Source organism: Panicum virgatum, chromosome 3K, assembly GCF_016808335.1.
Source record: "Panicum virgatum strain AP13 chromosome 3K, P.virgatum_v5, whole genome shotgun sequence".
NCBI classification, from domain to species: domain Eukaryota; kingdom Viridiplantae; phylum Streptophyta; class Magnoliopsida; order Poales; family Poaceae; genus Panicum; species Panicum virgatum.
In genome coordinates this window covers 50,709,269-50,781,357 of record NC_053138.1, presented here as the reverse complement: position 1 = coordinate 50,781,357, position 72,089 = coordinate 50,709,269, and the positions used below count along the sequence as shown (strand labels likewise).

The 72,089-nt window shown below is 45.3% G+C and overlaps 2 protein-coding genes across 2 annotated transcripts; both read left to right on the top strand.

Moving 5' to 3' along the window:
* The first annotated feature begins 23,772 nt into the window (after window positions 1-23,772).
* LOC120699492 lies at window positions 23,773-26,692 on the top strand. Its single transcript, XM_039983495.1, has 2 exons — window positions 23,773-24,730; window positions 25,528-26,692. The coding sequence occupies exons 1-2, from the start codon at window positions 24,171-24,173 to the stop codon at window positions 25,964-25,966; spliced, it is 999 nt and encodes a 332-aa protein (XP_039839429.1). The 5' UTR covers window positions 23,773-24,170; the 3' UTR covers window positions 25,967-26,692.
* Window positions 26,693-35,917: 9,225 nt separating this feature from the next.
* Window positions 35,918-40,489, top strand: LOC120699491 (lysine histidine transporter-like 8). The gene is made up of 5 exons (XM_039983494.1): window positions 35,918-36,409; window positions 37,135-37,268; window positions 39,036-39,463; window positions 39,559-39,690; window positions 39,791-40,489. Exons 1-5 carry the CDS (start codon window positions 36,039-36,041, stop codon window positions 40,277-40,279), a joined length of 1,554 nt encoding a protein of 517 aa, XP_039839428.1. The 5' UTR covers window positions 35,918-36,038; the 3' UTR covers window positions 40,280-40,489.
* The last annotated feature ends 31,600 nt before the right edge of the window (window positions 40,490-72,089 follow it).

Here is a 72,089-nt window from a genome sequence, read left to right as displayed (position 1 = left end):
CCAGAATAACCATCAAGGAAACAAAAGTAGGAATGCTTTGCCAACCGCTCTAACATCTCATAGATGAAAGGTATTGGGAAGTGATCCTTCTTAGTGGCCTTGTTGAGTTTTCTGTAATCTATACACATCCTCCATCCCGTGACGGTTCGTTGGGGAATTAGCTCGTTCTTGCTATTTTCCACCACCGTCATGCCTCCTTTCTTAGGCACGACTTGAACTGGGCTTACCCACTCACTATGCGGAACAGGATAGATAATTCCGGCATCTAGGAGTTTGAGAACCTCTTTCTTTACCACCTCCCTCATAGCATAGTTCAACCTTCTTTGGGGTTCCCTAGAAGGTGCTATTACGGGATCCAATGGGATTCAATGGGTGCAAAGGGCAGGACTGATGCCCTTGAGGTCTTGTAGGGTATAGCCTAGGACTGATCGATGCTTCTCTAAAACAGTGATGAGTTTGTTTGTCTCCTCTTCTGAGAGTTTGTCACTAATGATTTTGGGAGACTCTACATCGCTATTCAGAAAGGCGTATCTAAGCCCGGAAGGTAAAGGCTTTACCTCAATCGGAGGTCGTGATGGCTTCTCAGTCACGAGTAGTTCAGAAGTTTCACCGGAGTCTTCTTCTGCATCACTAACTTCTTCCGGCATTTCCTCGATATCCCCCTCGAGGTCCGAGTCAAAAGTCTCGAAAGTGGAAGTGGCCATTATTTCCTCGATTGGCTCTGGAAAAGGGAGATCTTCCACTGAGCATGTCAATGCTCGATCCACAGGGATGTGGAATGTGTCCTTCCCTAACTTGATGTTTAAACATCCGCCTTTAGGAACATCCTTAAAGAGAGCTTTAAGGGGATACACTACCAAGAAATCGAAGTTGAGATCTTCGAATATATGGAAGTTCAGACGGATTTTAACATCATTGTACCAAAAATGGCACATCGGTGATTATCCCGTAGCTGCTCATAAGAGAACCTGAAGGTCTCTTGAGCTGTCTATCTGTCGGAGTCAGTTTGTAATTGCCTAGAAAGGCTAAGGAAAACTCATCTGACACGAGATTAGCTCCAACAGCAGGACTATAGAGAGCGTCCACATTTTGATCTTGGACACGGCAACGGAATGATGAAGAGGGAGAGTTTAGATAGATTGGAGATAAGGATGATTCTCCTTTCTGCAGCCATTCGTTGCTGATCAATGTTGTCAACTCTTGAATCATCTCTCGAAGAAAATTCTCCTCTGAGGGATCCGTAGGAGTGACTGGACTTGGTGGTCGCTTTTGGCAGAAGTATCTTGAGGTGTTGCCAAAATCTTCAAAGACATCTGGCTCGATACTTCGGAGAAACTCCGGAGGTAGAGGGTCTTCCTCCTCCGATGTTTCAGATTTATGTTTAGGGGCGGTCTCATAGATCGAATCTATTGATTGGCTTTCAGAGGGTTCCGATTCGATTTCTGAAGGCTCCGCTTGATGCATCTCGGGCTCTGTGGGGACTGTCTCATGGATACAAACGAAAGAGGTTCTGTCCAAGATTTTGTCGAGGACTTCCCTACTCTCAGTTGGGGTAAGATGAGCGAAGGATCCTCTAGAGGTAAGATCAAGATGGTGTGCAGACTCCTTGTCAAGACCAGCCTAAAATGCTGGAGCAATAAATGTTCGGGTAATGACAAGTCTGGGCCTGATTTTACCAATAAGGTAAATCTAGCCCAAGCTACACCAATTGATTCCTTATCATTCTAATGGAAAGTTAAAATTTCCGTTCGTAAGGCACATATTCGTGAAAGCGGGAAGAATGCAGAACAGAATCTGTCCCGAAGTTCAATCCAACTTCCATTCACACAGCCTACAACATGAATGTACCATTGCTTCGCTTCTCCCAAAAGGGGAAAAGGAAACAACTTCCATTTAAGAGTTTCGTGTGTCATGCCCGAAATTTTCTTGCATGAACACACTTGCTCAAACTCGCACAGATGATGGTAGGGATTTTCACAATCCTTTCCAGAAAAGGAATTTCCCTGAACAAAGGCTATGTAGCCTGAGTCGAGTTCATAGCTAGTAGAAAGAATTGGGTCAGCAGAGGGTGCTGGCTCATAGATCTCGCTCTTGGGTGAAGAGAGCTGTAAAAGGGATAGCTGCTCCATGGGTAGCGGGGGTTGAGGTAGAATCAAGGAAAAAGAAAAAAGAAGATATGAGGACGACTGAGTCCGTAGATAATGTAGCTACCGTTCCCCGGCAACGGCGCCAGAAAGCTTGTTGGTATTTTCCAACGTCACGAATAAAATCCGCAAGCGCACGGATACCGTTGTAGCTTTCACCCAAGAGTATTCCAGGGTATCGTATCCACTGAGGAATGTGAGTACGCTATCTACGGGTTCAGGCTCATCCAAGGACACACACGCCAGAGTGGGGAAGATAGAAGAGAGGACTTTCTATATCTAGAATCTATGCTTAGAAGACGAGATCACGTCGCTGTTATATTTCGAACTAAAGGTATCGACCGGCTTATACAAGCCGATAGCTCCAATATGATGCTCGATCCAATATCCGAACATGGAGGATTACTAGGGCTCGAACAGGGCTGTCACCACCTGCCGGCTACCTCTCAAACCATGGGACTATCAGACAACTGAGTGGTATAGTCCAGCCTAGACACCACGTCTACGTCTTTCCCTACTAACCTTTGCACTGGCCAAAACTACCCTTTTCTATCCGGGGTCTTAAGCTAAGATCAAATGCTACTCGCTAGCATACACATCAACTAATATAAGATAGAGATGATAACTTGCAATCTAAACTCTAATTCCAAATAAACAAACAAAGAAAGTCTCGAACACTTACAGCCGAATAAGCATCCGTCGAGGTACAAGCGGAGAAGAGTGCCGACAGACCCGGCACTTCCCCCGACTCCTCCACACTCTCCTCCTCTTCTTCTACACACAAACAAAGAAAGTCTCGAACACTTACAACCGAATAAGCATCCGTCGAGGTACAAGCGGAGAAGAGTGCCGACAGACCCGGCACTTCCCCCGACTCCTCCACACTCTCCTCCTCTTCTTCTACACCTCCTAGTCTACCTAAGCATCTAGGATGAAGGCCTCAAGCTCCAAGGGAGAAAGGTGAGTTGAGAGGGTGTGTTGTGTGTGTTTTCATTCCTCTACCCCCCCCCCCCACTTTTGTATTTATAGGAGGGAGCCACGGGGTGAGCTGCAGCCGAGACTCATCAAACCGCCATCAGCAGCCAATGGGGGACCTCCACGTGGAACCTGAAGGTGGTGGGGCCCACGGGTAGGTCGGCTGGCCTGCTTGGTCAGCCGAATCCCTAGTGGGCCCACCGACCTTGCACTTTGTCCTGTGGGTCAATTCCTGGGCCCACTTGTCAATGGCACGGAGATTGACTTCTGTTGCACTGGTTTCTTGCCTTGGTGGGCCCTTTACTCCATATTCTAACTTGTGTCGCATCCTGATTCGCCGGAACATCATGTCTTGGATCAAATCTCACCATTATGCTGCAAAATTAGCTCAAAATCACCTGCACACATTCTAGAACATCATTTGTGGAATTCGTTAGTAAATAAATCTATCCTAGCATTTATTCCACATTTTGGTTCCTTTTTGTGCAGGAGTTGACGGTCAAAATTGGTCGTTAGTGACCGTCAACAGCGCCAGAAGAGCAGCCAGCACAACAAGAAGAAGAAGAGGCACCGAATGACTCCCACCTCGACATTCGAGGGGAGCGAGAACTCCAAGCGTACAACATCCTGAAGGATCGAACCTTCGGTCATACATGGGAGTTCGATGAGGACCTGCTGGAAAAGACAGGTATGAAAGCTGAATTTGTGAGTGTTTGGAAAGCCATGGGTTGGTCTTCATTTGCTGAAATTTCTGAGTTGGGTTCGAGAGATTTAACCATTCAGTTTCTTTGCACTCTTGTGGAGACAAACAACGGGATTTCATTCCGATTTTTCGGGGAGGAATTTTCTTTGTCATGGAAAGAGTTGAGTACTGTTCTGGATTGTCACAACAAGTGTAGTCTTGAGCTTGAGCATGCAACCAAGGGATATCACCGGGAAAGTTTTTGGCACACCATCTCTGGGCAAAACGCGTACATGCACCCCCGTTGCAATGATATTCAGCATCCGACTCTACGTTTGATGCATAAATGGGTTGCTCTTACGTGTTTTCCTAGAGATGATGTCAGGACTGTTCGCGTGGACAAACTTCGTATTCTTTATGCCTTGGTGAACAAAATAAAAATTGCCTCTGTGCAAGAAATGGTTCGCCAATGGCTTGGAAATTTTCGAATGTCCGGACCAGTTGAGTGTACTTCTTTGGTCACAAGAATTGCCACAAGTTTGGGCATGTTGAATTGGGCTCGATTTTCTTTTATCACTACTCCACGCCCATCGATCGATTTGGCATATTTAGTTCAAGGACATACTCTGAAAAGTGCTCCAGATGGCTCTATTATAGTTTTCATTCCCGGCTATGTAAACGAGATCCCGCTTCCTAACCCGGGACTTCGTTTATATAAAAGCCGTGGTTATACTTTTGAGTTGCAGCCCGCTGAAGTACCTCGCAGGAGTAGTGTGTCGGGAAGGATGACCAGAAGCCGGTCGCGGAATGCTGCGATGGATATGCCGCCACTACAACCACAAGCTTTTCATGGTTATGCACCTACTGCTGGAACAGTCGGACCCTCGTCAGGACAGCAGTCCAGTTGGGACCGATATATCCTGCAACCTGAAGCTGGAGGTTCATCCTGGTAGAGCGGTAGCAGCTCTGAGTGGGATCAACCCAGACGAATGAACTGGGCATATGCCAGTGGTTCTAGTTCGAGCAGAGCACCTCCACTTTTTGCTGCCTGACGCTCATTTTTAGCTCGAGGTTATCGTGATCTCTCTCAGGGGATACACGACATCAACATCCGAGTCGACGGCATCGATGATAGGACAGACCCACGGAGCTCTCACTCAACATATTCAAGACACCGAAAGATATCACGCACAACAACAAGCAAATCATGAAGCCACCATGGAACTGCTTCAAAAGCAGTATCAGGATGCTCAAGCATTCTACTGGCACTATGGGTATTACCCTCCACCCGGTCAGTAAGCCAGCTTGGGGGGAAGGAGTCCCCGAAGGTAACATGTATCTTGCATTTGCATATTTCTCTTTTCATCATCTTGCATTGCATGCTAAATAAAAGTCGAGTCAGATATCTTTATTTCCCTTTAAGTGTCATTTGCTTTGTTTTCTCATGAGCGGTAAGGATGCCTAAGTTCTCCAGCTGAAATGATGAACAGTTGCTCTGTTTAATTTTCCTTGTCATGCATAGTTTACAACTCATATTCTCCAAGAACTGAGTTTGTTGGTCTCAAAAAGTTTATCCTGAACCTGAAATTTTGTGGGTTGCGAGTGCTTTATCTGAGTCTAAGCTGTTGATAAATATGAAATGATGGATTAGAGTTGCTACAAACCTGTTCTGAGCAAAATTTTACGTCCGGAACTTTTATCTTTGAAAACTACAAAATAAAAAGTTCCTCGATGATGAGAAATACCTACCAGAGCCATATGCATGAAGCCTACAAAGAAACAATCTTTCTGCATGCTGCTTGTGTCATTTTGAGCTTTGTCAAATTTTGTAACCTTTGTGAGTTGCTTTTCATACTCTCATGATCGAGAATCACGTACACACCATCTCCACATGCTAAAACTTTCACACTGGAAGGATAGCATTTCCATACCATCCACTCATTCATACCCTCTTTTATGTTCCATATTCGATAAAGTCTCTCCCAAAATTCTCTCCAATAAGGGCATGAGCTATGTATTGAAAAAAAATAGAGGGCACATGAATGCCCATGAAAAAAAATGGACACATGAAGGTCCATGCAAAAATAGAAAAAAAACAGAGAAGCAGCCATGCCCCGAAATATTAGAAGGGAGAGACCAAATCATGGAGTTCCTTATTCTTTTGCTTTCCACTCCATCCACCACATACCCACACACATGCACTTCTCGATCATGGTTGTATGACTTGCTTACTCTTTGGGTCTGATCTTTGACTTTGCAAAATATTTGAGACAAGTATGCCTTAGTTTTTCTCCATACCTTGAGCTCCACAAAAGCCTTTAGAAGTGGGAGAAAGAAGGCACACAAAAAGGCCTTGGTGAGGATACAAACACTTTTGAGTGAATGAGAGTGTCATTCGAGGAACTTGTTTTTATTTTTGAAAACTTTTGAAAACCTCCGGACGTAATCTTGAGCAAGGAATGGGTAAGTGGTGCTTTATGAATCGTTCTGTCTCTCAACAACCCAAGACAAGGAGAAGGCCAAAAGACCCATGGAGATTAAGGTAAAACGGGTGAGCAAAGTTTGACCAATTTATTCAGTTTGAGATAGAATGTGTAGTTGTAACTTGTGCATGATGAAGAGATGAATCATTGCAGCAACTCCTGATCAACAACCTAAAGTTTAGCATTGCTCAGGGACGAGCAAAGTTCAGCTTGGGGGGGTCTTGTTGACGCTCACTAATGACCATTTCTGAGCGTCAATATTGCCATAATAAATGGACGGACTTGCATTTCTTACACTCATGCTACTAATAAATCACCGAATTCCACATGCCCCTCTAGATTTCTATGAGTGCAGAATTTAGCTGAAAATGGAGGGCAATCACACCCTTTGTACCGAGGAGCAAACACCGACCGATCAGACGTCGCCACATATGGATCAAAAGGCCACCAGAGAAGAAATCTAGTAGGAACGAAGCCTAGCCATACACCATTGACAAGTGGGCCCTGAGAACAGCCCATAGGAAAAATGAGAAGGTCGGTGGGCCCACTGGGAGGTCGGCCGACCTGCCCATGGGCCCCACCGCCTCAAATCTTCGACATGGCAGCTCCTCATTGGATGGTGAAGGCGGTTCGAGGTGTCCCGTGCACAATTCCCGACCGTGGAGAGGGAGGATCCCCACTATATATATGAGGGGAGGGGCTCCATTTCTAGCAACACACATCCACCAAGCAATCAAGCTATTCTCTCAAGATGTAGTTCATTTTCTCTTGTAGAAGTCTTAGGACTAGAGGAGTTTGGGTTCGAGTCATAGTTCGAGGTCTTAGAGTCTTCATGGAGAGTCCGGTATATCTTTTACCTTTTGTTTATGTAATTCTCTGAGTTTGTACTAGATGCTTATTTATTATATTCAGTACTTTGGTTCATATGCTCTTGTTGTGTATGTGATCCTTCTTGTGAGTTATGATTGCCTTGAGTGATTCACATGCATAGACTAGTCATGTATCATGGCTTTGTTTCATCTTTCTTATTTAGGCGCTCTAGAACTAAGGCCCCGGATAGACAAGGGTGTCCTTGCGCAAGGCTAGAGTGGTGCTCGTTAGCGTAGGCGTGGTGCCTAGGTTGATGACCACGTTTGAATGCGACTCTATCCCACGGTTTGTAGAGGAAGCCGGCAGGTGGTGACAGCCCGGTCCGAGCCCGAGTAATCCTCCATGTTCGGATAGAGGAGTAGGAGGTACATAAAGATATCGGATGTTCAGGCAGCTCCTGGTCATCTGGATGCAGTCTCCCTAGTCCATTGATCAGGCTTTTCTTTTTGTTTGTGAACGACTGAGTTCAGTTGCTCATGAGAGTACAATAGAGTATGGCTCTAGTTCCCCTTGATCTTGCTCTTTCCTCTCCGATGTCCTAGGCATATTATCTAATTGTGCTTGTGTGTTCACTACCCCTTTTTACCATGAATATTATTCCCCTGTTCGGATCATTGACATTAATCCATAGTGGTTCCTCTTGACTTAACTAAATTATATACACCGCTGCCTTCCCTGCGGAAATATAAATGACACCCCGGTTAGTCTCGGGTAAAATGCTACGGCGGTACTCCGTGCGCTTGTGGATTTATTCGTGGCCCATGAAATACCTGCCACCCCATTGACGTCTACGGACGCCATCGCTGGTTCCCAGTGGTGACATTGGTAGGCATCAACACTCATTTTCTGCAGCATCTACTTCAAGCTCTTCCATGGCAGTATCATCGTCAAAGGCACCGAATCCAGTATGGATTGGAATTTGGGCATCATCATAATCTACTTCTTCATTGTCTTACATCATAACACCCTTTTCTCCATGTTTGGTCCAACATAAGTATTTGGACATGAAACCATGACGGAAAATGTGACTGTGAAGGGTTGTTCTAGAGGAATAATCTTTATTATTCTGGCAGTGTAAGCATGGGCAGCACATGAAACCATTCTGCTTGTTTGCCTCGGCGACATTCAAAAAATAATGCAAGCCATCAATGAACTCTTTGGTACGTCGGTCAGCTTTGTACATCCATTGCCGGTCCATCTGCATTGTTTGAATAACATAAATAGAAAAATAAATGGTCCAAAGTAATAACATTACTCATACACAACGATTAATTAAAAGGTCGACATAATCCATCACACAAACATAATAATTTAAATGGTCCAAGCTGAAATAATAGCAAATACAATACTTGCATGCTAATACAAACTACTCACGAGACCTATTGACCGAGGCCTCATGAACTACCTCGCAAAGTCTCTCTACATTACGGTCAAATTCTGCTAGCCCTGACGCTTCACGCCTTGCATTAGATCGAGCCATCAACTCGCGATCGTCATCCGTACCATGTAGTTCGACATTAAATTCACGCTGAAATTTGCGATTTTGTCGACCAAGTTCAAAGCGTTGAAGTGCTCTCTTAACCCTACGACGAATATGACATCTCAGAAGTCCAACACGCTCCTCAGGTCGGAACTCAAGGGAATGTCCGGTGGGCTCCATTTGATTGCGTACCGCCACCCGAGCGGACGCCCGACGCTTCAATGTACTCACAGGTGGCAAACTCATACTCTCTACACTTATCTTTACAACAATATAATGAAGACACATACAAAATACAACTAATTATTCATAATACAATAAAAATTAATAAAATGATAAATAATCACATTATAATATATACATACTCTCATTGTAAACAAAAATCTAGTTTTAATTTATAATAATAATATGAACTCTCTATACATGGAAAATCACACATCAACTCTCTATATAAGAAAATCACACATCAACTCTCTATACTCATCTAGATAAACTAAAACAAGTAAATCTGTCTATATATGCACAGTTAAAAGTACCACACACATTTAAGTTCAAATGGTATAAAAATAAAGAAACTTTCACAATGAAACCTCTCCCATTATTTCTCTATTTCTAAATAATAAAAACTGATCTAAACAAGAAATGAATGATGAGAGGAATAAGCTCCTAACCTTTATAGCTGTTGAATGAATAGGGAATCAAAGAGTCTTCATAAATTGTGAACGAAATGGGCAAGAACTCCCCCAACCCAAGCCAAGAACAGCAAGAACACTGAGCTGAATGGCTCAGGCGGGGGAGAAAGAAAGGGGATATAGGCCGGGGCCTTTTGTCCTGGTTGGAGCCACCAACCGGGACCAAATCCCCTCCATTTGTCCCGGTTGGTGGATCCATCCTGGACAATTGGTCACAGGGACCTTTGGTCCTGGTTAGAGCCACCAACCGGGGCCAAAGGGTGAAGCTTTGGTCCCGGTTGGTGGCTCCAACCGGGACCAAAGGCCCCGGGGACCAACCGGGACCAATGCCTGCTACAGTCCAACCGCTGTTCCTCCATCAGGCACGGAATCCTTTTTTTTTAAAGGAAGGCACGAAAACCCTCATGCGCTAAGCAACCAGCAAAAATCCCAACCGATTCGCGACGAGCTTTCCAGCTTCAAGTTTAAGTGCAGAAAGAAAATCAGGTTCTTTCTCTGGAACTGGCCATTTCCTTCAGTATCACAATGTTTTCACAAGCAATAATTTGACCCGAGTGAAGTTGAATACTGCAGAAATGATTGGATTATATATGCTGCATTACCACCTACCACCAAAATAAATAGTAATAACCAATGTGCCATGCCAATGTTTGGACACTATCACTATATATCCCATCCTAGGGCCATTCTATTTTACCTTCAGCACATTCCTTCTTCCACTGCAAAGCATAATGGAGAAGAAAACGAGGGCAACGCGTAGTAGGGGGACAGGCGGACAGCTAGTCCTTTTTGTTATTAGGAAAAGAAGTCATCGGAAATAATTTTACTACTAGTATTCTCACAGATCCTATATAGACCGACTTGGGGAAAACAATGCCGGAAAATTCATGCTAAAATGGTATGTGTGGGCAAAAATTATATTGTACTGTATTTGACTACTTCCCAGTTCTCGGTGTTTGCTTGAATTAATTTGCTCTTTTTCTGTGGACCCACTATGATAAATTGTGGAATGTGAAGTTTTTAATCACAATATTAATTTTTTTTCCATTTTACTCATGTTGGATGGTCAAATAAGAAATTTAACAAGGGGAACACTACTACAAAAATGTTGATTTGTCCCGGTTGGGAAACCGCTGTTGTCCCGGTTTCCCAACCGGGAACGCCTGTCCGGGACAAAAGGCGGTGCCCTTTTGTCCCGGTTGGTAACACCAACCGGGACAAAAGGTGCAGCCAGCGCCCACGTGGCTGGCGCACCCTTTTGTCCCGGTTGGTGTTACCAACCGGGACAAAAGGTCTCTTTTTTTTCATGTTTTTCTTTTCTCAATTCTTTTTCTATTTCAATTATACTTTTGCATTTCAATTAAACTTATGTATTGGAATTCAGTGTGTATGATCTCCACTAATATATACATATATATATATAGTTACTTATATAATATTTGTCCTAGATAGTTTTCATATATAAATTAATTCACTTATATATATATATATATATATATATATATATATATATATATATATATATGTATACACATATCTATACATGTGAATTCCTTTACATATGAAAATGTCTAGGACCAATATTATATAAATATATATATACACATATATATTATTGGAGTGCTTATATATATAATACATACATACTCCATCATATTTGCATAGGTATATTCGTTCTTAATTACATAGTAGAATTCGCCTTTTGGAAATTTAATACATACATACTCATAAATAGAAATTTAATACCTATGAGTCACATATATATTTACATAGTTATATTCGTTCTTAATTACATATATACGCGTATATTGTCATATTTGCTGTGATTGTCAATATTAGATATTCCATCATAGTAGAATTCGCCTTTTGGATCGAGGACTTGCTCAACAATAAATCCGGAGATTTGTTCTTGAATCGCCATAATCTTTTCCTCCGGTATGAGTTTATCGCGCATCTCCCCGACCTATGGAAAAAGGGGATAATTAATTTCGACTAATTAAAATACGAGTTCAAATATTAACAAGTTTTTTTACTTACTTCCTCCTCCCAATCTGTCCAGCCCTTTGGAGGACCTACCAGACCATGGATGTTCTCGCATACATAGTATGCGCACAATACAGTGCCTGGTTTCTGCCTCATACACTTTAAGAGAGAAGAAATTATCAGGTATTTACATGAATATATAATAAAACTAATGAATCGTGCAACGAATCATCCAAGCGCGTACCGGAAAATCTGTCTTGATCTTCAATTCCTTGTCAAATTTGCCTGGATGATTTTTAGCGAATTATTTCCAAACCCTGTGCATGATTAGAACAATTATAGTCAAGTAACAAAGTGATTCAAATTATCGGTCATGGACGGAGTAGTGGTAGAATTACTTTTTCATCATGTTAAGAAGATTTTCGTATTGTTCTGGAGGTCTCCTCAATGAGTCCATAACCACGAGTAGGCTCTTCTCGGGAATTATGACAATTAGGACAAAGTGTTCACTGCAAGATTATACGGAGGCAGTTTTTGGTAGTTAAGGTTTAAACAATTCGATTACAGAATAGAAAGAGTTAGACGAAAGGAATCACTCACGCAAAGTTGTAAGGAAACAATATCATTTGCTTGTTGTGATGAACGCTTATGTACTTGAACAAGTTTTGGAATATCTCATCGGGATTGTCACGTAGAAGCCTCCAATTACAAGTAATTGGGTCGATGAAGCCGAGGTGAGAGTATCCCTTTCTTCTGCAAGTATGTATCTCCATTCTACATGATACCGAATAAATCAAGAGATCAGTATGTTGAGATCATGCAAAACAATACGTAAGGAGAGTAAAATACTTACAGAACCCACAAGCCGTCCATAGAGATGTCGAGGGCCTCCTGATGGAATAGTTGGTAAATTTCTTCCCAGTTTATCCATATAATGGCCTCCCCCCGTAAGAAATCGTCATCTTTAATCTTTGCGCCCTGCATGAAGATGCAATCGGCCATCGCACGCATGTAGTGCTGGTGCAGCTTATACATTTGCTTTGGAAGCACAGACACTACTTCGGGGGGTACAAGAGTTTTGCCGATCTCAAACGTCCATTTGACGACCACATCGGCCTTTGGAATATCTTCTCCCCCTGCAATCTGAGCGGCCGTCAGGTTTGATTCTTTCAGAAATGTAACAAAGTCTTGTTCTTGCGTCGTCTGTCCCACTACGAGAGGCTCTATTGATTGTTTCTTTTGGGCTCCGAGCTGTGGAACGTCGGACGACGACGACTTTGATTGTCTCTTCTTTTTCTCAGTAGTTTTGATAATTGTGCGTTCGTAGTCTGAAGGGGGGTCTCTCGGAATGAATTTTCTCTTATTTGCTTCGCACATTCCCTTAAAAAATTTCAAATCTATCGGATTTATCACTTTCTCGGGCTCCGGCTTCGGCTTCGGCTTGAAGTGCTCTTTAACTCTTTCTTGAGTTATCCGATCGCATTCTTCAAGGCTCATGTCCCAGGGTTTAATAGGAGCCTCCTTGGTTTTCTTCTCCTTTTCCTTCTTCTTCTTTGGAGGCTCCTTAGCCGGTGCAGCTACCTTCTTTGCCGGCGGCCGTTTCTGCTTCTTTGCCGGCGGCGGAGGGGGTGACCATGGAGGCGACGGTGACGCTTGAGTGTTCATCGGCGCATGAGATGATGGTGATGGAGAATGTGCCGGTGAACCTTGCCGAGACAGTGCTGCCCTTGGGGAGTTTTGCGGAGATGCCGGTCTTGGAGAGGCATGCTGAGATGCCGGTCTTGGTGTTTGATCATCCGACTTTAGGACAATGTAGCGCTTATCCCATAGGATGTAGCCATGAATGTCTTCTGCTAGTGTCCTCTCCCCATCGCCTCCAGGAATATCAAGCTCGAGCGTCTCCCAACCCTGGCACACCTGCTCCACGCCAACTCTTGTGTATCTAGGCGGAATTTGTTGGCCGTGGTACACGTCGCCTGGTTCGGTTGGCATGGCGGTACCGTACGCAACAGTGAACATTAAGTTCTTAACGGCAGTCTGCAGGTCACAAGGTGTCCGGTGGGTGATCTCATCCACTGGAAATCACTGCGGGGCCGACGCTTCAACTGCGGCCTGGATCCCCGTGGGCTCGGCAATGGCGACGTCTGTGGAAGCGCAGCTGCTTTTCCGCTGAGACAGGTGATCGGCTGCGACACTAGGCTCTGGAGGCACCGTTTGCGCTTGCTGTTGCTGGCTCATTGCTACGGCCACTTGGCGTTGAACCTCTTCCTCCAGTCTTTGATTATGTGACATGAGCCGTTCCTCTAGCCTTCGCAAGTGCTCCCGGTCATCATTCTTTCTTCTTTGCCGGCTTCTATATGAATCAATGTAATCCCTGAACCCATACTTCCACGGAACCACGCCTTTGCCTCTTGTGCGGCCCGGATGCTCTGGATTCCCAAGGGCGTAAGTCAGCTCGTCCCTCTCTCTATCCGGCTGGAATGTTCCCTCGGCCGCTGCTTGTATGGCCTCCTGTAGTCTCTGGGCTGCTCGCTGGATGTTTGGCCCATAGATGCAGTCACCAGTCATTGGGTCCAAGCTTCCCCCGTGACCATAAAACCAGGTCCTTGACCTTTCAGGCCAGTTCATGGTCGCAGGTTGGATGCCTCTGTCAAGCAGATCCTGCTCCATCTTCTCCCATTTGGGTACTGCAAGCTTGTAGCCTCCTTGGCCTAGAGTGTGATGGTACACTTTCTTCGAGGCATTGTCTTTGGCCTTCTGCACCTTCTGAAGCCCAAGCTCTGAAGACTTGTATTCCACAAATGCATCCCAGTGACCCCTGAGCTTTTCGAGCTCGCCGGTAAATAAGGGTGTGGTCCCGGTCTTGATATATTTCTTCGTCAAAATTTTCTTGAATGATCGCAGCTGTTCGGCCATCTTACTCAGGGTCCAGCGCTTGCATATCTCTTCGGATTCAGCTGGAACCGTGAAGTTTTTCTTAAGCTCCCGCCAGCACCATTCTTTTTCTCTTTCGGGTACCGCATCCCGTTCCTCGCTTGGATTGGAAGCTTTCCAGAGCCTGAAGCTGATCGGGATGTGGTCCCTGACAATACATCCGGATTGTCTTATGAATTTTTTGGCGGCAGCTTCTGGAGCGATCGGTTTGCCATCTGGACCAACTTCCGTTATAATGAACCGCCCTTCCAGTTTTTTTGTTGGGCCTCGCTTCGTCTTTTTCTGCTGCGACGATGATCCAGACGGCTATAAAAAAACATTCATAGTATTCATATAGATTCAGATGAAAATATGATTGTCACTACAAATAAGTATAGTTGTGATGTGTACATTAGCACTTTGTTCAGCAGCAGCGTCATCCTGAATAGATGGTGCCTCAATTCCATCACCGGACATATTCAAATATATGTCGGTATTGCTGCCATCATCAGCTTGTTCAGGGACATCTCCTTGACCTTCGCCAATCATATTCAACAGGAACTGTTCGTCTTCCGCGTCTGTGTGTTGCGAGTCCATCGTAACTAAAATATGAATACAAATAAAACCCTTAAAAAATTCTCTAAATAATCCACATATTTGCGAGCATTTAACTAAGTACCGATCGATGGATGAGGTCGAGTAATATTCTCTAAGTAATTCAAGAAATAAACTTGAAATATTCTATATATGAAATATTCTAGACGGTTTTTTCACTAAGTACCGATCGATGGATGAGGTCGAGAAATATTCTATCTATAATTTCACTAAGTATCGACTGTGAAATACTCTAGATGGTTTTTTCACTAAGTACCGATCGATGGACGAGTCGAGTAATATTCTCTAAGTAATTCAAGAAATAAACTTGAAATCATCTATATATGAAATATTCTAGATAGTTTTTTCACTAAGTAATTCAAGAAATATACATGAAATATTTAAAAGAAATTTAAACTCACTTTACACATACATACATACATTCATACATTTAAAAATTTGTAAATATACCTTTATTTACACAACTAATTATGATTTCACTCTTAACAACTAATTATGATTTCACTCTAAATTTGATGAGCCCACGCAACCACAAAACGCCCAGCTGCTTCCAGGGAATGATCCCCACTAGTACACACGCCAAAATCAGTTCCTTGGCCGCCCGACGCTTCATCCTCATCTTTTTTCTGCTTGCAAGTATCGACGTTTCATCTTCTCATCTACCACTACCAGCCAGCTCACATGAATCCCATGGATGCACGCTTGCCCTCTCTGATTCTCTGCTGAGTGCTGACTCCTAGGCGCCCTAGCAGTGGAGTAGCCAAGCACGCATTGCCCAAGATTGCTTTGCTTCCTGACTGGCCGGCGGCCACAGCAGCATAATCTCGAATCAAGGTAAGAAACCTGTCAAGTTGAGCCTCCAAATTGAATAACCTAGTCGTTTTGGTTTTTCTAGGTGCATAGCTTTTGATACGTATCTAGGTATATATCATGTCTAGGTGCATAGCAAAATCGATGTATCTAGAAAAGCCAAAATGACTAATAATTTGGGATGGAGGGAGTATTTATTTAGACGGTAGTCCTGCATTGTGTAGAACTAGAGTTTTCTGATTAGTTGATTAAATGAATATAATGATAGCAAGCAACTGAAATTCATTAATTCGTACAAATGGTAGCCAAATCATGAAAAGGTTTTTTAAATAGAAATCACTAGAAATTGATGGTGCTAATAGCTCAAGAAATCTATGTCCAGCTGATATCAATTGGGAAGAAAAAATCAAATTGCATCCAGGAATGAGGAGGGAAATTGATAGTTATCACCCTAATCACTTGGAGAATGTGAGAAGAAAATACTTGGAGAATGGAAGAAAATACTTGGAGAATGGCTGGGATGGCCTGTAGCGGCGGGTCGACGGCGAGCAGGGGATGGCGGCGCCGGCGAGGGCGTTACGGCGGCGGCGGTGTTCCGGCGGGTCTCCGGTGGGTTGGTCGGGGCTCTGGGCGGCGGCGTGAGGTCGGGGCTCTGGGCGGCGGCGACGTCGATGGCGGCGGCGGTGCTCGGCTCGCGCGGTGGGGGGAGCAGGGGACGGCGGCGGCACCAGGCGCAGATCGATGAGAAACCAAGTGTTAGGGGAAGGGCGAAGGAGGAAGTTATATGGGGGGGCCTTTTGTCCCGGGTGAATCCACCACCCGGGACAAAAGAGGATTTTGTCCCGGGTGGTGGCTTCACCCGGGACAAAAGGCTCCCCTTTTGTCCCGGGTGAAGCCACCACCCGGGACAAAATCCTCTTTTGTCCCGGGTGGTGGATTCACCCGGGACAAACGGTGTTTTTTGGCGGGCCGGGAAAATTCCCAGCCCGCGGCCCACCTTTAGTCCCGGGTGGATCTACCACCCGGGACAAAAGGGGCCCGTTTTCCCTCGTTACCGCCTAATCTTATGTTTGTTTTTGTTTCTTTTTACTTCTCTTTTAAAATTGGCTTTCATTTGTTAATTCAGTTAATAAAATTATGATTCCAAAAAATATGGAACAAAATTTCTTATCTCTATATAATCTTGATACACGCAACAAAAATAATTAATTTTCATTCAAGTGATTGGGTCAATGAAATATCTAACTTTTTTGAAATTATATTTGTTATTTTGACCATGCAAAAATATATTAGGTGAATTTTTTTTCCAAACTGTTGCTTTTCGACAAAAAGTGGATTCTATCACGATATTAACGTTTAAAAAGTGAATTTTAGATAAAATTAAGCAATTTCATGATATTAATGAGTAGTGTGTGAGTTTGAGAGATAGTGTGTGTTAGTGAGATTGTGTGTGTTAGTGAGAGAGTATAGTGTGTTAATGTGAATGTAATTTCATGAAATAAATAAAATTTGTTGAGTAATCCATTATTGAATGAAAATTATAATTGAGTCTAGTAATTAAGTGAAAAATATATAAAATAATATATATAACACATAAAGTATAATTGTACAGTACATATATAATAAAAGTATTCGAATTGCGATTATGTTTTTATACAATAATATAAAATGATTCAAGTACATGAAGGATTAGCGGTAACAGACTTTCTCTTCACAAATGTCCCTTGATTATGATCACGGCGCAAGTATGGAGCATCATCATTGGCTAGCAGGATGCATGGATCTGCATTTACTTCGAAAGGTGGAATGTCAACAAAATTATTATATTCTTCTGAAAAGTCTGTCTTGTCCTCCACTCCAACGATGTTTCTCTTTCCTGATAAAACTATGTGTCGCTTAGGCTCATCCTTTTGCTTGTTTATCCCCTTCTTTGGCTTGCTGGACATGTCCTTAATGTAGAAAACCTGAGCAACATCCTGGGCTAGGACAAATGGCTCGTCTCTATACCCAAGATTGTTGAGATCAACTATTGTCATCCCATACTCATCTTTTGTTACCCCTCCTCCAGATAGCTTAACCCATTGGCAACGAAATAGAGGCACCTTGAAATTGGGACCGTAATCCAGCTCCCATATTTCTTCAATGTAGCCGTAATATGTGTCCTTTTTTCCATTATTGTCCGTGGCATCCATACGAACACCGCTATTTTGGTTGGTACTCTTTTTATCTTGGGCTATCGTATAAAATGTGTTTCTATTTATCTCGTACCCTTGGTATGTTAAGATATTCCAAGATGGTCCCCTACCCAATAAGAACAGTTGTTCACTTATATCCATGTTATGCATTAGATGCTTCTGCAACCAGCTGCAGAAAGTGTTCATGTGCTCACGTGTAATCCATGCCTCAGACTTTTTCGGGAAATTGGAGAGCAGAAATTTCTTGTGTTCCTCTATATATGGGTCAACCAAGGATGATTGTTGAAGAACCGTATAATGCGCTTTCTTGAATGAGAAATCATCTGTGCAGACATAAGATTTCTTTCCTAATGTACCCTTTCCAGTTAGTCTCCCCTCATATCGCGATTCAGGGACTCCAATCGGTTTAAGGTCATCAATAAAGTCAACACAAAAGTCAATGACCTCCTCAGTTTCGTAGGCACTGGCGATGCTTCCTTCTGGACGAGCTCTATTACGAACACATTTCTTGAGTACCCCCATGAACCTTTCGAATGGAAACATGTTGTGTAGAAATACTGGTCCAAGGATATCAATCTCTTTGACAAGGTGCACTAGAAGATGTGTCATGATGTTGAAGAAAGATGGTGGAAATATCAGCTCAAAGCCAACAAGACATTGCACCACATCGTTTTGCAGCTTTATCAAATTCTTCGGGTCAATTATCTTCTGAGAAACTGCGTTGAGGAAGGCACATATCTTCACGATGGTTAACCGGACGTTATCAGGCAGAATCCCCCGCAGCACAACCGGAAGAAGTTCGGTCATAAGCACATGGCAGTCATGGGACTTGAGATTTGTAAATTTCTTCTCTGCCAAATTTAAGATTCCTTTTATATTGGATGAGTATCCAGATGGAACCTTTATACTGCTCAAGCAGTCAAACATGGTTTCTTTCTCTTCCTTGCTAAGAGTATAGCTGGCAGGACTTAAGTATTGTCGTCCATTATCTCGCTGTTGTGGATGTAAGGCATCTCGTTCTTCCATACGTTGCAATTCTTGACGTGCTTCTACTGTATCTTTTGTCTTTCCGTACACTCCCAAGAATGCTATCAGGTTGACGCAAAAATTCTTCGTGAGGTGCATCACATCAATTGCATGACGAACATCTAAGACTTCCCAATATGGTAGCTCCCAAAATATAGATTTCTTTTTCCATATGGGCGTCAGTCCGTTTTCGTTCGGAACAGGTTGGCTACCAGACCCCTTTCCAAAAATAACTTCTAGATCTTTTACCATGTTGAAGACGTCTTTACCACTACGGTGCATCGGTTTTGTTCGGTGGTCCGCTTGGCCTTTGAAATGCTTGCCCTTCTTTCGTACTGCATGCCTGATGGGAAGAAACCGACGATGACCCATGTATACAACCTTCTTACAGTGAGTCAACCATATATTATCGGTATCATCTAAACAGTGTGTGCATGCTTTGTATCCCTTGTTCGAATGTCCTGACAAGTTACTAAGAGCAGGCCAGTCATTGATCATTACGAACAGCAATGCTCGTAGGTTGAAGTTTTCCTGTTTGTATTCATCCTACATCCGTACACCTTCATCGCCCCAGAGCAATAAGAGTTCTTCGACCAATGGTCTTAGGTACACATCAATGTCATTTCCGGGCTGCTTTGGACCCGGGATAAGCACTGGCATCATGATGAACTTTCGTTTCATGCAGAGCCATGGTGGAAGATTGTACAGACAAAGAGTCACGGGCCAAGTGCTATGACCACTGCTCATCTCACCAAAAGGATTCATGCCATCCGTACTCAAACCGAACCTTATGTTTCTCGCATCCAAATCAAATTTAGGGTACGTTCTATCTATTTTTCTCCACTGCGACCCATCAGCGGGGTGTCTCAACATCGAGTCTTTCTTGCGTTCCTCTTTGTGCCATCACATCAACTTAGCATTATCTTTATTTCTAAACAGACGCTTCAAACGTGGTATTATAGGCGAATACCACATGACCTTCGCAGGAACTCTCTTCCGGGGAGGCTCCCCCTCGACATCTCCAGGATCATCTTTTCTAATCTTGTAACGCAATGCACTGCATACGGGACATCCATCCAAATTCTTGTACTCGCCTCGGTAGAGGATGCAGTCGTTGGGGCATGCATGTATCTTTTGGACTTCCAGTTCCAAAGGGCAAACAAGTTGTTTGGCTTCATACGTTGTGGCAGGCAATTCATTGTCCTTAGGAAGCATTTTTTTAACAAGTTTGAGTAATTCACCAAATCCCTTGTCGGATACACCATTTGTCGCCTTCCATTGCAGCAACTCCAAGGTGGTGCCAAGTTTCTTAAATCCATTTTGACCCCTGTCTTCCGGGCTTCGTCCAACAAACATACTTTTTCATGAAACCATTTGCGAAAATGTGGCTGTGTAGGATTCTTGAAGATGAGTAATCCTTGTTATTGTTGCAATGAACACACGGGCAGCACATAAAACCATTCTGCTTGTTTGCCTCAGCCACAGACAAAAAATAATGCAGGCCATCAATGAATTCTTTCGAACGTCGGTCAGCATTGTACATCCATTGCCGGTCCATCTGTATTTTAAATAAATCGATTTGAATTCTTTACACGTATCGAATAAATAAAATATATCAAACCTAAATTAAACTAAATGTAACATAACATGAATAATTAAAAGATATGCAATATCCATCATACATCTTGATTAATTAAAAGGAGTACTTAATCCATTACAGAACTTAACAAAGGAGTACTATACATGAAATTTAAAAATTCGGTCAACAACTCATAGGTTTTCAACCGTCCTTGCGTTCGAACCCAGAATGTTCTAACGGATTTCTTGCTGGCGCAGAAGAAGATGGCGGAGCTGAAACCTCCGAGTTTGGTGGTGACGAACCGTAACGCCGCAATAAATCCTCAAGATCAAACGGAGGTTCCTCGCCCCTTGCCATGCATTCTCTATATTCTTTTTCCAAATAACGGAGCGCTGCCCTATGAAAAGCACTAGGTTTTTTAGACCGACGACCTACTCGAGTTGTGCCCTTCTCTCCAGAAGGACAACGATCACCCCCACCGGCGCCACTCCCTCCAGCTGCTGAAGCCATATTTTACTGAAAAATACCTTTATTTTCCACAAAATTATAAATTCTTACCATTACAAAGCAAAAATTATTTACTATTACAATTACAATGATCAGATTAATAACTCTTGCAAATAATAATGAAATTAGATAAAAAAGACGAAATGTATCATTAATCCTCAAGAAATCTCTAATTAATTGAAAAAAATCTCTATAACTTCTAATTACTTTGACACCCTTCAGTTCCAGGAGTACACTCTTTTCAATATCCATAAACCCTCTAGAAGAAAAATAAACCTTTATTTCTGAAAATGTATATGTCAGTAACCTCAACCCTGCGGTAATGACACTGCCTTTCGGGGGGACACGGTGCGGTACAAGGATGTCACCAATCGGCCAGTCGCAGCACCAACATTTACGATTAATAGGCACAGCACTTGGCACAGGCAGCATGCTCGTTGATATGCTCTCAGTACAACAACGGGCATGCTGACTGCGTCAAATGCTGTCTTCTTATCAATCGGAAGTGCTGGTGATGCGACCAACCGATTTGCGACGTCCTTATAGCGCATCGTGTATCCCCGAAAGGTAGTGCCATCACCGTTGGATGGAGATTAACAACGTATACTTGTTACGAAATAAAGATTTTTTTAGCTTCTAGATGGTTTCAATGTGAGCCTGATTAAATACATCACTAGAGTGTCAAAATAATCCATTCATAATACAAAAAATTCTAATATACTCATTTCATTAATTCATTCATGAATAAAAAAATCAACTATCCACAATATGGTCATATATACAAGTACATCACATGAAGTGTCTACAATCATTCTAAAAATTTCTACTATCCACATACTCATCTAAATCTAAAAGAAAATCACACCTACATATATATGCAATTAATCTAGCTAAATGTCCAAGAAATGAGCTAACTACACATTTTCTCTATTTCTAAAGCATGAAATGAGCTATACAATCCAAGGAAGAAGAGAAAAACAAGCCCCAAACCTTTAACGCCGATGGATGGATGGGGAATCAAAGATCTTCACAAATATGGTGAAGAAATGAGCAAGAACTCCTCTATCCCGAGCTAAGAACAGCAAGAAAACAAGTGAGCTGAATGGCTCGGGCGGGGGGAGAGGGAAGGGGATAAGGGGGTCAAGGCCTTTTGTCCCGGTTGGTGGATTCAACCGGGACAAAAGGCCCCTGTCCCCCCGCTGGCCCGGCTAGCCGTTGGACCCGGGACAAAAGCCACCTATTGTCCCGGGCCCAAAGGCTGCCGGGACAAATGGCCTGGAACAAACGCCTGTTTTGTAGTAGTGGAAGAAGTCTGTTTTATTTACTGCTCGTTGGATTGTAGGCAATCCGAAGCATCTGGAAGTCTGTTTTATTTAAGTTGTGCAGTTAGAATAGGTGAAAACACGCGTGGAGACAATACGCATGGGCAAAAATTACATTGTATTTGACTAGCTAGCTTTACAGCTAGGCGTTTGCTTGAATTACTTAACACTTTTCCTATGCGTTTTTTTGAGCTTGTATCATCAGGGTTTTATTTCCGTGGGCGCACTATATGATAAATTATGAAATATGAAGTTTTTAATCACAATGTTGATTGTTTTTTCATTAACTCATCTTGGAAAATATGAAATTTAACAAGGGGAAGACGTCTGTTTAATTGAAATGTTGGATTGTGGGCAGTCTTAAACAACCAGAAATCCAATAATTCCTTTGTCAGCAATTCAACATTCACAAAAGTCTAAATCAGCTAGACTATTTATTCCGATCAAACTTACACACATTTTTATTATGTCGAAATCTTAGAGAAAATCATGGTTGCAATGTTGGCTTTATTTAGAAAGCTAGCAGAAAATTATAAGAGTTGAACGGAGATACGGATTGCGGAGACTTCAACAAAGGTGGAAGGCTGCAATGTGTCATGACCAAAGACTTTTTTTTTATCAAGACATACCTGTATTGATGTTAAGGATACAAAGTCCATACAAATACAGATACATCTGGAAATGATACGTAAAGCAGGATTTTTGCAGACAGGCCCCTAACAAACAATAGAAAAACAACTAAGTCCCTAGGACCGTCTACACCTCCAGTCCTCCAGCTGAATCCTCTTGCCACCGCTGGAAGCCGCCACCGAACCCCATCGCCAGAGCTCCGTCTTGCTCGGATCGTGAGGAACCCTAACGCCGCAAGGCTTTGAGAATATTCGCAGTAGACACTCATCCACATGGATGAGATGAAGGCGTCGCCGAAAGCCCATCGACCGGGGACGCGCCCCGAGCTCCTCCGCTCCTGGACCACAGCTCGCCGTCGACGAACGCCACCGCCAAGGGAAGCTCGAGCTTGGTCCACCCGCCGAACCTCCACGAGACCCACATCCTGCTCTGCGCCCTTGAAGCAAAAGGCCGAAACTCCCGCCACCTGGAGAAGACACCGGAGATCCGGACACGGACTCCTGTACAAGGGGTTCACCAAAGAAGCCCCACCTCCACCGGCTCACCGTCGGCGTCGGAGCAGGCCACCAACGGGACGAGGAAGAGCCAGAGAGTACCTTATTCCATGATGGCGCCGCCGCCGCCGTCGTCTCGACTGTGCCGCCGGGACACTAACCCTAGATCTACTAGTACCACCTCCGACCGGCGAGTGACCCGCGGTCTCCACCGCCTCGCAAAGCCCAAAGGGCCATCGGAGACGAGGAAGACCACCGTCCCCGCCGGCGGAGACCGAAGCACACTTTTCCGCCGCTCTCAACTGTTGGGGGAAGAGTCGAGAGAGGGAGACAAAGTTTTGTCATGACCAAAGACTTGTGACTGTATTAGGAATAGGGTGTCGGATTTATCTGTGGGCCTGCGTGCTCATTTCCTGTGTTGGGCTGAACCTAAAGTGAGTTAGCCCATATCAGCACTTATATGTACGCTTGGACGATGCTGAAGAGGGGCAATCAGCCATGAACAAACATTATTATTCTGAACCTATCTTCCTCAACCTCTCGCTTCCACGCGAGCTCTGCTCCTTCCTCCCTGCTTGAGGCAACGCAGCCGTGCTCTACCGCCGCGCGTGACGCCGGCAACCCTTCTATCTCTTCTGAGATCGTGACATTTGGTTATCAGAGCTACCGATTGAGAGGCCCTAAAATTCCTGACCGAGCCACCAAATTCAACACATTCGTGTAATCCTAGCCTCAACCCCACTACACCCTCGCCGCCGCCGCAGTCCACCATGACTTCACTGTCGCCCACGACCTCCGCCAATGTCAAGGGAATCATCGCCGCTTTCGAGTTTACCAGGATGCAACGGGAGTTGGAGCGCAGACGCCAGCGATTGGAGAAGCTGTTCACCACTACATCGGTGGCATCGGCGACACCTCCACCGGCGCCCTTGGTCGCCCTCAGTTCACCGGCGCTATCCACCACACCTCCGTCCCCCACGCCCACCGCCTCGGCCTCCATCGACAACACCACGCTCAGCTCCTCCACCACCAGGGGCCCCCGGCTAGCTCCGCCCGCAAGGTGTTCGACACTGGGTCGCACCAATGACGAGAGCACTCGTGTTCCTGTTAGCACCGCGTCGGCTCCTTCATCAACCTCGTCACGCGCATCATCTGCTCCAAGCGCAGCACTGACCTTCCCATTGACGGCTGCAACTGGTCTGTGTGCAAAGGAAGAAATCTTCACCACCATGCCCACCAAGTGTTCGACGAATTGTTTCAACCGCGACAACATGCTCAAGTTCGGGAACACTATCAACAAATGCTCCTCACTCGAGAATATGCAGCACAGGTATATCACAAATTCCACCCCTGCATGCTCTTTTGATGTGATATATGTTGCCTACTCTAGCCATCAAAGTTCCTGCTGAACAGAATGTATGGGACAGCATGGTTGTGCTTAATCCAGTCTTGGTAGAAACTTTGCCTGCTACTGTAGTTGACAGGGCACCAAGGCCATATATTCTGAATATTGAGATAGTTGACATCTTACCAAAGCCCCCATGGTCGGTAGCCTGTCTAGAAGCTGATAATAATGTAACGGACAACTTTAATTCTCAGATTACTGGGATGCTATGGCCACCACTAGTGCAATTGCATATGCAAGGTACTAGTGTTCGGCTCAGGCCAATTCCCTGGCCAGCCTTCTGGGATTATGCTCCTGATACATATTGGCAAAACCAATTGTCACTGGTGTGTGTTCAGTCTGAAAAAGAAGTACAATTAATGCGGTGCTGTCAAATGAACATTCAGTTCAAAATACCTTTGGTATCATTCTGTTGTTTGGAATATGGAGTGCCTAACCACATGTTCATTCAGTACCCGCAACAGCAAGCTGTTACTGCACTGAAGTATTTGTATGGTCATTGCTTACGTGCTAGATATTGTCAGTCATTTATATTCAGGGCAATTCAAGTGCAGTAAAATGCTGGAAGGTGTAGTGTAAGTGACTGATTTTCAACTCAGGCCAAAACCTCCATCCATTTTTACCTGTTATGATATGGTGGTGAAATGGGGAGCATCTATTTCAATAATATTCTTCAGTATGGAAGTGTTACTTCACTGTTATTCAGATGATGTGATTCACAGCAGGTGGAAACTTTCATGGGCGTATGGCATTGGCGTTTCGGAATGGAATCATTGGTCCCCTCGTATATGCATGAGTAGTGTGATGCTCTATAGTGTTATGTCAGCTCAACCAGCGTATGACGACAGCCTTGTAGATGACAGTGACAACTTTAGTGTATCCGAGATGACAATGCTAAAATTCCTTGCCATGACTTGGCACTGTTCTGCTTGTGTACATGTGGTGTTGTTAAAGTTCACACACAAGTGGAAACATAAGAAAGCAATTTTTAAGCTACTATTATTGTGGGGAAACCAGACTGTCAAGATGACTATAAGAATAATTTCTTTTGCAATGTTCACTGCTAATGACAAAATTCAGAGAAAGACAAGGTTGATCGTATGGACAGTGGAAGCAAATGATATTCTGCATCACATTATGATGTCAGTTCAGTTATCCTAACAAGTAAATCCTTATTACTTGAGAAACAATCTGTGTGTCACTTCAAGCATGAGGACCATAACTGTGCCTTCTATCATTAGGAGAAGCACCTGTTAGCTGACAATATTTTGACATTTACTGAAAATGCTAGACAGCTGAAGCGTGATGGTATATTGCTGATCCACATCTGTCAATTTCAGAAGCAGTTACATGTACCCAATGCTGTTGCATTATTTACTGCCAATTGGGGTAGTCTCAATGGGACAGTTCAAGGGCCCTGTTTGGATTGTTCTAGTTCCTAGAACGCATATTCCCTGAAAAAAGAATCTCGCATGCATGGAGTACTAAATGAAGTTTGTGAAACCTCTTTAGGAATGAGTGTAACTTTTCGCGACGAATCTAATGACAATAATTAATTGACGATTGGCTACAGTAATGCTACAGTAACTATTCTCTAATCACGCGGTCAAAGACCTCATTGATTCTTCAGGGCTCTTAGCACAGGGGTTGTAGAGTTAGTTTTACAAATTCCCTTCATTTAATACCAATAATTAACGGTCAAAGTTCTCTAGCACAAGTTGTGATAGGGAACCAAACAGGGCCAAGGTCACACAAGAATGCTTTGCAATTTTCTACAGCGGCACAATTGTTGTTACTGGAATCAGTGCACCCAGTTGCACATATATCTATTTCTTAGAATATATGACTGTGTCCGTAGCCCAAATAATAGAGTTGATATGGGTGCAATTATTCAGATGAAACCTCATGGCAAAATGCATATTCTCATGTGGCCAAAGGCAACAAGTTGGGAGTGTAGCTCAGATAGTAGAGATGATATTGCACACTTATTCAAGTGCAGGTGTGAGCTTGCTGCTACTGAGCTAGCATACATCTTATTATACCTGTGTGATGGGATGGTTACAATCCTTCATAATGCAATTGGTCCAATAGGAGGACGAGGTTGGGTGATCAGTGAAGCAACTGAAATGGCTTCTTTACTCTACTGGTAATCTGTCATTGTGATGAATTCAATATCTCAGACAATTCTCATCTCTCTGCTGGTCTCCTTTTAGGACCTTCACATAGCTGGTACTTATCTGGTAACACAGCGGCTGGTATTCAGCCTGGATTGTTGAATGCTTCACAGCTTGAGGGCAAGCTGTTGCTTAAGAAGGGGGGAATGTCATGACCAAGAACTTGTGACTGTATTAGGAATAGGATGTCGGATTTATCTGTGGGCCTGCGTGCTCATTTCCTATGTTGGGCTGAACCTAAAGTGAGTTGGCCCATATCGGCACTTATATGTACGCTTGGACGATGCTGAAGAGGGGCAATCAGCGATGAACAAACATTATTATTCTGAACCTATCTTCCTCAACCTCTCGCTTCCACGCGAGCTCTGCTCCTTCCTCCCTGCTTGAGGCGGCGCAGCTGTGCTCTACCACCGCGCATGACGCCAGCAACCCTTCTATCTCTTCTGGGATCGTGAAACAATGTTGTCGTCTTGCGGAGCATGCCCTATGGGTCGCTGCCATCCTTCCTTGCCTGGCACACCACTCCAATCACCAGTTACCCACTCAGCAAATGACGTGCGTGCGATCGCCTCCTAGGCTCAGTCAAGCCACTGCTCCTGCGTTAGGCACGAAACTTTTCTTTTCTTGAGAGCAATTACTATAGCAGGCTACAGGCAAGCTAAATGCTGAGATAGAGGAGAAAGAAGAGGAGAGAGAGCAGAAGCGGGCTACAAGCTTGCAGTCGGCTTCGATACAAGAACAAAGAAACCTTGTGTGGGAGACAAGTGGACCTTACATTAATAGTGAAGTACTAACTATTATATCAGTGGGCTAATAGATGTATAGGCTGTAAGAATTCTTACGGCCAGTAGCCAGCTGCATTATATTATTAATCTTGCTCTAAAAGCCATGAAAACCATTTAGCCTAAGAGGCAGTCAGCTTAAATCCCAACCAATTCATGGCGGGCTTCCCATCTTTAAGTTAAGTGCAGTAAAAAAAATCAGATTCTTTCTATGAAACAGCCTGATTTCCTTCATTCTTTCTCCGAAATGGGCTATTTCCTTCAGTATCATGATGTTTTCTGTAGCAACAATGTGGCCCAACGAAGCTATGAATAAAGTTGAATATATGCTGCAGAAATCCTTGGCATATAGTATAGGGTTAATTGGATCTATACCATTATAATTTTACAACTTCTGAGTTATACTACTACAATTCACCTATTCCGATGCCATTACAATTCGTTTGAACCCTCAAACATGCCATTTTATACGTATTTGATTCTCCTGGACCCACGTGCAGGCTCTGGTATTTTCGTATGGACCAAAATGCCCCTGCTGCCTCTCCACCCTCCACTCACTTACTTATGGGCCCCACATGTCAGCTTCTTCTTCTTCCTTCCTTTCTTCCCCAGCTGCTGTCGCCACCCTCCACCCCCAGCGCGCACCCCCCGGCCCTATGCGCGTGCCCCGGCCGCGTCATCGGAGGTGGAGAAGACGGCGGTCGTCGGAGGTGGAGAAAACGGTGGTGGTGGGGGGGAGGCGAGGCGCCAACAGGTTGGGCATTGGCGGCCGCGAAATCTGGGGCGGGTCCACCAACGCCGGCGAGCCCCGGGGCCGCGCCGTTCGGGGTCCACGCCCACGCTCTGCGGCGCCGTTCGGGGTTCGCGCCCGAGCTCGGCGTCCTTCATCGCCGGCGCCCCTCCGTCCCGCCGCGCAGAGCTCACCCATGCGGAGCCCTCCTCCCAGATCCGCCCGTGCTCGCCGGCGCCGTGGCCTCGCGCTCGCCGGTGCGGCGGCCCCGCGCTCGCCGGTGCGGCGGCCCCGCGCTCGCCGGCGCTACGGACACGCCCACTCCTCCCTCCGGCGCTCGCGCTCACCGGCGCCGCGCCCGCGCCCGCCGCGGGCAGAGGAGGGCGAGTCCGGCGTGCGAGCAGAGGAGGGCGGCGCCAGCGGAGGCGCTCATGGAGGAGGGAGCAGGCATGCGGAGGGAGGACTCACCGGCGTCGGGGAGGTTGAGGGCGCGGGCTCGCCGCCCCAGTAGGCATGTGCAGGCGCCGGCGTGGGGATGAAGAAGAGCAGAGAAAGGAGAAGAATGGATGGGGAAGGAGATGACATGTGGGGTCCCGATGTCAGTGAGTGGAGAGAGAGGATTACAACAAGGGCATTTTGGTCTATACGATAATACGGACGTCTGCTTGTGGGCCCAAGGTCGTCGAAGACGTAGAAAATGGCATGTTTGAGGGTTCAAATGAATTGTAATGGCATCGTTCGGAATAGGTGAATTATAGTGGTATAACTTAGAAGTTGCATAATTGTAATGGTATGTATCCAATTAACTATAGGGTGCACTACCGCCTAACCATCTACCGTACAAATAGACAATGATAACCAATGTACCACACCATGATGTTGCGAGACTATCACTATATATCCCATCGATCCTATTTTACCTTGAGCACTTCCCTTCTCCACGGGCCTTGTTTAGATAGAGAATTCAAAATTCCAAAACTATCTTGCGGCGCATGCATAGAGTATTAAATCAAGATAAAATAAAAACTAATTGCATAATTTACTTATAAATTACGAGACGAATCTAATGAGCCTAAGCAATGATTAGACAATAAATTGCTACAATATAGGTACAGTAAATATGTGCTAATGATGAATTAATTAATCTTAATAAATTCGTCTCGTAGTTTATAGACGAGTTCTGTAATTAGTTTTGTGATTAGTCTATGTTTAATAGTTCAAATGTGCAAAGATTATATTTCTATTTCAAAAACTTTATACGTGCATCTAAATAAAACCTAGAAAGCACAATGGAGGAGAAAGAAAGGACAGGTAATGTGTAGCACGCAGTGGGGAAGGCTAGTCCTTTTAATTAGGAATAAAAGTCTTCAGAAAAAGGTTACTGAGCATCTCCAAGATTTTCTAAAAAATACTCCTCAAATCGTGTTGTTTGCCAACTCCCAAAATAGGTATAGGGAGGGAAAAAAAAGTCCATCTCCAATAATTCTCTATTTTTACTCCTAAAAATGAGAAGTTTGTGATCCACAAGGAAAATTTCGCAAGAAACATCTAGGAGAGGGGCGATCGGGAGCTGCAAGGGGTGCGTATTTTTATGTACAAGGGAGCCTAATTTACCGATTGTTAGGAGATTGGAAACTATTGGAGAGTGTTTTTTTTTCCAAAAAAATAAGGATGAGGAAGAAAAATAGAGAACTCTTGGAGATGCTCAGAATAGGTGAAAATGTGTATTGAGGCAGTACGCATGTTGTATTTGACTAGCTTTACATCCGGCTCCAGGCGTTTTCTTATATTAATTAACACTTTTCCTATATGTGCTTTTTTGAGCTTGTATCATCAGGATTTTATTCCGATCGACCCGCTATGATAAATTGTAAAAATTGAAGTTTTTTAATCACAATGTTGAATGTTCTTTTACCGCTTCAACAACCGGGAATCCAATAAACCCTTTGTCAGCTGTCACAAAAGTTAGAAGACCATAAGATTATTCCTGTGTCTAAAATGTCGGATCAACTAGAAAAATATGTAAACATAGAAGACCATAAGATTATTCCTGTGTCTAAAATGTCTGTTTTATTCACTTGCTGGATTGCAGGCAGTCCTAAGTAGCTGGAAAATTCGGTAAAGACTATTTCATTAGCATACACAAAAGCAGAAATCAACTGAATTACTTAGTTCGATCGAAAACAATGCACATTTTATTTTGGAAATTCAAGCTTCGTTTAATTATTCTATCAAGATCTGAGAGAACATCATGATTGCATCAAGGCTCCCAAAGAAAGGGCTCAGCAAAATGCCTGAGCTTAACCAAGAACACACCGAGAACAATGTCCAAGGTTGCAAGTTCGTGCCCATCGGTCGCTGCCCATCCTTCCTTGACTCGCACAACTCGGCAATCGACACGTGGGTTCTCCGTGCGTCACGAGAACCCTCACCAGCAAGGCGCAACTAGCACACTAGAACGTTAAGCGCGCTTTGCGCGCCCTAGCATGATTACTATAAATTTTAACAATATAAATAAGTTAAGTGCATCTACTTCTTCAAAAATTATATAAAAAATTATATTAGGTATCCCTAATATAGCGTGCTTTGCTAAGCTTATGCTTCCCTTTTCTTATTCTCAATAATCAATTTATTACAATTACTTTAAATAGCATCGGGTAAAACCTTTGATGGAGTTATGATGATGAATAGAAGCTCAGACTATCAGCTATTAATTCTACAAAATAAAGTTGCATGTTCCCAATTAACATCTACACTATATTAGTGATAAGAATGTAACAAATCTTGTTCTTTTCTATTTATTTTCTTCCTTCGTTTATTTCTCTTGCTCTTTCTTCTCTTTCATATTTCTTTCCTTCTATTTCTATTTCCCAATCCTTTGTATCTATTTATCTATCTATTCTCTCTCTTTCTTCCTTTCCTCATTATAAATCTCATGTACATAATCTTTGTTTGAGTATATAATTTATCTTTGTTATAATTTTTATCAACCAGGTTTGTTTCTTTTATAAGATATTAGTAGATCTATACTTACTTACCTTTTACTATGATCTAAAGAAACTTTTACTATAGTATCAAACTATTTGATCACAATTGAGAATGAGCCATGCTTAATTTATATTAATTTATTTGTGTTATGGACTCATAAGTTGGGGTGTGAAATAATTTATTTCCTTTTATGAGCTAAGCTGTTCATCACGTGTGTATATATACTTATAGAATATATTTTTTCAATGTAGATGTATTTGTTCTTCACATAAAATTATTTATCTATGTGTAACTAAGTGTTTACAAATGCACAATCATCTGTTCACTTTGTACCAGAATTTTTTCGGACGATATTTATTTTCTATTATTTATCATATACAATCAAATGTTCGTGATGTTTAATATTTTGTTCGTAGTATGTTATTATTTGTTCGATATATTTAATTTTTAATAAAATATTTATTCCCCATAGCTGAAATTAATTATTTAGTGTAAAAAATGTTTTTTTCAAAATATCATGCAAACATAGGTAACTGGGATCTTGTTTGAAATATCTTGCCATAAGAAAAATATTGGTGCAATCCAAATTTAATTTGGATGCTTAGTTTAATAGTTATAGTTTTTTTAATTTTAAATTTACATGCATGTGGAAACAGTTCCACAGCTGGGCTGATGACGGCCCATCGTAGCATGGAAACAGTTTTGCAGTTGGGTTGATGATTGTCCCTCTAATATATCTTCTTTTTTTGTGGGTATCTAATATATCCTCCAGGTAATGATAGGTGGAAATGTCATCTGAAGTGATATATAACCGCACCCTGAGCCCCATCTGTTGCTTTTGCCCATCGCTACAGGTGGGGTAGTCACAGCTCAGAACCCATCAATCTGTGTGGGTGGAACTTGGGCATACGATACGGATGAATGCTGGTGTATTTTTTCCTCCATGTCCGCCGTTGTCTGCCAAGCTGAACCCGTTCCGCGCTGACTGTGTGGTCCATCCTCCCGTGTCTAGCACGTTATGGTCCTGATGCCCGGAGCCTCGAAGCTTGTCTAGGCCTCAGCCTAGGGCGTCTACTCATAGCATATGCGACTACCGTCATACCATCGCACAAATCTGTCGGAGTTAAAAATGTTCCATAAATGCAAATTGTTCCAGAACCAAATAAAATGTTCCAAATCAGAATAAAATTATCCCCAAGATAGAAAATATTCCAGAACAAATACCAATATATTTTTTTAAAAATATATCATCTAAATATAATCAAGTGTGGTTTAGTTTTAAAGATCTTGTAGTAAGAAACATTACCGTGTAATCGAAATTTAATTTGGATAACTAGTTTGGAAAGTAGAGTATTTTAAATTTAGAATGCACGGAAATCAAAACATATGAGCACATCTACTCTTTCCCTCCACTACACAGCATCCAGAAATCACGAGCTCAACTTGCTGACGTGTGTGCGGAGAGCAGCGCACGTGCGTGAAACGCGGAGAAGGCCGGAGGGGGCACCAGTCTTTAAAAACCCGATTCTCGGCCGTTCATTGCATAGTTCCACGGACTTTCCATTTTCTTGTTAGAGCGTAAAAGAAAAATAAAGGTTCTCGCTCTCAAACAGCCTATCCCTTTCGGCACCTTGATGTTTCCGCGAGCAACAATTTAACCTAACGACGAGGTCTACCAGTAAAGTTGAATGCTGGAGAAAGGGCTTGACATATATACGCTGCATTACCACCTACCAGATAAACAGATAATAATCCCAATGTACCATGCCATGTTTTGACACAATGACTATAAATCCCATCCATTCTATTTATGCCTTGAGCACTTTGCTTCTTCTCCACTACAAAACACAATGGAGGAGAAAGAAGAGAGGGTAATGTGTAACAGGGGCAGCAAATCCCTCTTGATTAGGAATAGAAGTCATCGGAAAAAAACTTACGACTAAGAGCTTGAAGTTGTGTAGTCAGGTCCCGAGAAAATGCGTGTTAGGATAGCATGTAAGATCAAAAATTACATTGTATTTGACTAAGTTTGCAGCTCTAGGTATTCGCTTGAATGTATCATCAGGATTTTATTCCCGTGAACCAACTATGAGAAACTGTGAGTCTGTGACATACGAAGCTTTGAACCACAATGGTGAATGTTTTCTTTTTTGTATTTCATCATCGGATAAGCCGGTAAAGACTATTCCATCAGCATCCACAAAAGTAGAAACCAACTAAACTACTTAGTTCGATTCAAAACAGTGCACATTTCATTTTTGGAAATTAAAGCCTCATTTAATTATTCTTGTCGGAATCTTAGAGAAAAGAAAATCATGATTGAAGGATCGTCAAGACTTGCAAAGAAAGGCCTCACAGCAAAATGTCAAAGCTTATGAAGAAGACACCGCGAACAATATCCAAAGGTTGCAAGCTCGTGCCCATCGGTCGCTGCCCATCCTTCCTTGACTCGCACAACTCGGAAATCGACATGTTGGTTTGGTTCTCCGTGCGTCACGGGAACTCTCACCCGCAAGGCGCAACTAGCACAGTCTCAGCCGATTCATTGCATAGTTCCACGGACTTTCCATTTTCTTGTTAAACCGCAGAAGAAAATAAGGTTCTTGCTCTCAAATGGCATATCCCCTTCAGCCGATTCGTTGCATAGTTCCACGGACTTTTGATTTCTTGTTAAAGCGCGGAAGAAAAATCACTGTTCGGATGACTGTGGAGTACTACGAGCTAGCTGGTGCTGATTTATTGTGAGAGAGAAATAATGTTGGCTGGTTGTAGCAGAATAGAGTGAATAAGGTTCTTGCTCTCAAACGGCCTATCCCCTTTAGTATCTTGATGTTTCCACGAGCAACAGTTTAACCTAGTAACGAGTCTACTGCCAGTAAAGTTGAATGCCGAAGAAATGTCTTGACATATATATGGTGCATTACCACCTACCAGATAAACAGATAATAATACCCAATGTACCATGCCATGTTTTGACACAACGACTATAAATCTCATTCATTCTATTTACCTTGAGCACTTGGCTTCTTCTCCACTACAAAGCACAGTGGAGGAGAAAGAGGAGAGGGTAATATATAAAGGGGGCAGCGAGTTCTCTTGATTAGGAATAGAAGTCACCAGGAAAAAGCTTACTATCAAGAGCTCGAAGTTGTGTAGTTGGGTTCCGTGGAAATGTGTGTTGGGATAGTATGCAAGATCAAAAATTACATTTTATTTGACGGCTATAGGTGTTCGCTTGGATGTCTCACCGGGATTTTGTTCCCGTCAACCCACCATGAGAATCTGTGACATATGAAGCTTTGAAATTTGAATCACAATGGTGAATGATTCTTCATTTTGCATATGAAATCGAGGCCTTGTCACAGCAAAGTTTGACGCACGGAAGCTAGGTTGCCCGACCTGTGTTTAGGCCTTTAGTTCCCACTCCCGTAAACGTAAAAACACAAAAAAAAACCATCACATCGAATGTTTCGACACATGTATGGAGTACTAAATGAAGTCTATTTATAAATTTTTTTGCATGGATGGGCTGTAAATCGCGAGACGAATCTAATGTGCCTACTTAATCCATGATTTGCAACATTGATGCTACAGTACCATCCGCTAATTATTGATTAATCATGAATTAATTAGCATCATTAGATTCGTCTCGCGATTTACAACCCATCTATGCAAAAAGTTTTGTAAATAGACTTCATTTAGTACTTCAAATTAGCAAGATTTTTTCGCAAAATTTTTTTGCAAACGAACTAAACACAGCCTTAGTTCCTCCAAATTTTCTAAATTTTCCGTCACATCGAAATCACATCAAAAAATTAAATATAGCAAATGACGCATGCATTGAACACTAAATGTGGGTAAATAAAATAACTTATTACACAGTTTGAATATACGTTGCGAAATAAATCTTTTGAGGCTAATTAGCCAATAATAAAACAATATTTACCCCATACAAATAAAAAATACTACCATACTTTTCAACTTTACTTTTCTTAAATTTTTCACATCTAAATACAATCCAGCCCCGGGGAGACACCGAGGAAAGCCCGCAACGCTGCAAGCTTGCAGAGCATGGCCATCCGTCGACCGCTTCTCCTTCTTGTGCTCCGGCACGCAAACCCTCGCCGGCTCGCCCGCACGGCAGAGCCGGCGCAATCCCCTGCCGAGTTGACCGCACGCACGGTGGGAATGCGAGCAGAACACAGGAAGCCGAGCGCGTCGCCGCCCGCGGCGCCGTACTCCAAGGACGGACGCGCACGACGGCACGGGCAGACACGCCAGGACACACGGCACGCCCCTGCCCCTGCTTGCTACAGTCTCCTCTCGTACACGCGCGGCGCGGCCACCCTCTCCTCTCTCTCTCGGCCACCCTCTCCTCTCTCTCTCTCCAGTCATGTCCTCTCCCACACTCCCCGTGCACCATTTATTTCACTCTCTCTCTTCCCCGACACGGAAGTCCCTGTCCCCGAGCCACCTTTTCCTTTTCCCGTTTTTCCCACCCGGCCCGAGCTCCAAGAACTCACTCACTCACTCTGCCACTCGCGCGCTCCAAGAAGGCAATGGCGACGGCGGCGACGGGGGACGGGGCGGCGAGCGAGCCGGAGCTGGTGTCGATCCCGGCGACGCCGCGCGGGCTGTCGACGCCCGAGGGCGCGGCGACGCCGACGGGGGCGGGCGGCGGCGGCGGAGCGGGAGGAGGAGGGACCCGGGGCAAGGGCGCCGCGGGGACGCCCGGGCGGCGGGTGGTGGAGGGCCTGCGCGGGTACCTGGAGGACGTGGGCCACCTGACGCGCCTCGACCCGCGCGACGCCTGGCTGCCCGTCACCGAGAGCCGCGGCGGCAACGCCCGCTACGCCGCCTTCCACTCCCTCAACGCCGGCCTCGGCTTCCAGGCGCTCCTCCTCCCGCTCGCCTTCCCGGGGCTCGGATGGTATGTACGCGCTAGCTACTCTCCTTTCCTTCCGTTCCCTCCTCGACTGCTTACTAGTGCTACTCATCACCATGCTCTGCTCTGCTGCTCTTGTTAATGGCGCCTGGATTCGATCAGGGAGAGGCAGAGTGAGTGCCATTCGGCCTAATTCGCCATTGCCCCCCATTTCCAAACCTGTTGCACCCTAAGTTTGTCCAAACTAACAACCCCTAAACCTGCTAAAAACCCCTCGTGAGGACAGGCCAGATTTTTTATTAGTTAAGTATATGTTAACGCGGGCAAGCCAATGCAAGATCTTGAGGAGAATTTTGCTATTTTCCTTCTTCAGGTTTGTTGTCTGGAAAAGTTTTCACACATTTAGTTTATGATTCAGGCTGCTAAAAAATCAAGGATTCTTTCTCTATTTTGGCAAAAGTTAAGATTTGAAGTTGTTGAAATCAAAATTCAAGACCGCTATTCCTGAAAGAATTCAGAGTAAGACCACGTGCAACTTTCAAATGAATAAAATGTGCAGAACTTGTAACGGATCGATAGGATTATAAAAAACTCTCGCTGATTTGAAAAAATTGTTCTGCTCATTTTTTCACCATTGGTTATGTCATCCACCATTTGGACTGGTTTTCAGATTTTCAGATGGTTTCTCTTGAGTATTCAATCCGACTTAAGTGTAGCTGAATTTAGAACCATTTCTGACAAATTACTGTTCGTGTCTTTTTGCCCTGCAGGAGCTGGGGGATAATATCTTTGACTATTGCTTATTTCTGGCAACTGTACACACTCTGGATCCTAGTGAAGCTTCATGAGGCTGTCCCAGGCAGGAGGTACAACAGATATGTGGAGCTTGCACAGGCTGCTTTCGGTGAGACATTCCCTTCAGGGAAATTGGTCTGTGCCACATCTCCAAATGGTGATTTTGTGCACAGCACACTCTACTCTTTGAAATTGTGCACAGCACACTCCATTCTTTGATTTTTGTCTCCAACACACCGCAGCACATAAAAAGACTTCTTTGCCCTTGCAAAAACCGGGCCCACCCGTCAGCTCTCTCCCTCTCCTCCTTCCTCCTTCCACTCCGCCGCTCTGCCCAATGCTGCTGCACCGCGCGGCACCGGCCGCCGCTCGCCGTCCCGCAAGCTCGCCGGCCAGGAGGGCAGAGAGAGGACACACGGAGAGAGGAGGAGGCCGCTGCCGGAGCCGTGCCCACGCGCTGCAGATCCGACGGACGCCGCCACCTCGATTCGTCGCCGCCAGCCGCCGGGAGGCCGCAGGGGTGGGAGCGGGACCGGGAGGGAGCGGGGGCGGAGGGACCGACGACAGAGCGAGGGCTGAGGGGCCACCGCGCGCGGGCCCTGCTCATCCGCACCGGGGCCGCCGCGACGAGCCCTGCTCGCCACTGCTGCCAGGCGAGTTGTCCAGGCAGCTCGAGGCCGCCATGGCTAGAGCTCGAGGCAGCCATGGCCTTCGCACCGCCGCAAGGCCCGTCATGCACGGCCGGGGCTCGGAGCAGGGGCGGTGAACCTCGAGCAGGGGGAGGAGCTCGAGGAGGAGCCGGGACAGGCGGAGCTGCTGAGGGAGGAAGGAGGAGCCGGGTGGAGGGGCGCGCGCCGCCGCCGCCAGGCCCGCCCGCGCGCGCCGCCGCTTCCAGGCCCGGCTCGCGCGCGCCGCCGCTTCCAGGCCCGGCTCGCGCGCGCCGCCGCTTCCAGGCCCGGCTCGCGCGCCGCCGCTTCCAGCCTACGCTCGCATGCGCCACCGTCCTGCGCCCCGCGGCCGCCGGTCCGCCCCGCCGCCGGCCAAGGAGGGAGCCGCCGCCGCGGCGAGGCGAGCTCGAGGGAGGGGGCGGCGCGGACCGAGCTTGAGGTAGCCGGACCCGGAGAGGGAGGGGGCGTGCGCGGCTTGTAGAGGGGAAGGAGGAAGGGGGAGAGGGAGAGAGCTGACGGGTGGGCCCGGTTTTTGCAAGGGCAAAGAAGACCTTTTATGTGCTGCGGTGTGTTGGAGACAAAAATCAAAGAATGGAGTGTGCTGTGCACAATTTCAAAGAGTGGAGTGTGCTGTGCACAAAATCACCATTTGGGGATGTGGCACAGACCAATTTCCCTTCTCTCAACTATTTTTGCCAGTTCAAGACAATAACTTCTGATTCCTAGATTCATGAATGTCACTGACATGTCTGGAATATATAAATTGGTATGCACTGTATGTCACCGCTGTCCAAGTATTATCTCTGTCATATAGGCTGGATAGAATCTCTTGACTGTCTTGCTGCTTCATAATAGGAGGTGAAGTGGGACTGATGGGGTAGTGCCAGGCTAATCTAGGAACGCTCTTTTGTTTTCTTCACACTGGGATCATGATCTTCAGCTGCTCCGTCAGTTAACATTTCGCTTTCATGCCATTACAGTACTGAAGAAATGTGGTACCTTTTGCTGCCAGTGGAGAACTCCATGATCCTTCTTACCAACCTATTTCATTATCTAGTCTCTGTTTACACCAAACTAAGAACATGCAATGTGGCTAGATTCTCTGCTGTTCTGTTCCATTGATAGCTACTAAGCTCACTTCAGAAGACAGGAATTATTTGCATTGCAGTATTGCACCAATTACTGACTGATATACATAATTCATCCAGGAGAAAAACTGGGAATGTGGCTGGCTCTTTTCCCAACTATTTATCTTTCGGCAGGCACTGCAACTGCGCTTATCCTCGTTGGAGGGGAGACCATGAAACTCTTCTTCCAAATAGTGTGCGGCCCAATCTGTTCGTCGAGTCCCATTACAACTGTCGAGTGGTACTTGGTGTTCACATCCTTGGCCGTGGTTCTTTCTCAACTTCCAAATCTCAATTCCATCGCTGGGCTTTCTCTCATCGGAGGTGCAACGGCAATAATGTACTGTACTATCTCCTGGGTTCTCTCAGTCAGCCAACCGCGGCCACCGACAGTCTCCTATGACCCCGTGAGATCAACTTCTTTCGGTACATCCTTATTCTCAACCTTGAACGCCCTTGGAATAGTAGCCTTTGCATTCAGAGGGCACAATCTTGCACTGGAAATACAGGCTAGTATTCAACCCTGAACAGAAAATTTATCCTGAGACTTCCATTACTCATCACTAGTATAATTTGGTGTGAATTGTTCGTTGGAATCTTGCAGGCAACAATGCCGTCGACCTTCAAACATCCAGCGCATGTGCCAATGTGGAGGGGGGCCAAAGTCGCGTACCTCCTGATTGCAATGTGCCTCTTCCCTGTCGCCGTTGGGGGCTACTGGGCCTACGGGAACATGGCAAGTGCATCATGATGCTTAATCAGAGCCATGATTTCACCGTGCTGCACCTAAATCCCTGGACCCTTGTGCTCATCCCTTTGCACGCCCCTGTATGCAGATGCCATCAGGAGGGATGCTGGCCGCGCTCTACGCCTTCCACAGCCATGACACCCCGCGGGGCCTCCTCGCCACGACATGCCTCCTCGTCGTGCTCAACTGCCTCAGCAGCTTCCAGATCTACTCCATGCCGGTCTTTGACAGCTTTGAGGCCTACTACACGGGACGCACCAACCGGCCATGCTCGACCTGGGTGCGGTCAGTGTTCAGGGTCTTCTATGGGTTCCTGTCGCTGTTCATCAGCGTGGCGCTGCCGTTCCTCTCCAGCCTTGCTGGCCTGCTCGGCGGGCTGACGCTGCCGGTGACCTTTGCCTACCCGTGCTTCATGTGGATCCGCGTGAAGAAGCCGGAGAAGTTCAGCTTCAGCTGGTATCTGAACTGGGGCCTCGGGCTGCTCGGTACCGCATTCAGCCTGGCGTTCTCCCTGGGGGGCGTCTGGAGCATCATCAGCAATGGGATGAAGCTCAAGTTCTTCAAGCCGCCCAATTAGATATACAGATTACTTGGTACATCTGCAAGTTACTATTAGATGGAAATTAATTAGTTTGTGGAACTAATTAATGTCATATATGGTATTAATATATGATATTCTGCTGCACAACTATGATATAAGAACTAAGAACAATGGCATGTATATATGTGATAGCTGTGAATGTGGACATGTAACGTTCCTGATAGAGTATATTGATGTGTTTGTGTATCTCCTGCTGGATGGTGCGAAACAAAAATCGTCATAGATGTATGGCGGTGTTTTTGAGTCTGCTCTAGATGTACTGTGTTGCAGAATCACATTGAAGCATGCCATCATTCCAAATAGGGGTGTAAAGCGGGCGCGGTTAGGCGTCACTTCAGGCGACGTTAGCGCCAACCGTCACCTGAAGCGGGATTAATTCCCTCAGACCCGAGAGAGTCACGTGCTATTGGGCCAAATAAATTTTAGGTCCGTTTACCGCAGTTTGCTTCGATTGTTTTCGTGCGTTAGCGCCTTTCCCACATGCATGCATGCAGGTGAAGACAAAATTGATGATATCATCTATATGCAAGGGGAGTCCATACAAAAAAATTTATAAATCTTAAATTGTGCAATCAAATTAAATTCAGATTGCATCATTATTTTTTATGACAAGATCTCCAAAATAAGACCACACTTGCCTATGTTTGTACGATATTTTTGAAAAGTAAATTTTTAATACTAAATAATTAATTTCGGCTACTGGGAACAAATATTTTAACAACATGAACAAATGATTATTTTCTACGAACAAAAAATCAAACATAACGAACAAATAATAATATCCTACGGACAAAATATTAAACATCGCGAACATTTGATTGTACATGATATATAACGGAAAATGCATATCACGAACAAATGGATCAACGTCACGGAACAATTTAATCTATAAAGAATAAATAATTTGGCATTGCGAAAAAAATATTTACATGCAAAAGAATAATTTTATATGAAGAACAAATGCTGCTACTTAGTAAAAGAAAATTTTATGAGCGAATAATTTAATCTATAAAGCGTATGCACCATGAATTCCGTTCGTTCTTCTGTTTTTTCTGTGCGTGATTATACATCGTTCACCTGAACGCGTCGCTATTTAATTTCTGCGTAGTTTTCACCTGAACGCGTCGCTATTTAATTTCTGCGTAGTTTTTTTTTGAAAGCACCCAGGAGTACTGAGGAATCATGTAAGAACTCAGTTGGGCATCCACGCTGATCGCGCGCTCAACGCAAATGGGCTGCCGGGAAGTCCGAGGACGCGCATTTCTGCGCAGTTTGGACCAGCAAACTTCCACCATCCTGCTACGGCCTAGTCAAATTTTGACCCAATTAAAAATCAACAAGCAACAGGCATCTATAAATATTCAGTAATTTGTGAGCATGTGCACATGCAAAAGAGACGAATCTTGTTACGCCGTCTGCATGCAAACATGTTGAAGATTAAATTAATAAGTCTTAAATTGTATATCTAAATTAAATTTTGATTACACCATTATCTTTCTTATGATAAGATCTACAAAACAAGAACGGATATGCCCAACTGTTTGCACGATATTTTAAAAAAGCATTTTAAAAAGTAATTTTCTTAATATTAAATAATTATAATTTTTGGCTATGTTTGCCTATGTTTGCACGATATTTTAAAAAAATCATTTTTCTTAATATTAAATAATTATAATTTTTGGCTACTGGGAACAAATATTTTGACAACACGAACGAATAATTATTTCTATGAACAAAAAAGTAAACATGATGAACAAATAATAATGTACTACGAACAAAATATCAAACATTGCGAACATTTAATTATATGGGGTAAGTGATGAAAAATGAATAGTGCAAACAAGTAAGTCAACACCGAACAAAATAGTCTAAAATGAACAACTTATTTGGCATCATGAACAAATTAGTTACACAAAAAAATAATTTTATATTAAGAACAAACACATTCACGTAGCATAATACATTATTTTTTGACAAGTAGAATATGGATAGGTGATGAATAAGTTAGTATATAAAGTAAATAAATTATTTCCTACACTAACTAATCAATGTACAATTTGAACAAATTAGTATAGAAATGATAAAAAGAAGTTTCGATCTGATGAATAAATATCCACATGAGATAAAAATAAAAATAAGGTCAAACAGAAATAAAAATAGATAATATACATCAAAGGATTATAAAAATAGAAAAATAAAAATAACAAAAAATAAAAAGGGAAAATAAAAATTAAAAATTAAAAAAGACAATAAAATATAAAATAATCAACTAGTCTAGTCGTCGCAAGCAAGATAAAAAACAAGAAACTAATAAATAAGGAATAGATAATATACACAAAGAATTAGAAAGAAAAGAAAAATGAAAAATTTTAAAAATAGGAAAAAACAAATAAACACGCCTCAAGACTACGAGTGATTGCCTTCTGCACGTCTTTCTAAAGTTGTGGGATGGGCTATTATCAATTATGCTATTAAATATGTGTTGCTCTTTCATAGGCCAACAGGCTTCTTTTCTTGGGCCGAAATCACCCACCAACCCCACGATTCTCTTCAGGCGATGGCAAGCAGATTTGTAGTGCAGGCGATACATAGTCTTCGCGGTGTAAAGCCTTTTGGATAACTTATTTTTTTGATAATACGTATCTGTATTACTGAGTAAGGAAAACATACGGATACAGATACGCACGTAGAGGATACAGGGACAGCTGTCCAAGCCAAACAACAGAAAGGACCCTAAACAAAAGAAGATTTACAACAACGCTCCCGGGTCCTTCGCGAACCTCCAACAGTCGAGCTCCTCGTCGCCGGCCACTGCCGCCGCCGTCGAAGATGTCGAGCGCCCCCATGAGCTGGAGAAATCCCATCGCACACCGGCTTTTGTTGGAGTCGAAGTAGAAGAAGCCCTCGGCGATCGCGCATCGACCGGGGCGGCGCCCCAACTCCTCCAGCTCCTGGATCTTGGCTCGCCGTTGACGACCGCCGCCGCCAAGGGGAAATCGACCGAGATCCAACCAACTACCATCCAGGAACCCCAAAGCTTCCCCTGCAACCTCCCTACCGGGCCGGCAAGACGTCGCCGGACAACTCCTGTACAAACGCTCCACGCCGGGAGCACCACCTCCACAAGCTCGCCATCGACGCCGGAGTGAAGCATCGCCGGGGCGAGGAAGAGCTTGAGAGGACTTATTCCTCAACGCCGCCGCCGCCTCTGCTTCAACGCCGGCGCCCGGAAACCAAACCCTAGATCTACTAGGACTAAACCTACCACCTACATCCGCCGGCCAGGGACCAGCAGTCTCCGCCACCTCCCGACGGCACTGAAGCCATCGGAGGCAGAGAAGACCGCCGTCCCCGCCGGCGGCGGCGAAATCGCCTTTGTGCGCCTCTCTCAACTGTAGCAAACCGAGAGAGTTTGAGGGACGCGAAGTTTTGTTCCAAAAAAAAAAAGAGGGACGCGAAGTTTTGGATAACTTATTTGGGTCAATCTATGGACTACATCTCGTTAGTATTGATGACGGATGGAAAGCTGGGAGGACCTCATGTTGTGAAGGAGCGAACAACATTTGTGGCCTGGGCCTTCCTATTGGACTTTTAGCTCGGGCCGCGGCCCGGGGATTCATAGCGTTCTTTTCTTTTTTTTATATTAAAAAAATCAAAATTTTAAAAATATAAAAATTTCAAAACTATCCCCCGGTCGCCCTATGGGGGCGACATGCCCTAGATGTAATTTTTTTTTCTTCAAATTTGCAACGAGGTCTATGTCCAAAAAAAAATGAACGGGGGCCTGTCGCCCCCCCAACGGGCGACAGGGGGGCCTGTCGCACCCCCTCGGGCGACCGGTGGCCCCCGCCCACAGGCGCGACAGGGGCACCGGGCCATACCTCTCTATATAAGCATCCGATCCACATTCCCTCCTCATTTGAGTCATAAAATTCCACCAAAAATCCAGAAAAAAAGAGAGGGGTGAGGAGAAGGAAAGCGGCGAAGCCCTGCCGGATTCCGCACTTGTGATCTGCAGGTTAGTACATTTAGTTTATGTATTTTTCCATTGGTATTGTAGAGTAATTTAATTTAATTAGTGCTATAATAGAACCATTTAAGTAGGAGTTTAATGATACTTTAGTTACGTAGTAATAAATTAGTTTAGAAAATTAGTACTACGCATTTATTATTATAATTGCAGTAGTATTAGAGACGTGTTTATAAATTAATTACGATTTAGAATAGAATTTGGCATATGCAGTATAGAATAGAATTAATCACGTAGTTATTAATACTTATACGTTGTAGTTGAATTCCATACTTAGTTTTTACGGATTATTGAATAAGGTAGTGAAGTAAAGAGTATAACTCGATAAGTATTCTGTGATATACAGATATGTCGAGCAAGATGCAGTTTCAAGTATCTTATGGTGACTACAATGTTTTGTATGGGCCAAATAGAGTAGACCTTTCTGCCTTTAAGTGCACATCTAGCACCATAGATAAATCTCTGGAAAGGAGTTTTGGTTCCATATGCAAGTGGCTGCAGCGTGGGTTCCGTGTTGATCCGTTGACACATGTGATGACCGTCCAGACTCTTGTTAATTGGGAGGTAGAAAGTGATTTATGGGAATTGATGATGATACACAGCACTGATGACTGGCAGAAGTACATGCAAGCAGCTCTAGAGCATAGGTGGCCTCTGGCCATTCTTGTTCAAATCCGGGAGAAGACACAAAATGAAATCCAACATGGTGCAGATCAAACAACTCCGAGTATTCGAAGAGAGACCAATTATGTTGAGCAAGATGAGTCAGAAGAGATAGAGAACCAAAACATGGGACCACAGGGCCTTGCTGATGAGGGAGAGAGGATACATAGCATTGTGGACGAGATGGAGGCAGAAGACCAAACCGCAATAGAGATGGAAGAATATGAGGGCTCATCTGATGACGAGCAGAACTCATTGCCAAAAGAGTGGAAGGAGCATGGTTTTGGCAGTCATGTCGCAGAAGACGTACGAAATCAGGAGTGGGAGTACAGAGGGAATGAGGTAGTGCAAGGTGCAACATATCCAAACATTGAAGCCGTAAAAAATGCTGTGAGACTATGGGCAATATCATTGAAACGAGAATTTAGAGTCGTAAAGTTTGGCAGTAAAGAATATGAGGTGAAGTGTGTGAATGATGGATGTCCATGGTGAGTACATGCATTCAAGGGAAAATGGAAGTCGAACTGGAAATGTTCCAATGTGACAGAGCACACTTGTTTGCTGTCAGAAGTTCTTCCCTCGCATCGCAATATATCATGCGACTTTGTTGCAAAGCAAATATATGGGTTGATTATGGACAACCTAAATTATGAGCCAAAAATGATTGTTCGACACATTGAGCAGACTTACCAATACACCATTAGTTATTTGAAGGCATGGCAGGCTAAACAAAGGGTGTTTGAGATGCGGTTCGGCACATACGAGGCATCATATGATAACCTACCTCGTATGTTATCCCAGGTTGCTGCTAGAAATCCTGGAAGCTTTTATGACACATACCTCGTACCAGCCGTGACTAGGGGGGCAAAGAATTATGCAACGAGCCTTCTTTTGCATAGGTGCTTGTGTTAGAGCATTTCAGTGTTGTCTTCCGGTGATCTGCATTGGTGGCACATTTCTGACTGGAAGGTATAAAGGTCAGATACTCACCGCAATCGGGGTAGATTGCAACAACCAAATAGTTCCGCTCGCATTTGCATTTGTTGAGAATGAGAACTTAGACAGTTGGTATTGGTTCCTTGAATAAGTGAAGGTTCATGTTGTTGCTGCACGTCCAGATGTGTGCCTTATTAGTGATAGGCATGCAGGTCTGCTGCAATCAATACTGAAATTGCAACGTGGAACTGCGACAACGCCTCCATTGTTGCCCGATGTCCAAAACAGGTGGTGCATTAGGCATATGGGTGCAAACTTCTATGACCACTTCAAGAACAAGAATCTTAAGAACCTGTTTAAGAGGTTGTGCATCCAAAATTAACAGAGAAAATTCAATGCATTATGGCAGATGCTTGATCAGTTGACTGCAGAGCTAGTGAAGGTAAGGGCATCAGGAACAGGCACGAGTCAGGCTGCAGAGGCTAGGGATTCAATTGAGAAGCCATTTTCACACTGGATTCGAGGTGCACCTAAGGAGAAATGGTCATTCCTATATGATACCAACGGAATATGGTATGATATTCAGACAACGAACCATGCGGAGTGTTTCAATATGGTTATGCGTTCTTGTCGTGCCTTTCCTCTTGTGGGAATTGTTGAGTTCATCATGTATGGGTGCATGAAGTATTTCAGAGAGCGTTACATGGCTGCAAGCATAAACATCAGCAACTCCCAAATTCAGTTTTGCACAAGAGTAACACAATATATGCAAGAGAAGATTGAAAAGGCCAAACTGCACCGCGTCATATCGACAGGTACAATGGAGCATAGATTTGAGGTTCTATGCAAGGATAGAACTGGTCGTGGTATCCGTAGAGATAGGTGGTACATGAGAGTTTGATTACAGTAGATGGCAAAGCCTTCTGCTCCTGCATGAAGCCTAAGTTATTGCATTTGCCATGCTCGCATCTCATTGCGGCATGTGCAGAGTCTGGGTTGCAGCCAGGAGTATTTGTTTCACCTTACTTCAGCAAGGAAGCAGCTGTATCCACCTGGGGACATGAGGTATACGGGATTGGAATAGTGGGGCCTTTCATTCAGGATAATGAGAATAAGATGTTTATTCCTGATCCAGCCACTAAGAAAGGCAAAGGCCGCCGTCAGACACGTCGTATTCGGAATGGTATGGACGAGTCCGAAGCAAGCAAGGCAGAAAAGCGTTGCAGCCAATGTGGAGCATTGGGTCACAACTACAAGAAGTGTCCTCAGAATGCACTTCACGATGCTGCTGACGTCGGTCCTTCCGGAAATCCCAGAGATGGAGCACCTCCTACGTTCAGACGACCATCGGCGATAATTGCTCGTGGAAGGCATTCGGTGTCATGATCCACAATTGTATCGAACATATCTGTAATATGTAGTAATCGTGTGTCCAGTTTGTATGGAACATATCTGTAATGTATAAATATCATGCGTGGAGTTTGTATCGAACCTATCTGTAATATATAGTAATCGTGTGTGGAGTTTGTATCGAACCTATCTGTAATGTATAAATATTACGCGTCCAGTTTGTATGAAACATATATATACCTATGTGTTCTCATATATTTTTGAATGCAGGTATGGAGATGGACTCCTTGCTAGACCCAGTTATCGACTCGAGCCACAGGTCTTACTTTGCAGCAGTTGAGCACCGAGCCCTAGAGGTGCTACGTCCTCGTCCACCCGGGGAGACGATCTCTATACACCACGATTGGTGTGACAAGTATGTAATGAAATATTATTGTTTATCAATACGGACATATATTTTTGAATTTTTTCAAAATGGACATATATTTTCAAAACGTCTCGTTGCAAATTTGATCTTTCAAAAACTCAATGCAATTCCTTGTCGCCCAAAACAAGTAGAGAAATTTGCCTATTTGACACTAGAAAAAATAAGGTTTGCTGATTTGACATCGAAACTTTAGATCTTACCTATATGTCTCCATGTCAAAATTTTGTTGCCTATTTGACACTCCCGTGACTTCTGTTAGCTTTCACCGTTAGATGTGTGGATCAGGCAGCGGGAAAAGACCAAAATACCCTTATGTGAAGATAGGAAAAGACACCTTTATTCATGGGCGTCGTTGAACCTTGGTGCGACCCGCAATCGATCCATCGATCCATATGTTGTGTGGAGGAGAACCGGTCTATCCATTTTAACTAGTTGCTGACCCGTGGTGCCCCAATGGATATTACGGATCAACCTATCCTTTAAGCTTAGTTTATGCTTGCTGCTGCTTGCGAGCATGGCCGGCATGCTACTGCTTCAGGGATTCAAATGCATTTATTATATTCCTGTGTCCACAATTCCCACACACTACTTCGTTCGTGAAATATGCAACGTTGCCATGAGAACATGCTAGCTAACAAGCTTACTAGATATACTGAACCCTAACAAGCTTCATTGTGCTACGTAAGTATAAAGGCTGGCTAATCCAACAACCATCAGAGTACAAGATCAGAAACAACAACGACACTATTTCATAACAGTTAACATTCAGAAAAGATCAGATAGCAAGTGCTAATTCATCATCCAACAATCAGATTTTTTTACTCCATACATCTATGATAACTTATGTAAAGTGCTCCTCTAGTCCTCCACATAGACTCTGCGACCTTCAATGTTCTTGTAGCCATGCCACTTGCAGTTGTCTAAACAAAAGCAGCAGATTTCAAAAACAGGGAGAGGTTTGTGTATGAAGCTCTGCACTGCAACAAGCAAATAGATCGTCCTAATCAGTCTATGATTATTAGTCATAAAATAAAACTGGAGAAGTGCGTCCGAGTTACAGAAATGTAAAGACAAGCACCAATCAACTAAGAAATTTCATTCTAGCATAAGTATACATATGAATTCAAAATAAGAGTACATATGAACTGAAAATAAGAGACTCTCAAAAGGCAACAGCAAGTACTAGTAGAAACAGAACTACTAGGAGCTCTAAAAGTTCCCACAAAATATTAAGGTTTTAAATCTCCCGCTATAGCTTCCGCTATCTCCTATGTTCACATAAATAAGAGACACCCAGCTGCCGCCGTTGCTCGTAAGGGGCAGGTCAGGTTCCGCCACGCCGTACGGCCGCCTTCCCTGCCGCCTGCTCCCTGGCCGCCGCGCGCACCACGCGGAGGGCCACCGAGGCCGCGCCGGTCGCCTCCCCTGCCGCCTTCCTGGCCGCACTGCTGGATCCAGTCGCTGTGCCGCCGGATCCCGTCGCCGCGAAGCCCGCCTCCGAGGCCACCTCCCTGGCCGCGCCGCCCGCCTCCAAGGCCACCTCCCTGGGCGCGCGGGCCGCCACTGTGTCGGCGCCGCTGGATCTAGTCGCCGTGCCGCCCGCCTCCATGTCTGTGCCGCCACCGCCGCCGCTAGGGTTCGGCGGCCTCCCCATCCGAGCGCGAGGGAGATGAGGCGAGACCAAGTGGCCTCCACGGTGAAAACCTGAGCAGTCTAATTTACCCTCAAAGGGCATTTTGGTCTTTTCTCGCTACCTGGCCCACACGTCTAACGGTGAAAGCTAATAGAAGTTACAGGAGTGTCAAATAGGCAACATAATTTTAATTTGGAGATACGTAAGTAAGATCTGAAATTTCGGTGTCACATGGGCAAACCTCATTTTTTCCAGTGTTAAATAGGCAAATTTCTCAAACAAGTATTGGCATCTGGAAGCGTTTTGAATGAAGATATGTTTCAATAGTATCTTGATGGTTACTTTAGAAGAAAACAAAGTTTTCTAGTTAAAGGAGTGTCAATTTATACCGCTAATTCTTTTTTGAGTAAATTGGTTTGTTGGCCCTCCAGAAAGTTGGGTTTAGATCCTTGGCCCTATCCCATTCGAACTTTAGTATATAGCCTCAAAGCGAATTTTGTTTCGGTCTATGGCCCTTCCGTTAGATTTTTAGACTTCAGACCAGTCCAACCGTTAGAGCTTGGTGTTTGACGAGGGAAAAAAGACCATTTTGCCCCCTCTCCTTATCCTGTCGCCCAGCCCCCCTTCCTGGTGTGTGGCGGCAGCCGCTTCCTGGCGGCGCCACCTCTGGAGCACGGACCAGCCGCCTGATCCGGCCCTCCCCGCAGCAGCCAGGGCCTAGGCGGATCTAGGTCCTCCGCCGGACAGGGGGTGGCGGGCGGATCCATGCCCTCCGCCGGGCAAGGGGTGGCGCGCCGTGGGGACGATCAGCAACGGCCTGAGAAAGCCACTACTACAATAAACGTTTGTAGGGGCGGGTAAAATGCTATTTTTAGGGGCGGGTAGAAAATCCGTGGCTAGTTCTCGCTACTAAAAATTTTTCAGGGACGGGCAACGAACCCGCCCCTAAAAATCCATTTCCAGGGGCGGGCCACCCCCTCAACCGCCCCTAGAAATGCATTTGTAGGGCGGTCCACAAGCCCACCCCCCTACAAATGGATTTTCAGGGGCGGGCCGGGCGGTGACCCACCCCTGAAAATGAATTTGCAGGCCCCAAAAAATTAGTAATTCATTTTTAATTCATTTCGCAGTGTTTTAAAATTTGAATTCCTACTTTATAAATCTACCAAGCTAAGTCCATATTGACCCATTCTAATCCAACACTCAAATAACAATGCAATCAAATAAAATTTCAGAAGATAAAGGAGTAGCAATACAAGCTGTTCAATGACAATAGTAGATATACATCCATGCATATTACAAATTTGTAGCTACTGCATTCCTCGCATCCGTAGATAGATAAGATAGTTGCGGTCTCCAATCGTCCACCCTAGAACTTCATCAAAATAAGCTAGTGCATGAACAAAGTGCACTCTCCTCCGCTCCCCATTCGTTGGCACAGACAGAACTACAAATGTCAAACAATGGAGTGTTCGGCTGACTTGCCCTGCAGAAGGAGAGCTTTGCTTGAAACCTGCAACTTCTTGTAAAATGTGGCTCTCCACCCATCCCAGTCAAACCTAAGGTGTCCACGACTTGATTCAGAATATCTCGAAAGCTAACTGATGCAATGGTATATTGATGATCAATAAGATCCTGCAAAAATGGTGATAATAACGTTATGAAAGTTGAAAGAACAATGCAACATTACTAAAGTTAACAATAACTAAAAAAATCTCATACTCTGTCTTGTCGATTAAGACGACAAAGCCTCTCTGTAGTCAGAATAACACTGGATTCTCTCGCCTGTAGCTGCTTAACTCGAAAATATGAAAAGTCGGGCACAAAGTACCCATGATTCTTAAGCTGCTCCAGGCATGCCTCCACCGCTAGCCTCTCATAAGTTGTCCAAACGGATGCCTCTCCACCCACTGCGGCAATTGAAACCATGGGTATCATCGAGGAGGATGGATCCTCTCCTGGTACCACCGAGGACCATTCTATATGTCGAACAGGTATTTGAAAAGAAATATATACCTTTTGACATCCGGTTGCCGAACAAGCTCTTGTCGAGCCACAAAAGTAGTACCACCCAAACCTTCGACAACATCTTGAAGCCATCTGACAAGGTTGATAAGCTGCATTGATGTGAGGAAATTTAGAATTTAGAATTATTTGAAACTGCATTGTATGTGAGCAAAAATATATGAATATGAAACTAACAAATGAAACTTACAACGTTAGGAATTGTTCCGCGCGTTCGATCACCCAATGGCAAGCCAACCTCTTGATGGAAGTGTATGCCTGGCTGCTGAACGACAACATCGTCCATAAGCGAACGACCACCGCCACGACCCCTACCACGACTGCCACCACGACCGCCACCATGGAACATCTAACAGTATTCACATTACAATATCATGAGCATATGCCATTCAAATTACAATACTTGAAAAAAAGAAATAAATAATATTAGAGTGTACATTACAATATCATGAGCATATGGCTTTCAAATTACAATTATCTTGAATAGAAATAATACAAATGCACATTATACAAATATCATGAGCATATGACTTAATTGAACTGAATTAATTATTTTTGGAAAACCCTAAACCCTAAACAGGGGTTGCCAGCTGGGCCCCACTAGTCAGGGGGAGGCCCAGCCCAACCCCAGCTCCCGCACACCATGGGCATGGGCATGGCCACGTCTAGGCATGGCGGCGGCGACGGCGTTCGGCCGGTGCAGGGCAGGGAGGCGAGGAGGTGAGGGAGGCAAGGCGGCAGCGCCGCGCGGGCCCGCGTAGGGGTGGCCCGCGGCGGCGAGCAGCTGCGGCTACGCCCCGGTGGTGGCAGAGCAAGAACCCAGGGGGAATGGGTTGGGGAGGAAGAGGAGGTTACGGGGAAGCTCACTGCGGGCCGATTTGATGGAGGGCGGCCGGAGAACGGAGATCGACGAACGGGCGGCGCTCCGGCGGAGGAGCACAGGTGGCTTCGGTGGCACAAGCCGCGATTCGGCCGGGGTAGGGCTCGGCCGAGTTCGGGGAGGGGCGGAGGATCTCAAGCGCGAGGAAGAAGAGGGGGCCGCCGGTCGAGGAGGGGGCCGCCGCGGGTAGGTTCCAAGGCACAGGGAGGGAGGTGTGGCCGCGGAGGCTTCGGCGCCGGCGGGGACGGGCGGCGGCGGGGCGGGCAGGAGGTGCGGCGACAGGGAGAGGCACGAAAAATTTCGGCAGTCGATTCGAAAATGTTTCTAAGTCCCGCCGGGGGAGATATTTATATAGAACCAGTTTTAGGGGCGGGCCGGGGCGTCACCCGCCCCTACAAATCCATTTTTAGGTGCGGGTGGCCCAAAAAATAGATTTGTAGGGGCGGGTGACGCCCCGGCCCGCCCCTAAAAATAGTTTTCTATTTATTGCTGAAAATTATAATAATGCAAATAAAATAGTAAAACAAATAAAAAAATTGTGAAAATTTTACCATAGAGTTATTGTCACTTGTGTAACATATGAAAAATATTGAAATCACATTTCTGTGAAAATATTGAATAAATGTGTTGAAACAACAAAGTATAGCTATGTCATACTTATATCTCATATATCTTAAGGCAAGCTTTGTGTTTTGAACACTCTTCAACACTAAACATATTGAATTGTATTAATTATATTTTTCACGTGTTCTACAGCTCACTAATTGGCTATGGTAAAAATTTCAAATTTTTTTGAAATGTTTTGCAGCTCCTTTTGAATTAAAAGAATTACCGGAATTATTTTGAAAACAATTTGTAGGGCTGGACCGGGGCGCCACCCGCCCCTAGAAATCAATTTGTAGGGGCGGCTCACCCCCACCCGCCCTTGAAAATGGCTCCCATTTTCAGGGGCGGCAGAGGGGTCAGCCGCCCCTACAGATGCTATCTTTAGGGGCAGACTGTTTCTACAGTACCCTCGCTCTATTTATAGGGACGTGTGACTTTTTGGTCCGCCCCTAAAAAACGAGGCGTTGCTACAAATCGTTTTTGTAGTAGTGAGCCGGGCGATGATCCTCTTCTACGAGGCGCTGGAGTTCGCCGGCGACGGGATGTACGCGGAGGGGTTGGCGGAGTCGGTCTCCAGGATGGCCATGGAGGGCATCATGCTGGTGGCGTCCATGGCGCTGTCCTGCGTGTTCACGGCCCTGCAGCTGCGCCACGTGAGGAAGCACCCGGAGGCGCTGCCAGCCATGTCGGTCACCGTGCTCGTCGTCCTGGCGGTTGGCTACATGATCCCACTCGTGCTCAACCTCAAGGACACGTACAGCAGGGACAGCCGCAGGGAGTACTTCGTCAAGCTGACCGGCGGCGAGATGCTGGAGCTGAACGCGCTCATGCTGCGGGCAAGTACCGTGCTGGCCCTCGTCCTGCAGCTGCGTCTCCTCCAGCTCGCCCTGTCGTCGTGGCGGCCGGCGGATCAAGCGGGGAGCAAGCGCGAGGCCCCGTCGCCGTCGCCGTCCGACGCCGACGCCGACAGGAGCACGCTCTGGGTATGCCTGCCGCTGTACGTGCTCGGCGCCGTCGTGGTGTGGATCGTGCACACGAGCGACGGCCACCGTGGCCTTTCTGCGCCGCCGGGGCAGGGATTGGTGGACGACCTCGCAGCGTACGCGGGGCTGGTCCTGGACGGGTTCCTGCTGCCCCAGGTCATCCGGAACTCGCTCTCGGGCTCCAGGGTGCGGGCGCTCTCGCCGTGGTTCTATGCCGGCGTCGCCGCGATCCGCACGGCGCCACACGCGTACAACGCGTTCAGGATGTGGAGCTATGTGCCGAGCCTGAGGCCCTCGCTCGCGTATGCGGGCCCCCGCGATGACCTCTTCGGCGCTGGGTGGGACATGGCCGTGCCGTGTGGGGCGGCGCTGCTCGCCGCGCTGCTCTTCTTGCAGCAGCGGCTCGGGGGCGCGTTCTTGTGCGGATCAAAGAGAAGACGGGCAGGGGAGTACGAGATGGTCTCCACGCCAAGCTCCTAGTTAGCGGGAGGTTGAGGCGGTGAGGCGTGGGAGCATGCTGTTGATGCGCGGTGGTGCTCCATTTACCTAGGGGGTAAAAGGGTCATTTCAGGTTGGTTCTAACACCGTTATCATGCCCATCTAACGGAAGGGCCATAGACCAAAACGAATTTAGCTTTGAGGCCGTATACCAAAGTTCGAATGGAAGAGAGCCAAAGATCTAAACCCAACTTTCTGGAGGGCCAAGAAAACAATTTTCTCTTCTTTTTTAGGTGATTATATTTATATTTGTGCGAAGTGTTAAAGTATTTTTATTACCCAACATCTGCTTATAAAATGGGGCCCAATTAAATTAGCCCCAAACAATGGTAAACAATTTCGTAGTTCCTTAGACCAAACTATGCCTCCTTACTGATCAGTTATAATTACTTCATTCCATGGTCGTCATCAAATTCTGCGATAAAGCACTGGCCTTGTTCTTGCTTGGGCTAGCCCTGCTCGGGCACGTGTCCAGAGCCTAATTGTGTGCCCCTCCGCAATTCTCAGGAAATGATCAAGAGTGCTGGTGCTTCAGCTGTGTTAGATTGATGGACAAAGTACACATGCATATATTGTACCAATTCCAAGTGTGAGACCAAGGCAAGCTACTAAAAAGGTCCTGATGCCTCCCATCCTCATCCTATGTGAGTATGACATTCAGTTATTTGAATTGAGAAATAATGATGAGAAGATTGTCTTGTGTTGGTTGGCCGGGATGTGTATATATTGCTGATTTTACCATCCTTTTCTGGTATACAAAACTATAAAAGCTTGGTAGGTCGGTAGGTACTAAAATTTGATACATCCTTACGTACAACTTGGTAACACCTCTTGGTACTTTCCGAGGGTACCAATCTTATGAAAAATGCCTTATCTAATAAAAAATCAAGAAGCGACCTATATCTCAAGTCTTGAGCTTAATAATCTGGGGAACATATCTAGTGCAAACCCGTGCAAACCTACTAAACAAAGTTACAAAAAATTCTGAAAAAAATCATGAATGTGCTTCTCAGATTACATCATCTATATATAAAATTTCATGGTCAAATTCGTCTTACTCTAGAAGTTACAAAAAAGACAAATTTGATATGCATTTGAACCATTATTGTTGTCATAAAATTTGTCTTTTTTGTAACTTCTAGAGTAAGATGAATTTGACCATGAAATTTTATATATAGATGACGTAAGCTGAGAAGCACATTCATGATTTTTTTCAGAATTTTTTGAAACTTTGTTTAGTAGGTTTGCACGGGTTTGCACGAGGTCCTTGATTTGCACTAGATACGTTGCCAATAATCTGTGCAGCGCCCAGGAGATTGAGTTCCATGCACAACACATCTCAGTAAAACGTCAACTGCAAAAGGATTTAAGGCCCAAGATTCTGTGCTCTCCCTTTGATATTTTTTCTCTTCTCGTCGCCAGATGCTCATTAATTTATTCAAACATTTTTGTTTCGGTTACAAGAGAAAATACAAGTGCACACAACTCATACTGCACTGGTATCCTATTTAACTGCCCCGAGATTCATTGACGACATTCGGGCTGAGGGTGTCCTAGGATTGGTTTCAGCGGCCATCTTCATGCTTGATGCTTCTTCCCGATTATCTCATACCGTGGGGTAAAATTGGTGTTTCCATTAAGATACGAGAACCACTTACAGGCCATATGGTCATTTTTCCAATAATGTTCGTAGGCTACCTGATCCAAGTGCTTAGCGCAACCATGAGAGTGTTTGTGCTAGGTTTAGCTCTTGAGAGAGTGTAAGAGCAAGGTGCTGCTACCTTGTGCTTTGGTTCTAGAGTGAACCAACCGTGTATCTTGGTGCGCCGGCCCCATGGAGCTTTGGTGGCTCCCCGGCAAGTTATCGACCCTTCGGTTTGGTGTGGAGCAGCGTTGACAGCATTGTGCAGGGGATGTGAAGACCCCATCATTCATGAAGAAGCTCTTTAGTGAAAAGCGGGATCAAGGTGACCTGGAACTTGGCGTGAGCCTTGGTGGCCTAGTCTTTGTGGCAAGTCAAAGTGTCTCCGGAAGAGACTTGATTTCCGGGAAGCAATACTCGTGATTGAGTGCTTCAACAACGTGGACTAGGGGTGGCTTAGTGCGTACCGATACCACAGGATACATCCTTGTGTCAAGAGTTGCTTCCTCTCATTCTCTCTTTACGCTTTCACATTTTATATTGCAACTTATTTGACTTTACATTCTTAGTGTAGATCAAGCTAGGATTGGCTATAGGTTGCAAAACTCTTTTGGGATGAGGATTTCACACTAAAAAAACCATAGTTGCACATTTATATAGCTTGCAATAGTTTAATTTTATGTGCAAACTAGTTTGAGTCATAGGTTAAGGTTTTAAGTTGCCTAATTCACCCCCTCCCCCTCTTAGACTACGAGCACCAGATTCCTTGCACATGTGGCAGCTGAATTTGCAGTAAAGCCGTCATTCTCCATAATTTCAATGACTTCCATACAATCAGATTGAACAATCAGTCGGTTTCCTTCCATATATTGACCAAGCATCAATCCCGCCTAGAGAACAAAACACTAGTAGAAAACAAGCCATAGGTCCACCCCAAAAGTACCAGTTTGAAGAAGACCCGGTACCAATGCTCTTGGGGTGGATAAGAGCCTAAGGAGATCCTTTAGTACCGGGTGGTAACACCACCCAGTACCAAAGGCTAGACAAAAGTACCAGGTGGTGTTATTACTCGGCACTAAAGGATTAGTACCGGGTGGTTTTATCACCCGGTACCTATGTCTAGTCTTTGCTACCGGGTGGTGTTATCACCCGGTACCTAAAGGTACTCCACGGGTTACTTCAAAAGAAAAATATTTCTCTCTCAACCACAACTGTTGTGTAGATGAGATGGTAAAGGACCTACCCGCGAGGCAAGAGGGCGTGGGTTCGAATCCCAGCCATGGCACGCACACGCCTCTTCCCAGATTTCATATATTTTGACCAAAACTACTTTGGTACCGGGTGAAACCTTCACCCGGAACCAAATGAGATCTTAGGCACCGGTTAAAATACCCGGTGTCCTAGACGCTCACATTTAGTCCCGGTTTCGTGGTACCAGTTCCAAAACTGGTATCTAAGGCCAATTTCAACCGGCACTTATGGCCCTTTCTCTAGTAGTGAAAGTTTCCGCCATTGATGCATCCACTATAGGTAGGGGATAAAAGTATTGGCTGCAATCATACCCCCCCCCCCCAATCATCTCTGATAATGGCTCCTCTACTACCGCAACCCTATCCTCATCATAGGAAGCATATATATTTAGCATAAGGTAACCCTCAGCAGGTTTTTTCCACCCTTGTCTTAACTTGGCATCTTTCTTCCCCGCCATCTTATAATTCTTTGTTAAAGAAACAATAGATAAGCCTGATCTTGATGGTGGTTGTACAATTTCTCCATGAGTTAGTTGCCGCCTTTCCCACCACAAGAATCAGCCTCCAGTTAGGATGAGCTCGGCAAGACCTAAATCCGGACCTTGAATCTGCTCTCCTCTATGGAGCACTTCTTCCAAAACAGTGGACCCAGATCGACCGGCCTCCGGTAGGTGTTTGATCTTCTCCGAATCTCCAATCGACCTCCCTAATGCTCTAGCTCGATCACACGTGAAGATAAAATGTTCAATATCTTCTGCTCCATTACGACACACCGGACATCCTCCCTCAGGTATAATATGCCCATTTGCCAGTATTGATTTGCACGGCGTCAAACCATGAAGATCTCTCCAACCAAATATTTTTATTTTCCCCAGCACTTGGAGTTTCCATAGGTTTCTCCACATCTGGCGATTACTAGTTCCACTGCCCTGTATAGTGTCAAGTCTAGCTCCAAATTTCTTGTTCCATTGGCCATGGTAAGCTGATTTCACCGAGAGCAAGCTGTTTCTATTATAATGCAAGGCAAGACAGTCTTCTCTACCAGTGGTAATAGGTATCTGTAATATACTATTAGCATCAATAGGCTCAAAAATAGATCGCACCAGGTTCACATCCCATGATGCATCCACGAGATTGATTAGCTCATCCACTATGCTTACTAAATTATTTCCTCTCCGTGTCTGAACTTTCATTTTATGGCTACCTGGAATCCAATTATCCTCCTAGATCTTAATCTGTGTTTAATCTGTGTGCCATCACCAACACACCAAAATATACCCAAGTTTGAAAAAAATCAAACCCCGCTAAAATACTTTGCCAAGTATAAGAACTTTCACCTTTCATTCTCGCATTCAGGATCTCTTAAGAACCTCCAAACTTGCTTAGCTAGCATTGCCAAGTTGAAAGATTGTACATCTCTGAACCCCATACCTCCTGAACCTTTAGGCACACACAATATCTACCATTCTAGCCAATGAATCCTTTTATGATCATTGTCATCAACCCAACAGTAAAGCGAAATAGCATCCGTTATTCCTTTACGTATATTATTAGGAATTTTAAATACCATCATCGCGCACACTAGAATAGCTTGAGCAATGGATTTAATGAGGATCTCCTTACCTCCCAGACTCAATAGCATCTCCTTCCACCCATTGATTCTAGAATTCACCCGATGAATAAGATGACGAAAACACTCACTACGTTCTGCTCCCAACATCGCCGATAAGCCCAAATATTTATCACTAAGATATTCGGTCATAATGTTCAAAGCTTCACACACCTCTGCCTTGACATTTACTTCTGTATTATTGGAAAAGAATATTCTCGACTTTGCTTCACTAACTTTCTGCCCCGAGTATGCACAATATCTATTCAAAATATCAATCAAGCAATCTGCATTCTTCTTTTCGGCATACATTAAGATGAGCGAATCATTTGCAAATAGCATGTGTGAAATAACAGGAGCTTCCTTGATGAAGACATCTTCCTCCACTATTACCCGTTGGCAAAGACGCAACAAAATGGGCCTAGTGGCCCAGTTGTAGTCGGACGGCGACCGTATGAGCCTCTGAATAATTCCACCTTGTTTAGCTTGGGAGGAGGAAGCCACCTTAAAAGGGAGAGCCACTCTTCCCCTATTGGACTAGTCTTTTGGGAGCGATTGGGCATTTCCCCGAGTGGGTGCGTCGGAGTGCGGTGCTAAGATTGCCGAGGCGCAACAAGAGGCCCAAGTGGCGTTGTGGCCGGATCGGTGCGTCGAATTTTGGCTGTCGATTCTAAGATTGCCGGACTCAGGTGGGGTTGGATGAAAAGCCTGACGTACCGATCCAGATTCCCCGAATCACACAATCTTAGCACCGATAGCCGAAATTCGACGCACTGATCCGGCCACAACGCCACTAGGGCCTCTTGTTGCGCCTCAGTAATCTTAGCACCGCACTCTGGCGTACCCACTCGGGAAAGACCCAATCTCCCTAAAAGATTAGTCCAATAGGAGAAGGGTGGCTCTCTCTTTTAAGGTGGCTTCCTCCTTCCAAGCTAAGCAAGGTGGGATTATTCAGAGGCTCACACGGTCATCGCCCGACTACAACTGGGCCACTTGGCCCATTTTTTTGTTGCGTCTTTGCCAGCGGTTATTAGTGGAGGATGTCCTCATCATTCCCACCCCCTTAAACAAGGGCTCAGCTCTGATACCAAATGATGATTCCGGCCAAGGTGGGGTTGGATGAAAAGCCCGACACACCGATCCGGATTCTTCGAATCCCGCAATCTTAACACCGACAGCCGAAATTCGACGCACCGATCCGGCCTACAACGCCACTAGGGCCTCTTGTTGTGCCTCGGCAATCTTAGCACCGCACTCCGGCGTACCCACTCGGGAAAGACCCAATCTCCCTAAAAGACTAGTCCGATAGGGGAAGGATGGCTCTCTCTTTTAAGGTGGCTTCCTCCTCCCAAGCTAAGCAAGGTGGGATTATTTAGTGGCTCACACGGTCACTGCCCGACTACAACTGGGCCACTTGGTCCATTTTTTTATTGCGTCTTTGCCAGCGGGTATTAGTGGACAATGTCCTCATCATTCCCTGCACACCCGTAACACCCTCCAACTCCCCGCTTGCTTCAGCACCCTTCAGCATACAAGATAGTCCTTCTGCGATTAGAAGAAAGAGGTACGGCGACAGTGTCCGTTTCTACATAAATGAATCGGACTCTATACTTAACCGATTTAACACAAGCCATAATGAGCTTCACTCATCTTTCATCAAAACCAAGCTTCAACATAATTTTCTTAAGGAAAATCCATTCAACTCTATCATAAGCTTTATGCATATCCAGCTTTACAACACATATAACCTCCTATTTCCCTTCTTTTTGATAGTATGTATGCATTTATAAGCCAATAAAATATTATTTGTAATCAACCTCCCTAGAACAACGCGGCCAACGACTTGAAACTCCAGTCTTGAGGATAAGTAAAGTTCGTTGAATGGCCCGGCCTGGTCGTCACATCAAATGCAAGGGCCCAAGGCCCATTTTTGCAACAGCCTAGTACAAACCCACGGTGTCATATTAAAAATGTTCGGCCCATCAAAATATTTACACATATAGCCCGAACAAGGGGTCGTTTTGTAAAAAGTCTGCCTGGAGCATCTAGCACCCGCCCGACGGTGGTCGCGTCGTTTTTGCCTCTATCAAATGATGGGGACATGAAACCTATGGATATGACCATGATAGTTAAACACAAGGTGAGCTCGTTCCTATATTTGCATAATGATTTTGGGTACAAATCACTTGGTTCCACTTGTACATGTCAGTCTTTGATTGTAGACACAGATATAAAGTTGAACTTTCGGTTCGTCGGCAGACTGATAGTGGATCATTGTGAACGTCATAACTTAGTCATCCGGAGTGCAATTAAGGTCCATGAGCTATTGATGGAAAGATTATTTGATAAGATTTCAAATAAATCTGGTCCCACCTCAATATCTCGTCGGCAAGGTCTTCAAATCATTAAGACATTCCGCCATTGTTTTTGCTGGGAGCTACGTCGTTGTCATGGGCCTGATATTCACCCTTGGGATCCTGGCCAAAGTTGGAGAACACCCCGAATGTGTGAAGAGGAGTTTGAAGATGCCCAAAAACATCCTCCTCCATGGACACCACCTTAGGAGACCAGCAAGGGCGCCCCAGCCAAGGTGGAGGCCCAAACCGATTCGACTTCGTTTCAGTTTCGGACTCTAGAAACAGCCTGTACTAAAACGGACGCCCAGGTCGTATGTAGAGTCGGATTTGGGTGCACTTTATATGGTCGGAAAGATAATTACAAGATGCTTCCAATGGCACTTGTATCAGGCCCAAAATCATTCGGAGTCGACAGGAATTGTCCGAGAAAATTGACGTACAGAATCTGTCCCGGCGCTGCAATGCTGTCTTTCGGTCTTTGGGCCTTGTATCGTGTCGGAGCCCATTAGGGGCGCGTTCAGGGGGTCTTGCATGACCCTAGAGTTTTCATAAACAGCAGCCGCCACAACATTAGGGTTTGGGTTTTGCTTAGATTAATCTGTCAAGAACAGTTTCGCCGTTCATCGGTTTGTGAGACCCCAACTCGTGAGTTTAATCATATATCTGCAATTTGATTGCATTCTTTCGAGTTCTTGCTTGTGTTCTTCGTTGCGCTTGCAGGGATTAGCCTTCGTGGCGAGGTCAACCAGATTGTGACATGGTTGATAACCAGAGGAGTTGTGGTGCTAATATTGCAGGGTTGGATCTTGTTGATCTTAATCCAGATCGGTGTGTCGCTCTCCGAACACAATGATAGTTATCCAGAACCTGACGGAAGATCAGGAACCCACGTCCCCATCAAGTGGTATTCAGGGACAGATTTACTGTCAGATTTATATCTATCCTTTACTTCGAGTGTTTTTTTGTCTTTCGTCCCATAGTCCACCGCCATATTTATTTCCTGCCCTACAACCACCCGCACCATAGCCTTTGCATATTTCAGTTTCAGAGTTCGTAGTGTTGAGTTTTTGTCCTAGGTCAAGGTCTTGTTGCTGGTTTAGATCGTGTTTTAGTCTAATTTGTGTGATCCCCTTTGTTTTCCATCAATCTTGCTATCACCATCCACTAGATCCACATCTTTTGTCCATATAACATCCTGATTCAAATGCCTTCCATAAAACAGTCATAACTTTTGCGTCCGAACTTAAAAAGGTGCAAACTTTATATCTATGGAGAACTACAGAAAATTTTAGATATGTTTCATCCTAGTAGTGCTAGGTTCGCAAAAATTAGAATTCCAAAATTCGATCAGGAAAACTGAGTTTCGGGGCCGACAAGTTTGGCATGCATTTGAGAGCACAATTCTGATTTTGTATAGACCACATCTTTTAACCAATTGAGCTCATATTTTTTGTGGTTTGTTCTTGTGTGCTCCTTGCTGGAAAATAAAACATATATCAAAAGTATAAGAGAAAAAAGGTTGAAAAAAAAGAAAAATAGTGAATGAAAAGATAAGAAAAGAGGAGCACATAAGCAACAACCAATAGCTCTATTTGTTTGTGGTACCTTTTGCCTTATTCTTGTTCGTTGCTACTTTTCATACTTGTTTCCCTCTCTTGTTTATCACAAATTAGTGCTAGGAATACGTATAGGCCAGCAACTAGGACAAGTGCTTTGGACATTTATTCAATATTGCTATCTGTGACTGACTTGTGTGCCACATACAAATATTTTTGTTCCTTTTTGTGCCTTCCAAGCTCCATATATACACTTCAGATCAGTACAGCAAAGGACACTTGCAATCTTGGTTCCACTCCCTCTTGGTAAGTATCACGAACCATCCACCGGTTGTACCATCTCTTTGTGTTGGTAAGAACCTTGTAAGAGCTTGGTAAGACACTTCCTTTTGCTGTGTTGAGAGGCACCACTATCCACTTTCATAGCAGTTGATAGGGATCATTCTTGGTTGTCCTTTCTCGTATTACTAACTTTTTATAGGACAACATGAGTAATGTAGCCCATCAAGTGCTCAGTTCTCAAATGGAGAAAGCAGAGCAAAACCAGTTCAACAATTTGTTCCAAACATACTTTGCTATGAAGGAGCGGCGTTGTCATGTCATCATCGACAACGAGAGTTGCAACAACCTGGCAAACTTAGAATTGGTCGAGAAGCTTGACTTGACGACAAGACCACACCCTCATCCATACTACATCCAATGGGTAAATTCTTATGATAGGATAAAGGTAACTGAAATTGTACGTATTGAATTCTCCATTGGTTTTTATAAGGGTAGTTTAGATTTTGATATAGTACATCTGCAAGTATGTCAATTGTTGCTAGGCAAGCCTTGGATAACTGAAAATGATATTGTGCACAATACAATTGCTCATAAATATTCTTTCAAATATCATGGTAGAAAAATTACTCTTATACCTATGCATGCTATTGAAATTTTAGAAGCTGATCTTGAAAGGGATGAGAGAAGAAAGAGCGAACCATTTAGGAGAGAATGGGCTGTTTCGAATGTTTCAACACTTTCATCTAAATCTGGTTTTGTACAAAATGAAGATATTGCTTTGTCTTTTGTTGGAACTAATATTTTGCAGCATGTATCAAAAAAAGAGGACACGGTGATTGAGAAAGAACATGCAATTGTCTCAGGTAAGAGCTTTCTTGATGTGTTGAATTCGTCCACAAATGATGCTAATAAAGTACAAGAAGCATCTATTGATTTTTCTTCGTCAGACGATGAATGTTTTATTGATCTTTGTGACAACCAAAGTGCTATGATTATTCCCATGCCACAACTTTTGAAGGAAAATGTTTCATTTGTTTTGGATCAAAATACTTGTGCTGAAAATAAGAATTTGCTTCCCATTGCCTCTGAAAAAGATGAACTCGAATTGTTATCTTCTTTAAATACTTTGGGTTATATAGAATTCGACAATCTTTGTACTCTAAGTATTTTGAAGGAGAAATTTATATGCGCTGAATTGCCATGGTTGCATAGATGTATATATCACTTCATTGGTAAATATAATTGTAAAGGAGAATATATGGTGCATCGTGTCTATATTTCAAATCTGAAATCTCCATTTCTTATACAACAATATGATCAACTAGAGAGATGCAATAGCTATAAACATGTCTTGTCAAGGTCCCCAAGTTCTGTCATAATGAAGAAGGTTAAATTTCAAGAAGGGGAGCAATGTTGGCTACTACCTACAATATGTCCTCCAGCTAAACTCAAACCGAGGACGGTTTGCTGTCAAGAAGGGGAGGATGATGAGGACATGAAACCTATGGATATGACCATGATAGTTAAACACAAGGCGAGCTTGTTCCTATATTTGCATAATAATTTTGGGTACAATTCACTCAGTTCCACCTGTACATATTAATCTTTGATTGTAGACACAGATGTAAAGTTGAACTTTCGGTTCGGTGGCAGACTAATAGTGGATCATTGTGAACATCATAACTTAGTCATCCGGAGTGCAATTGAGGTCAATGAGCTATTGATAGAAACATTATTTGATAAGCTTTCAAATAAATCTGGTCCCACCTCAATATCTCGTCGGCAAGGTCTTTAAATCATCAAGACATTCCGCCATTGTTTCTGCTGGGAGCTACGTCGTTGTCATGGGCCTAATATTCACCCTTGGGATCCTGGCCCAAGTTGGAGAATGCCACAAATATGTGAAGAGGAGTTTGAATATGCCCAAAAACGTCCTCCTCCATCGGCACCACCTAAGGAGACCAGCAAGGGCGCCCCAGCCAAGGTGGAGGACCAAACCGATTCTACTTCGTTTCAGTTTCGGATTCCAGAAACAGCCCGCACTAAAACGGACGCCCAGGTCGAATACAGAGTCGGATTTGGGTGCACTTTATATGGTTGGAAAGATAATTCCAAGACACTTCCAATGGAACTGGTCTTAGACCCAAATTCGTTCGGAGTCGATGGGAATCGTCCGAGAAAGTTGACGTACAGAATCTGTCCCGGCGCTGCAATGCTGTCTTTCAGTCTTTGGGCCTTGTATCGTGTTGGAGCCCATTAGGGGCGCGTCCAGGGGCTCTTGCACGACCCTAGAGTCTTCATAAACAGCAGCCACCACACTAATAGGGTTTGGGTTTTGGTTAGATTAATCTGTCAAGAACAGTTTGGCCGTTCATCGGTTTGTGAGACGCCAACTCGTGAGTTTAATCATATATCTGCAATTTGGTTGCATTCTTTCGAGTTCTTGCTTGTGTTCTTCGTTGCGCTTGCAGGAATTAGCCTTCATGGCGAGGTCAACCGGGTTGTAACACGGTTGATAACCATAAGAGTTGTGGTGCTAAGATTGTAGGGTTGGATCTTGTTGATCTGAATCCGGATCGGTGTGTCGCTCTTCGAACACAACGATAGTTATCCAGAACCTGACGGGAGATCGGGAACCCACGTCCCCATCATCAAGTATGCACCCCCAGCCGCTGTCCCCATCCTCGCTGGAACCCAGAGACGGTGTGGGATTCAGCCTCCACAACCGCGTGCGGAAGATTACAAGAAGAAGATCTGTGCCGTCTAGAAGATCCTGTATATACCATGCAAAAACTACAATGCCTGTGACTCACTCTGCTAATGGTGTGGAAACCGAACCAAAACCACACCAAACCATTTCATCATTATTACTATACTTTAGAAACCAAACCAACTCCATCCACTTGCTATTCCACCCAAACCAATTCAAACTAATTGCTCTTTACTCCCAAAGCAAACCAATCCAATAGTTTCAACCCGAACAAACCGGTTTCGAACTACTGCGTCTAATTCTCTCCAACTAGTTTAGTGCCTCCGCTCTTGCTGTAGGGCCCATGTGTAGTTCAAGCTACACTGCTTTGCACAGAGTAACTGTCACTCATACTAAGTCATCTCCAACAAGTTTCAGTCAATTTCGATAAAATTTTATAGTGTGAACGCGAGATTTTATTTCTAGAGTCCGACTCTTAACGTGAGGCCCACGTGTAGTTTTAGCCACACTGCTTTGCACAGAATAGCTGCTAGTCATACTGAGTCATCTCCAGCAAGTTTCAGTCAATTTCGATAAAATTTTATAGTGTGAACGCAAGATTTTATTTTTAGGTTCCGGCTCTTTGTATGGGGCCCACGTATAGATCTAACCACACTACTTTGCCAAGAGTATCTGCGAATCATATTGAGTCATCATCAATAAATTTCAGTCAATTTCAAAAATTTTATGGTGTGAATGCGTGATTTTTTGTTTTAGGTCTATACTATTTTGCACAAAGTATCCATTTCAACCCACTCCAACCCATCTCAACCCGCATTTACATAGAACCCACTCTACCCCACCCTATTACTTAATTCAACCCATTTCAACCCACCTAAACACAATCCATATCAAAATCCAACCCACAAAACCCATTTCAACTCAAACCATTAGCAGGGTGACATGTGACATTTGCACCTGGGCTTGAGATAAAGCTTGGCGAAGTTGTTCGTTCTCCTTGTCGGCCTTGCCCTTGAGGTCCCAGATCTTTTGCAGCTCTTCTTTATGCTTCGTTGCTACCTCTTGAACCTGATCCAGCAGCTGTTGGCATGTGTGCTGCGATTGCTGGATTTGTGCTCCTAGGCGTTGGATGCGGTCACAGAGCAGAGCTCTTGGGTCTTGCTTAAAATCATCATGCAAGGATGAAGTTAGGCGGCGAGGCGAGACCTGGGTCTCGCCCTGTTGGCTCCGGATCTGCGACCGGAGTGGCGACACCTGCGGCGCGGCCCGGACGGCGTTCCGCGTCTACGAGACCTTGCCCTTGTTGACGATGTAAACGTCGCAGAAGTCCGGCGCGCCCTTGGAGATGGTCGTCGGTACGTCGTCTGCCGCCATCTTGAACCAGAACCAGCCGCCGCCCCTCACCGTGGCGCCGATGACCATGCGTGTGCACAAGCAGCGGAAGGGGAGGAAGAGGTCCTTGACGTGCCGGTCCGTCGGCTGCTTGAACCCGGCGCCGTCCTCCACCCCGCCAGAGGTGCCCGCCTTGGTGTTGACATGGACGAGGATGATGGTCTGGCCCTTGCGGACGAGCGAGTCGATGGCCCACATGAGCGCCTTGGGGCTGTTCTTGTCCTTGTCGATGCACACGCCGACAACTCGCAGGTCACAGCAAGCTGCTGGTTCTAGCTAGTACGACTTGTGGCTGCCGGTTGTCATTGCCAGATCAATATAATGGGACGGTAGTGGGTTGGGGTCGTCGTCTTATTTAGCTCTGCTGCTTGAGTCACCTCTATTATTAAGCACCCCATTTCAGGAATGTGGTAGGTGTCTCCGTTAAGGGCCCTGCCAATCCACAAAATAGAATGGCCGTTGTTACTTTTACCTAGTTCAACGGCAGGCCACTGAACAACGGATCCTCCGTTGTTATGAAGTAGTTTACCACAAAGAATTTATACTTATAGCAAATTTTGTGTTCTAATAATCACCATCAATAGAAATAGTAGTACGTGGCCGAGGAGCTCGGCGTGCCGGCGATCGCGTTTCGCACGATCCCGTGCTGGCGTATCACTCCCCGTCCCCAACCTCATCGACCGCGGTGAGCTTCCCTTTCCTGGGAGGGAAACACGCCGATCTCGACGTGCTAGGGCACGGCGTCCCGGGCATGGAGGGATTCCTGCGGGCGCGCGACGTCGACCTGGCCGTGCATGCAGTGCCGGCACATGACCAGCACCCACGTGATGAGAATACGACACCCATACATATGACCATGAATGGCGAATGTCATGCAAAGGTGTTCAGAAAGGATGTCCAATTAAAGAAGGAGGTTCAAGGCTAATTGAGTGCGAGTCACCAAGGTGGAGGCCCAAAGCAATTCTAATTGGAGACCACCTCGGAATCCAGGAGCAGCCCACACCAAAATTTTTTTTGAAGGGTCTGCACCAAAAATTTGATGTTCTACATATGTACAGAAAGCTAAGGAGTTAAGCTTTCCAATGGCACCAATCCCACCTTTTTATCAGGTCCGAGTCGACGGGAGTCGTCGAAACAAGTGGGCGTCCAAAATATGTGAGGATGCTGCACCGCCATCTTTTGGGCCGTTAGCCCATGTATCATGTTGGAGCCCATAAAGGCACATCCAGAGGGGTCAACCATGACTTATCCTTCGTATATTCAGTAGGCGCCACCACATTAGGGTTAGGATTTTGTTTAGATTAAGTTTTCCATTTTTATTGTATACTGTGACGCTGGGTCCTTTTGCTAAGAATCAGGGCCCCCGATCTTGTTCTACACCACTGTGGTGATTAGTCCTTTTGTGATAAGAGCTCGAACCCTATCTTGGTCTTTGCTTCATATACATCTGCAATTTCAGATTGCGAGTTTGTAACATCCTGGATTTTTTCGGAATGTTAAAAAGATGAAAATGTAAATTTTAAAAAAATTTATGGTAATGCTGTAATAAATTCATTTGAGTAGGAATTCTACCTCTCTAAAAGTCCTAGTAATTAAAATTTTGGCTTGAATTAAGGATAATAATTGACAGTGTGAAAATAGTTGGAGTTGTTCAAATTTTTTTGCATCTACCATGTTTAATTGAAATCGATTCGGAAATTTATTTTCAAAATGGCAAAATAGTCAAATTCATCCCTAAATTATGGTGCTCGGCTCAATTTGGTCCCTAAACTATGAAAACGTTCAATTCAGTCTATGAACTATTCAATGGTCTAATTACGTCCCTCTGCTGATGTGGCGCGCCACATTGGATCGCCTTGTCAGCACATAGTCAGCTTACGGTTCCAATTTTTGTTGAAATAACCAATTTACCCGTCCTCATTTTGGACAGAGGAGTCGCATGAGCCAAACCACTCCCTCCTGCCAGGTGTCGCATCGAGCACTTGTGATGTTATTAGTGGCCCACGAGTTTTTTCTCCCGTCAATCCTGAGACTTCACCATTGTAGTTTACTCGCTACTAGTTAAATAGGACAGGCTGACAGAGTAGACAAACAAACAAGCAATCAAGCAGAACGAACTGCAGCTCTACACCCGTAGGAGTGCCGCCGCGTTGAAGGGCCCCGCGAAGGGCGGGTGGAACCCGGCGAGCACGGAGGAGGCGTGTGCGGAGGAGACCTTGACGCTCCCCTCGAGCCCCATCGCGGCGAGCAGGTTCCGCATGGCGCGGACGAGGCTCGGCGCGTAGGACCGGTCGCCGTACAGCACCTCGTTGCCGGCGGCGAGGTAGCGGACACGCGCGGCGGGGGCATGCGCAAGGACTGCAGACCGTAGCCACTACGTCACGCCCTCGGGCCCCGAGGACGCGAGGAAGGTGAGGTTCTCATTGGGCACGGCCACCATGAGGTCGATCCCCACCGCGGCGAAGGCCGGGAGCACGGCCAGATCCAGGAGGAAGAGCCGCGCGTTGGTGACCCAGTTCTGCTATAGCAGTGCCGCCGTGGCCGGGCAGGGAAGGAGCAGTCCGGCTCAGGCTCGATGCAGCTCCTCTATCCAAAACGAGGATGGGTAAACTGGTCATTTCAATAGGAGTTGGAACCCTAAGCTGACTGGGTGCTGATGAGGCGATGCAACGTGGTGTGCCACATCAGCAAACAAATGTAATTGGATCAATTTAAATAGTTCAAGACCGAATTGGACGTTTTCATAGTTCAGGGATCGAGCCGAACACCATAGTTTACGGACGAATTTAGCTATTTTGCCTTTCAAAATGCTAACTACCCTAACCCGGCCCGCGTCCTAAGTCTACCCGGCTCTAACCCTAACTCAAAGCTCGTGACCCGATCTAGGCTCAAGTCCGAACTCAGTTCTAAACCCTAACTTCTAACCAGCCCAGTCCACTAAGCGTACCCACACGGCACCAGCCCAGCTCAGCCTGCTGCTCTGCTAGCTCAGCCTACTGCTCTGCTAGCTCAGCCTACACCACACCCCCAGAAATCCTATACATCTTCCCAAAGATTTTTTTTCATCCCCACCTAGTGTTTGAGATCCGTACAACCAATCTTGTCCATTGAATCTCCCTCAACCCTAACCTCCTGCTCCTGCTGCCTCCTTCCCTGTACCAAGGCCGCCGCCGCCTCCTCCTGACCTCGAGCTCCCCCCCCCCCCCCCGCCGCGGTGCCGCGCTTGCTCCGACACCGCTCGTTGCTCCGCCGCCACCGCCGGGCCTGCTCCGCCACCGCCCGCTGCTCCGCACCGCCGCTGTGGCCTTGCTCCGTATGCCGCCCGTTGCTCCGCCCGCCGCCACCGCCGCCTCGCCGGCCACAAGCTCTGGAGAATAAGGTGGGATGTTGAAGTTCAACATTTTTAAAATATCGATTCAACATTTTCAGAGTATTGTTTCAACATTTTCAAACTATTGATTCAACATTTTCAAAATGATGGTTCAACATTTTTTTCCAATAAAATGTTGAATGGATGTCAGCTGGGTCTTAATGGGCTTTATAGATGAGTTGTTTAACCATCTTCCACAAGATATATAGGAGCCCCCTGAGCGGCAGGTCGACGGCGACAAGGCGGCATGCGGTGCAGCAGGCACGGCGGAACAGCGCATGGCGATGGTGGTTGCGGCTACATCAGCGCAGTGGTATTCGGGCCAAAGGTAAGCACGTGCATGCGGTGTTATCGGCACCCCGTGTGCGTTCGACGAAAGGCCCCGAAGGCCCGGCCGCGACGTTAACGCGGCATCGTGGCCGCTGTGTGTGGTGTCTGCACATGGCAAGGCCGTGGCGAGGCGCGCGTTTGCCCACGTGAGTTCCAAATGGCTGGAACCGCGGCACATTGGCAAGATGATAGCAAGGCGAGCGAGACAAGGGCGAAATGAGACTCGGGTAGGGGCCAATGTGCCGCTATTCCAGCCATTTGGAACTCACGTGGGCAAGCGCGCGCCTCACCATGGCCTTGCCATGCGCGAACACCACACGCAGCGGCCACGACGCCGTGTTCACATCGCGGACGAGCCTTCGGGGCCTTTCGTCGAACGCACACGGGTGCCGCTAACACCGCACGCACGTGCTTACCTTTGGCCCGAATACCACTGCGCTGATGTAGCCGCAACCACCGTCGCCATGCGTTGTTCTGCCGTGCCTGCTGCACCGCATGCCGCCTTGTTGCCGTCGACCTGCCACTCACTGTGCCCTGGCCGAAAGGCCAAGCCCCGACTTGCTGACCGCGCCATGCATCCTCGCCGCACATGCCACGCCAAGTCCAGCCGCCTTTGCTTTGCCGCTGTTCCGCTCTCTGCTCTGCTCTGCTGCCGCACTGCTTGGCCTCACCGTGGTAATCACCGTCGCCATGGCTCTGCTCGCTGTACTGAGCTATCTTGCCCTGACCTTGTCTTGGCCCTGCTCACCGTCGAGCCGTCACTGTACCCGAGCTCCGCCGCCGCCTTGCCTGTCTTGCCAGCACTGAACCCTTGGTCGTCGCCTTGCCACCGGTCGAGACATAGCCTCACCGCCAGAGGGCCGCTCTGCCATGGGACCTCTCCGTCACCGCCGCCTCCGCCCATGTTTCTGCCACGTGAGCCTAGGCACAGGACCTCTCATGCACGCACGAAGCCGCATAGGATCAAGATCCCGCCGGACCGGATCCGACAGAGGCGACATCTGGGCACCACCCGTTAGTGGACGGGCGGGAACCACGGCCCCGTAGGGCCAGCCTGTCAGTGAGAAGAGTGGGGGGGGGGGGGATATGGATGAGACCCCAGATTTAGGCCGATTTTGGCCCAAAACCATCGAGCGGAGCCCGGTGCCGACCCACGAAGGTTAACAGGGCCAATGGGCCGCTAAGCCAGCCCAATATCCTTTTCAGCCCAACAACCCGGCCCCGCCTGTCGGCCACTGTGTGAACTAGTGGGCCCAT

Coding starts and splice junctions, on each gene's coding strand:
- LOC120699491 (XM_039983494.1), top strand. CDS start 36,039: ATGGCGACGGCGGCGACGGGGGACGGGGCGGCGAGCGAGCCGGAGCTG. Junction 36,410..37,134: donor GCCTTCCCGGGGCTCGGATG/GTATGTACGCGC, acceptor TTTGCCCTGCAG/GAGCTGGGGGATAATATCTT. Junction 37,269..39,035: donor GCTTGCACAGGCTGCTTTCG/GTGAGACATTCC, acceptor TAATTCATCCAG/GAGAAAAACTGGGAATGTGG.
- LOC120699492 (XM_039983495.1), top strand. CDS start 24,171: ATGACTTCACTGTCGCCCACGACCTCCGCCAATGTCAAGGGAATCATC. Junction 24,731..25,527: donor CTCGAGAATATGCAGCACAG/GTATATCACAAA, acceptor TGTGATTCACAG/CAGGTGGAAACTTTCATGGG.